The sequence below is a fragment of the Dendrobates tinctorius genome, unplaced genomic scaffold (genome assembly GCF_039654945.1).
Source record: "Dendrobates tinctorius isolate UK_male_01 unplaced genomic scaffold, ASM3965494v1 ptg000443l, whole genome shotgun sequence".
Lineage (NCBI taxonomy): Eukaryota > Metazoa > Chordata > Amphibia > Anura > Dendrobatidae > Dendrobates > Dendrobates tinctorius.
This window is the reverse complement of record NW_027362106.1, coordinates 1256790-1328878: the sequence shown is the minus strand read 5'-3', so window position 1 is coordinate 1328878 and position 72089 is coordinate 1256790. Positions and strand designations below refer to the sequence as shown.

Genomic DNA, 72089 nt, shown 5'->3' with positions numbered 1-72089 from the left:
GCCTCCGCCGTACACAGCTCAGCACTGAGCCTCACCGGACCCTCCGCCGTACACAGCTCAGCACTGAGCCTCACCGAACCCTCCACCGTACACAGCTCAGCACTGAGCCTCACCGGAGCCTCCGCCGTACACAGTTCAGCACTGAGCCTCACCGGAGCCTCCACCGTACACAGCTCAGTACTGAGCAGACACGGCCTCACCAGAGCCTCCACAATACACAGCTAAGCACTGAGGAGACGCGGCCTCACCGGAGCCTCCACCGTACACAGCTCAACACTGAGGAGACGCGGCCTCACCGGAGCCTCCGCCGTATACAGCTCAGCACTGAGGAGACGCGGCCTCACCGGAGCCTCCACCGTACACAGCTCAGTACTGAGCCTCACCGGAGCCTCCACCGTACACAGCTCAGTACTGAGCCTCACCGAAGCCTCCACCGTACACAGCTCAGCACTGAGGAGACGCGGCCTCACCGGAGCCTCCGCCGTACACAGCTCAGCACTGAGCCTCACCGGACCCTCCGCCGTACACAGCTCAGCACTGAGCCTCACCGAACCCTCCACCGTACACAGCTCAGCACTGAGCCTCACCGGAGCCTCCGCCGTACACAGTTCAGCACTGAGCCTCACCGGAGCCTCCACCGTACACAGCTCAGTACTGAGCAGACACGGCCTCACCAGAGCCTCCACAATACACAGCTCAGTACTGAGCAGACTCGGCCTCACCGGAGCCTCCGCCGTACACAGCTCAGTACTGAGGAGACGCGGCCTCACCGGAGCCTCCGCCGTACACAGCTCAGTACTGAGCAGACGCGGCCTCACCGGAGCCTCCGCCGTACACAGCTCAGTACTGAGCAGACGCGGCCTCACCGGAGCCTCCGCCGTACACAGCTCAGTACTGAGCCGACGCGGCCTCACCGAAGCCTCCGCAGTACACAGCTCAGCACTGAGGAGACGCGGCCTCACCGGAGCCTCCGCCGTACACAGCTCAGTACTGAGCAGATGGGGCCTCACCGGAGCCTCCACCGTACACAGCTCAGCACTGAGTAGACGCGGCCTCACCGGAGCCTCCGCCATACACAGCTCAGCACTGAGGAGACGCGGCCTCACCGGAGCCTCCCTCGTACACAGCTCAGCACTGAGGAGACGCGGCCTCACCGGAGCCTCCACCGTAGACAGCTCAGCACTGAGCCTCACCGGAGCCTCCGCCGTACACAGCTCAGCACTGAGCCTCACCGGAGCCTCCGCCGTACACAGCTCAGCACTGAGCCTCACCGGAGCCTCCACCGGACACAGCTCAGCACTGAGGAGACGCAGCCTCACCGGAGCCTCCACTGTACACAGCTCAGCACTGAGCCACACCGGAGCCTCCACCGTACACAGCTCAGCACTGAGGAGACGCGGCCTCACCGGAGCCTCCGCCGTACACAGCTCAGCACTGAGGAGACGCGGCCTCACCGGAGCCTCCACCGTACACAGCTCAACACTGAGGAGACGCGGCCTCACCGGAGCCTCCGCCGTATACAGCTCAGCACTGAGGAGACGCGGCCTCACCAGAGCCTCCGCCGTACACAGCTCAGCACTGAGGAGACGCGGCCTCACCGGTGCCTCCACCGTACACAGCTCAGTACTGAGCAGACGCGGCCTCACCGGAGCCTCCGCCGTACACAGCTCAGTACTGTGGAGACGCAGCCTCACCGGAGCCTCCGCCGTACACAGCTCAGTACTGAGCAGACGCGGCCTCACCGGAGCCTCCGCCGTACACAGCTCAGTACTGAGCAGACGCGGCCTCACCGGAGCCTCCGCCGTACACAGCTCAGTACTGAGCCGACGCGGCCTCACCGGAGCCTCCGCCGTACACAGCTCAGCACTGAGGAGACACGGCCTCACCGGAGCCTCCGCCGTACACAGCTCAGTACTGAGCAGATGTGGCCTCACCGGAGCCTCCACCGTACACAGCTCAGCACTGAGGAGACGCGGCCTCACCGGAGCCTCCGCCATACACAGCTCAGCACTGAGGAGACGCGGCCTCACCAGAGCCTCCCTCGTACACAGCTCAGCACTGAGGAGACGCGGCCTCACCGGAGCCTCCACCGTACACAGCTCAGCACTGAGCCTCACCGGAGCCTCCGCCGTACACAGCTCAGCACTGAGCCTCACCGGAGCCTCCGCCGTACACAGCTCAGCACTGAGCCTCACCGGAGCCTCCACCGTACACAGCTCAGCACTGAGCCTCCACCGTACACAGGTCAGCACTGAGGAGACGCGGCCTCACCGGAGCCTCCGCCGTACACAGCTCAGCACTGAGTCTCACCGGAGCCTCCACCGTACACAGCTCAGCACTGAGGAGACGCAGCCTCACCGGAGCCTCCACTGTACACAGCTCAGCACTGAGCCTCACCGGAGCCTCCACCGTACACAGCTCAGCACTGAGCAGACGCGGCCTCACTGGAGCCTCCGCCGTACACAGCTCAGCACTGAGGAGACGCGGCCTCACCGGAGCCTCCACCGTACACAGCTCAGCACTGAGCCTCACCGGAGCCTCCGCCGTACACAGCTCAGCACTGAGCCTCACCGGAGCCTCCGCCGTACACAGCTCAGCACTGAGCCTCACCGGAGCCTCCACCGTACACAGCTCAGCACTGAGCCTCCACCGTACACAGCTCAGCACTGAGGAGACGCGGCATCACCGGAGCCTCCGCCGTACACAGCTCAGCACTGAGCCTCACCAGAGCCTCCACCGAACACAGCTCAGCACTGAGGAGACGCAGCCTCACCGGAGCCTCCACTGTACACAGCTCAGCACTGAGCCTCACCGGAGCCTCCACCGTACACAGCTCAGCACTGAGCAGACGCGGCCTCACCGGAGCCTCCGCCGTACACAGCTCAGCACTGAGGAGACGCGGCCTCACCGGAGCCTCCGCCGTACACAGCTCAGCACTGAGGAGACGCGGCCTCACCGGAGCCTCCGCCGTACACAGCTCAGCACTGAGGAGTTGCGGCTTCACCGGAGCCTCCACCGTACACAGCTCAGCACTGAGCCTCACCGGAGCCTCCGCCTTACACAGCTCAGCACTAAGCCTCACCGGAGCCTCCACCGTACACAGCTCATCACTGAGGAGACGCGGCCTCACTGGAGCCTCCACCGTACACAGCTCAGCACTGAGCCTCAACGGAGCCTCCACCGTACACAGCTCAGCACTGAGCCTCACCGGAGCCTCCGCCGTACACAGCTCAGCACTGAGCCTCACCGGAGCCTCCACCGTACACAGCTCAGCACTGAGCCTCACCGGAGCCTCCACCGTACACAGCTCAGCACTGAGCCTCACCGGAGCCTCCACCGTACACAGCTCAGCACTGAGGAGACGCGGCCTCACCGGACCCTCCGCCGTACACAGCTCAGCACTGAGCCTCACCGGAGCCTCCACCGTACGCAGCTCAGCACTGAGGAGACGCGGCCTCACCAGAGCCTCCACTGTACACAGCTCAGCACTGAGCCTCACCGGAGCCTCCACCGTACACAGCTCAGCACTGAGGAGACGCGGCCTCACCGGAGCCTCCGCCGTACACAGCTCAGCACTGAGCCTCACCGGAGCCTCCGCCGTACACAGCTCAGCACTGAGCCTCACCAGCGCCTCCACCGTACACAGCTCAGCACTGAGCCTCACCGGAGCCTCCACTGTACACAGCTCAGCACTGAGGAGATGCGGCCTCACCGGAGCCTCCACTGTACACAGCTCAGCACTGCGCCTCACCGGAGCCTCCACCGTACACAGCTCAGCACTGAGGAGACGCGGCCTCACCGGAGCCTCCGCCGTACACAGCTCAGCACTGAGCCTCACCGGAGCCTCCACTGTACACAGCTCAGCACTGAGGAGACGCGGCCTCACCGGAGCCTCCACTGTACACAGCTCAGCACTGAGCCTCACCGGAGCCTCCACCGTACACAGCTCAGCACTGAGGAGACGTGGCCTCACCGGAGCCTCCGCCGTACACAGCTCAGCACTGAGCCTCACCGGAGCCTCCGCCGTACACAGCTCAGCACTGAGCCTCACCAGCGCCTCCACCGTACACAGCTCAGCACTGAGCCTCACCGGAGCCTCCTCCGTACACAGCTCAGCACTGAGGAGACGCGGCCTCACCGGAGCCTCCACCGTACACAGCTCAACACTGAGGAGGCGCGGCCTCACCGGAGCCTCCGCCGTACACAGCTCAGCACTGAGCCTCACCGGAGCCTCCACCGTACACAGCTCAGCACTGAGGAGACGCGGCCTCACCGGAGCCTCCACTGTACACAGCTCAGCACTGAGCCTCACCGGAGCCTCCACCGTACACAGCTCAGCACTGAGGAGACGAGGCCTCACCGGAGCCTCCGCCGTACACAGCTCAGCACTGAGCCTCACCGGAGCCTCCACCGTAGACAGCTCAGCACTGAGGAGACGCGGCCTCACCGGAGCCTCCGCCGTACACAGCTCAGCACTGAGCCTCACCGGCGCCTCCGCCGTACACAGCTCAGCACTGAGCCTCACCGGAGCCTCCACCGTACACAGCTCAACACTGAGCCTCACCGGAGCCTCCGCCGTACACAGCTCAGCACTGAGCCTCACCGGAGCCTCCGCCGTACACAGCTCAGCACTGAGGAGACGCGGCCTCACCGGAGCCTCCATCGTACACAGCTCAGTACTGAGGAGACGCGGCCTCACCGGAGCCTCCACCGAACACAGCTCAGTACTGAGCCTCACCGGAGCCTCCGCCGTACACAGCTCAGCACTGAGCCTCACCGGAGCCTCACCGGAGCCTCCGCCGTACACAGCTCAGCACTGAGGAGACGCGGCCTCACCAGAGCCTCCACTGTACACAGCTCAGTACTGAGCCTCATCGGAGCCTCCGCCGTACACAGCTCAGCACTGAGCCTCACCGGAGCCTCCGCCGTACACAGCTCAGCACTTAGCCTCACCGGAGCCTCCGCCGTACACAGCTCAGCACTGAGCCTCACCGGAGCCTCCACTGTACACAGCTCAGCACTGAGGAGACGCGGCCTCACCGGAGCCTCCGCCGTACACAGCTCAGCTCTGAGCCTCACCGGAGCCTCCACCGTACACAGCTCAGCACTGAGGAGACGCGGCCTCACCGGAGCCTCCGCCGTACACAGCTCAGCACTGAGCCTCACCGGAGCCTCCGCCGTACACAGCTCAGCACTGAGCCTCACCGGAGCCTCCGCCGTACACAGCTCAGCACTGAGCCTCACCGGAGCCTCCACCGTACACAGCTCAATATTGAGCAGACGCGGCCTCACCAGAGCCTCCACAATACACAGCTAAGCACTGAGGAGACGCGGCCTCATCGGAGCCTCCGCCGTACACAGCTCAGCACTGAGGAGACGCGGCCTCACCGGAGCCTCCACCGTACACAGCTCAGTACTGAGGAGACGCGGCCTCACCGGTGCCTCCACCGTACACAGCTCAGTACTGAGCAGACGCGGCCTCACCGGAGCCTCCGCCGTACACAGCTCAGTACTGAGCAGACGCGGCCTCACCGGAGCCTCCCCCGTACACAGCTCAGTACTGAGCAGACGCGGCCTCACCGGAGCCTCCGCCGTACACAGCTCAGTACTGAGCAGACGCGGCCTCACCGGAGCCTCCGCCGTACACAGCTCAGCACTGAGGAGACGTGGCCTCACCGGAGCCTCCGCCGTACACAGCTCAGCACTGAGGAGACGCGGCCTCACCGGAGCCTCCACCGTACACAGCTCAGCACTGAGGAGACGCGGCCTCACCAGAGCCTCCGCCGTACACAGCTCAGCACTGAGCCTCACCGGAGCCTCCGCCGTACACAGCTCAGCACTGAGCCTCACCGGAGCCTCCGCCATACACAGCTCAGTACTGTGCAGACGCGGCCTCACCGGAGCCTCCACAATACACAGCTAAGCACTTACGAGACGCGGCCTCACCGGAGCCTCCGCCGTACACAGCTCAGCACTGAGGAGACGCGACCTCACCGGAGCCTCCACCGTACACAGCTCAGTACTGAGGAGACGCTGCCTCACCGGAGCCTCCACCGTACACAGCTCAGTACTGAGCCTCACCGGAGCCTCCGCCATACACAGCTCAGCACTGAGCCTCACCGGAGCCTCCGCCGTACACAGCTCAGCACTGAAGAGACGCGGCCTCACCGGACCCTCCAACGTACACAGCTCAGCACTGAGGAGACGCGGCCTCACCGGACCCTCCACCGTACACAGCTCAGCACTGAGGAGACGCGGCCTCACCGGACCCTCCACCGTACACAGCTCAGTACTGAGGAGACACGGCCTCACCGGAGCCTCCGCCGTACACAGCTCAACACTGAGGAGACGCGGCCTCACCGGAGCCTCCACCGTACACAGCTCAGCACTGAGAAGCGGCCTCACCGGAGCCTCCACCGTACACAGCTCAGCACTGAGGAGACGCGCCCTCACCGGAGCCTCCACCGTACACAGCTCAGCACTGAGGAGACGCGGCCTCACCGGAGCCTCCACCGTACACAGCTCAGCACTGAGGAGACGCGGCCTCACCGGACCCTCCACCGTACACAGCTCAGTACTGAGGAGACGCGGCCTCACCGGAGCCTCCACCGTACACAGCTCAGCACTGAGGAGACGCGGCCTCACCGGAGCCTCCACCGTACACAGCTCAGTAACGAGGAGACGCGGCCTCACCGGAGCCTCCACCGTACACAGCTCAGCACTGAGGAGACGCGGCCTCACTGGACCCTCCACCGTACACAGCTCAATACTAAGTGTGGCCTTAATAATAATAATAAATTTTATTTTTATAGCGCCGATATATTCCGCAGCACTTTACATTTCGGAGGGGATTTGTACAGACTATAGACATTACAGCATAACAATAATCACATAGATCATAACAAATACCAAGAGGAGTGAGGGCCCTGCTCGCAAGCTTACAGTCTATGAGGAAAGAGGGAGACACGAAAGGTAGGTGGTAACAGTTGCCCTGATTGTATGGACCAGCCATAATGTTAAGTGTGTATCAGTACGGACACAGAGGACTAATGGAGGCATAAAGCATGTGGGAACATGATGCGGGGAACCTGGTTATGTTAAAACTTTTGGCTGTGCCACACAGGGATAGATTAGGGTAATTTGTTGAGGCGACTGGCCAGTCTGAATAAATGTGTTTTCAGGGCACGCTTAAAATTGTGGGGGGGGATTGGGGACTAATCGTAGTGACCTGGGAAGTGCATTTCAAAGAATTGGCGCAGCACATGTAAAGTCTTGGAGACGGGAGTGGGAGGTTCTGATTATTGAGGATACTAACCTCAGGTCATCAGCAGAATGGAGGGCACGGGTAGGGTGGTATACTGAAACAAGGGAGGAGATGTAGGGTGGTGCTGAGCCATGGAGGGCTTTGTGGGTGAGGGTAATAAGTTTATACTGAATTCTGGAGTGGATGGGTAGCCAGTGTAATGACTGGCACAAGGTAGAGGCATCGGTGTAATGATTGGTGAGGAATATGATCCTGGCTGCAGCATTCAAGACAGATTGGAGAGGGGAGAGTTTGGTAAGAGGGAGACCGACTAGAAGAGAGTTACAATAGTCCAGACGAGAATGAATAAGAGAAACAGTAAGAGTTTTTGCGGTGTCAAAAGTAAGAAAAGGTCGAATTGTAGAAAAGTTTTTGAGGTGCAGATAACAAGAGCGAGCCAGTGATCGGATGTGGGGGGCAAAGGAAAGCTCGGGGTCAAGTATGACCCCAAGACAGCGGGCATGTTGCTGGGGAGTAATAGTGGAGCCATACACAGAAATGGCAATGTCGGGTATAGGTACATTAGTAGAGGGAAGAGACACGAGGAGTTCAGTCTTTGACAGGTTCAGTTTCAGATATAGTGAGGACATGATGTTAGACACAGCGTTTAGACAATCGCCGGTGTTTTCTAGAAAGGCTGGCGTGATGTCAGGAGAAGAAGCGTATAATTGGGTGTCATCAGCATAGAGATGGTACTGGAAACCAAATCTACTGATTGTTTGACCAATAGGGGCAGTGTACAAAGAGAAGATGTGGGAACCTAGGACTGATCCTTGAGGAACCCCAACAGTAAGGGGAAGGTGAGAAGAGGAGGAGGAACCAGCTAAAGATACAGTAAAGGAGCGGAAGGAGAGATAGGAGGAGAACCAGGAGAGAACAGTGTCCTTGAGGCCAATGGAGCGGAGCATAGTGAGGAGGAGCTGATGATCCACAGTGTCGAATGCTGCAGAGAGATCCAAGAGAATTAGCATGGAGTAGTGACCGTTAGATTTAGCTGTTAGTAGATCATTAGAGACTTTAGTGAGGGCAGTTTCAGTAGAGTGTAAAGAGTGGAAACTGGATTGGAGAGGGTCGAGAAGACAGTTATCAAAGAGATAGCGGATAAGACGGGAGTGGACCAGGCGTTCCAGGAGTTTAGCGATGAAGGGAAGATTAGAGACAGGTCTCTAGTTAGCGGCACAGTTTTGGTCGAGGGATGGTTTTTTAAGTAGTGGATGTTTGATGGCATGCTTAAATGAGGAGGGAAAAATACAAGAAGAGAAAGGTTAAATATTTTAGTTAGGTGAGGGGTGACAGCAGGGGAAAGGGACTAGAGGAGATGTGACGGAAATGGGTCACTGGTGCAAGTGGTTGGGCGAGAAGATGCAAGGAGCCTGCTTACTTCTTCTGTGACTGGTTCTTCTCAGAGAGTGAGCTAGATGCAGTGGGGGAGGGAGGACAGTGCATGGTATGAGGTGATTGGGAGATAATTTCCTGTCGAATCTGATCAATTTTTTCTTTGAAGTAATTGGCCAGATCGTCAGCTCGGAGCTCCGTGCTTGGGGCCTGCACTCTTGGGTTGAGTAGAGAATGAAAAGTGTCAAAGAGACGGTTCAAGTTATTGGACAGGAGGTGATGAGGGTGTTGAAATACGTGTTACAGAACCACTTAGCACCCAGAATATGTTGTGCAGTTATATGTATGTATAATAAGTTCTATGTGAGATGCATGTCCCTAATGCATCAGCCCACAGGCTGCGCCCCTGGGCAGAGGGGACACGATATTCTCCTTTTGTCCGCCCTCCCCCCACCTTTGTAATTCCCACAGTAAACATCGGCAGGCTCTGGCCACCTGCGCCTTTTGTAATGCATGTCTGGCCTGACGCTTGTCTATTGGCCGGCCCTCTGTATCTGTGTGATACATTCTGTGTCCTGTGAGTAAAGTGTTGTCAGACTGGAAATACGTGGAGAAGCAGTGATCTTTTATATGCACCCATGTAACCAAGGAATTCCAGCCAGCGTCATTCATTCAGACTCCAGCCAACGCAGAGCGGACCTCCGAAAACACAGGGTGGTACTGAAAGAGGTACCCCAGCCTGGGTAGACCCCGTTACACTGGTGGCAGCAGCGGGATATGATACCCCTTCTACAGGAGGAAAGGAATGAATGGAAAATAACAACCAGAAGTTAAAGAGGACTACATTAAAAGATCTGGTGGAAGCCCGAGGGTTGATCGCCAGCAACAAAACAAAAGCGGATTTGATAGCAGCCATCATGGAACACGACAGTGCAGCGCCCCCCAATGTGAATGTGGAGGAGACCGAATTCCAGAGGGAGGTAAAGAACAGACTGGCGTTCTATGGCCTAAACCCTGCAGTAGAGGTCATACGAGAGGTGATGGCTGATGTGCGTACTGATCTGAAGGAAAAGATGGCCGAGCGGACCAGGATAGAGCTAGCCATCAGTAAGCCACAAAAAAATCCAGTATAATGCCTTCCGACAGTTGGGGGAGGCAGAGGAAGACTTTGATGGCTTTCTGAAGGACTTTGAGCGGCAGTGTGCCCTTCATCAAGTGAAGCCGGAGGAACGGGTTCAGATTCTGGCCAGCAAGCTGACAGGCCGGGCAGCGGACGCCTATCGCACGGTACCTGATGAGGACTGTATGGACTATGACCGGATCAAAGAAGTGATCTTGGCCCGGTATGCGCTGACACCAGAGGCATACCGCCAAAAGTTCCGCGGACTTATAAAACACATAACCGATACCCACGCTGAATGGGCCTGTAAATTACGGCGGTCACTGCTACAGTGGGTACAAGGGAGCCAAGCAACCACTAAGGAGGACGTCCTCCAGCTCTTCCTGTTAGAACGATTCTTTAATGGACTAAACCCCGAGACACAGGAATTGCTTCGGGACAGGCGGCCAACGACTCTTGAGGAAGCCGCTCATCTGGCCGATGAACATCATGATGCCAGGAGGCCGCAGTTGTCCGGATCAAAGATGGTCACTACGGGCCCGCCCATGGACCTGGAGGGCCCCAAACCACCGAAGATTGTAGGGGGACCAGCTAGACACCCGGCCTATTACAGTCCCCCTGGGGCGCGATGCCACACCTGTCGTCAGCTGGGCCACCTGCAAAGACAATGTCCCAACCGGACTCTGCATACCCAGTGGCCAAAGGCGGGAACAGCTACCTTCAGGCGGGCTGCTGGACACTGCTACCAAGGCGAAGCGGACCCGGCATTGGGGGATACGATTAACCAAGGGGTGGAAGAGATTGAGGAAGTGCTGCATGAAGTAGACCCCGTGCAGGCAGCCCGGGCAGATAATCGACAACAGCATCGACAGGTCATGTGGGTTAATGGGAAACGTATGCAGGGACTAAGAGATTCCGGGGCAACTTTGACTCTTGTGAAGCCTCATCTCGTCCGGGACCAAGAGAAGACGGACCGGACAGTGGCAGTCCGTGTAGCAGGGTGAGCTATACATCGACTACCCACTGCCAGGATTCACCTGAACTGGGGAGTCGGGGATGGCCTTGATGAGGTCGGCTTGATGGAGGATTTGCCTGCAGACGTCTTGCTGGGAAATGACTTGGGGCCCATGTTGTCTGCATTCTCGGTGGCCCCTCTGGCTGAGACCTATCTTGTGACCACCCGGAGACAAGCTCAAGCTGCGGAGGCGGAATCACACTCAAAGGAGGCCCAGGTAAGACATCCCAGCCCTGCACGTATTCCCATAGCCAGACACATTTCTTGGGCCACCCCAGATGAATTTAAGAGGGAGTTACTTGAGGATCCTTCATTAGAGGGATATCGTGGGAAGGCACAGGAGGGGAGAGGAGTACTGGAAGGGGAACAGTTTGTATGGAAGCAGGGACTCCTCTACCGGATCACAGAGCAGCACCACACAGGGACGAGCCCCACTATAAAACAACAGCTGGTAGTTCCCAAGAAGTATAGGCAGTAGTGTTGAGCATTCCGATACTGCAAATATCTAGTATTGGCCGATATTCGCTGTATCGGAATTCCGATACCGAGTACCGATATTTTTTCAATATCGGATATCGGAATCGGAAGTTCCCATAATGCAAAGAGCCACTGCTGTGGCTCTGATTGGCTGCCGAAATGACGTCATCATGATGTGCAGTCTGTGCGCATCATGATGCGCCGTCAGTTCGGGCCTTCCGGGGGGTCTGTGCGGACTGCCGGGGGTCTGTACCGGCCTGCCGGGGGGCTGTACCGACTGTCCGGGGGTCTGAGCGGACTGCCGGGGGTTTGTACCGGCCTGCAGGGGAGTTGTGCCGGCCTGCGGGTGGTCTGTGCCGACTGTCCGGGGGTCTGTGCAGGCTGCGGGGGGCTGTGCCGGCCTGCCGGTGGCCTGTACCGACTGTCCAGGGGTCTGTGCAAGCTGCGGGGGTCTGTACCGGCCTGCCGGGGGGCTGTGCCGGCCTGCCGGTGGTCTGTACCGTCTGTCCGGGGGTCTGAGTGGACTGCCGGGGGTCTGTACCGGCCTGCCGGGGGACTGTGCCGGCCGGCCCAGTGGTCTGTGCCGACGGTCCGGGGGTCTGTGCAGGCTGCGGGGGTCTGTGCAGGCATCGTCCAATGGGACTACAAGTCCCATCGGACGATGCCTGCTACCATGACGGTGATTGACACATTAGCCAATGATGGGACAGTAGTAGTCCCATCATCCGGCCTATGTGTTGACTGTAAAAAAAAAAATACATACTACATACATACTACATGCTACATACATACTACATGCATGCAACATACATACATACTGCATATATACCACATATATACTGCATGCATGCAACATACATACTACATATATACTACATGCATGCAACATACATACTACATATATATTACATGCATGTAACATACATACATACTACATATATACCACATATATACTGCATGCATGCAACATATATACACCATGCATGCAACATACATACATACTACATATATACCACATATATACTACATGAATGCAACATACATACTACATATATACTACATGCATGCAACATACATACATACTACATATATACCACATATATACTACATGAATGCAACTTACATACTACATATATACCACATGCATGCAACATGCAGACTACATATATACCACATGCATGCAACATACATACTACATATATACACCATGCATGCAACATACATACATACTACATATATACCACATATATACTACATACATACTACATACAGTATATACTACATGCATGCAACATACATACTACATATATACCACATGCATGCAACATGCAGACTACATATATACCACATGCATGCAACATACATATATACAACATATATACTACATGCAACATACATACTACATATATACTACATGCATGCAACATACATACATGCAACATACATATCTACTACATGCAACATGCATACTACATATATACTACATGCATGCGACATACATGCTACATATATACCACATGCATGCAACATGCATACTACATATATACCACATATATACTACATGCATGCAACATACATATATACTACATATATACTACATGCAACATACATACTACATATATACTACATGCATGCAACATACATACATACTACATATATACCACATGCATGCAACATACATACAACATATATACTACATGCATGCAAAATACATACAACATATATACTACATGCATGCAACATATATACTACATGCAACATGCATACTACATGCATGCAACATACTACATATATACCACATGCATGCAACATGCAAACTACATATATACCACATATATACTACATGCATACTACATATATACCACATGCATGCAACATACATAAATACAACATATATACTACATGCAACATACATACTACATATATACCACATGCATGCAACATGCATACTACATATATACCACATATATACTACATGCAACATGCATACTACATATATACCACATGCATGCAACATACATATATACAACATATATACTACATGCATCATACATACTACATATATACCACATGCATGCAACATACATATATACAACATATATACTACATGCATGCAACATGCATACTACATATATACCGCATATATACTACATGCATGCAACATACATACAACATATATACTACATGCATGCAACATGCATACTACATATATACCGCATATATACTACATGCATGCAACATACATACAACATATATACTACATGCATGCAACATGCATACTACATATATACTACATGCATGCAACATACATACTACATATATACCACATATATACTACATGCATACTACATATATACTACATGCATGCAACATACATACTACATATATACCACATGCATGCAACATGCATACTACATATATACCACATATATACTACATGCATGCAACATATATACTACATGCATGCAACATGCATACTACATATACACAACATATATACTACATGCATGCAACATACATATATACCACATGCATGCAACATACATATATACAACATATATACTACATGCATGCAACATGCATACTATATATACCGCATATATACCACATGCATGCAACATACATACAACATATATACTACATGCATGCAACATGCATACTACATATATACTACATGCATGCAACATACATATATACTACATGCAACATGCATACTACATATATACTACATGCATGCAACATACATACTACATATATACCACATGCATGCAACATGCATACTACATATATACCACATATATACTACATGCATGCAACATACATACAACATATATACTACATGCATGCAACATGCATACTACATGTACACAACATATATACTACATGCATGCAACATACATATATACTACATGCAACATACTTACTACATATATACTACATGCATGCAACATATATATACTACATGCAACATGCATACTACATATATACTACATGCATGCAACATACATACTATATATATATACCACATGCATGCAACATGCATACTACATATATGCCACATATATACTACATGCATGCAACATATATATACTACATACAATACATTCATACAATACATACATATAGACATACAGTACATATAACATAGAGCACATACTCACCATCTCTTGTCACTTTGATCCCCGAAGCCTTTGTCATATGTGGAATAAATATTAAAATAACAAACCACCAATATACTTACCCCTGATCCGCAGAAGTCCACGAGTGTCCCACGACGATCTTGCGTGGAGAACAGCAGCATCAGCAGATGCTACCGTTCTCTACGGGCTCCAGGAAACCAGTGTCGTGAGGTAGGTATCCTTCCGCCCTGTATTCCTCCGCCACTGTAAAAAAAAAGTCCCTAGTCTCACTTTATGGCAAAAGCTGCGTGGAAAATTTCTCACACAGCAATGCCATAAAATGAGACTAGGGACTTTTTTTTTTTTTTTTACAGTGGCGGAGGAATACAGGGCGGAAGGATACCTACCTCCCGACACTGGTTTCCTGGAGCCCGTAGAGAACGGTAGCATCAGCTGATGCTGCTGTTCTCCACCACACAAGATCGTCGTGGGACACTCGTGGACTTCTGCGGATCAGGGGTAAGTATATTGGTGGTTTGTTATTTTAATATTTATTCCATAGATGACAATGGCTTCAGGGATCAAAGTGACAAGTGATGGTGAGTATGTACTCTATGTTATATGTACTGTATATCTATATGTATGTATTGTATGAATGTATTGTATGTAGTATATATGTATGTTGCATGCATGTAGTATATATGCAGTATATATGTAGTATGCATGTTGCATGCATGTGGTATATATGTTGTATATATGTAGTATGCATGTTGCATGCATGTAGTATATATGTTGTATGTATGTATGTTGCATGCATGTAGTATATATGTGGTATATATGTAGTATGCATGTTGCATGCATGTGGTATATATGTAGTATGTATGTTGCATGCATGTAGTATATATGTAGTATGCATGTTGCATGTAGTATATATGTATGTTGCATGCATGTAGTATATATGTAGTATGCATGTTGCATGCATGTAGTATATATGTGGTATATATGTAGTATGCATGTTGCATGCATGTAGTATATATGTTGTACATAGAATCATAGAATCATAGAATCGTAGAGTTGGAAGGGACCTCCTGGGCCATCTGGTCCAACCCCCTGCTCAAAGCAGGATTCGCTAAATCATCCCAGTCAGATGTCTGTCCAGCCTCTGTTTGAAGACTTCCATTGAAGGAGAACTCACCACTTCTCGTGGCAGCCTGTTCCACTCATTGATCACTCTAACTGTCAAAAAGTTTTTTCTAATATCTAATGTGGTATATATGTAGTATGCATGTAGTATATATGTGGTATATATGTAGTATGTATGTTGCATGCATGTAGTATATATGTTGTATATATGTAGAATGCATGTTGCATGCATGTAGTATATATGTATGTTGCATGCATGTAGTATATATGTGGTATATATGTAGTATGCATGTTGCATGCATGTGGTATATATGTAGTATGTATGTTGCATGTAGTATATATGTATGTTGCATGCCTGTAGTATATATGTGGTATATATGTAGTATGCATGTTGCATGCATGTGGTATATATGTAGTATGCATGTAGTATATATGTGGTATATATGTAGTATGTATGTGGCATGCATGTAGTATATATGTTGTATATATGTAGTATGCATGTAGTATATATGTAGTATATATGTATGTTGCATGCATGTAGTATATATGTGGTATGCATGTAGTATATATGTGGTATATATGTAGTATGTATGTGGCATGCATGTAGTATATATCTTGTATATATGTAGTATGCATGTAGTATATATGTAGTATATATGTATGTTGCATGCATGTAGTATATATGTGGTATATATGTAGTATGCATGTTGCATGCATGTAGTATATATATGTTGTACATATGTATGTTGCATGCATGTGGTATATATGTAGTATGCATGTAGTATATATGTGGCATATATGTAGTATGTATGTTGCATGCATGTAGTATATATGTTGTATATATGTAGAATGCATGTTGCATGCATGTAGTATATATGTATGTTGCATGCATGTAGTATATATGTGGTATATATGTAGTATGCATGTTGCATGCATGTAGTATATATGTTGTACATATGTATGTTGCATGCATGTGGTATATATGTAGTATGCATGTAGTATATATGTGGTATATATGTAGTATGTATGTTGCATGCATGTAGTATATATGTTGTATATATGTAGAATGCATGTTGCATGCATGTAGTATATATGTGGTATATATGTAGTATGCATGTTGCATGCATGTGGTATATATGTAGTATGTATGTTGCATGTAGTATATATGTATGTTGCATGCCTGTAGTATATATGTGGTATATATGTAGTATGCATGTTGCATGCATGTGGTATATATGTAGTATGCATGTAGTATATATGTGGTATATATGTAGTATGTATGTGGCATGCATGTAGTATATATGTTGTATATATGTAGTATGCATGTAGTATATATGTAGTATATATGTATGTTGCATGCATGTAGTATATATGTGGTATGCATGTAGTATATATGTGGTATATATGTAGTATGTATGTGGCATGCATGTAGTATATATCTTGTATATATGTAGTATGCATGTAGTATATATGTAGTATATATGTATGTTGCATGCATGTAGTATATATGTGGTATATATGTAGTATGCATGTTGCATGCATGTAGTATATAAATGTTGTACATATGTATGTTGCATGCATGTGGTATATATGTAGTATGCATGTAGTATATATGTGGTATATATGTAGTATGTATGTTGCATGCATGTAGTATATATGTTGTATATATGTAGAATGCATGTTGCATGCATGTAGTATATATGTGGTATATATGTAGTATGCATGTTGCATGCATGTGGTATATATGTAGTATGTATGTATGTTGCATGTAGTATATATGTGGTATATATAGAATCATAGAATCATAGAATCGTAGAGTTGGAAGGGACCTCCTGGGCCATCTGGTCCAACCCCCTGCTCAAAGCAGGATTCGCTAAATCATCCCAGTCAGATGTCTGTCCAGCCTCTGTTTGAAGACTTCCATTGAAGGAGAACTCACCACTTCTCGTGGCAGCCTGTTCCACTCATTGATCACTCTAACTGTCAAAAAGTTTTTTCTAATATCTAATCTGTGTCTCTTCCCATTCAGTTTCATCCCATTGCTTCTAGTCTTTCCTTGTGCAAATGAGAATAAAGTTGATCCTTCTACAATGTGACAGCCCTTTAGATATTTGTAGACAGCTATTAAGTCTCCTCTCAGTCTTCTCTTTTGCAAACTAAACATTCCCAAATCCTGCAACCTTTCCTCATAAGACAGGGTTTGCAGACCGGTCACCATTCTGGTCGCTCTTTTCTGAACTTGCTCCAGTTTGTTGATGTCTTTTTTAAAATGTGGTGCCCAAAACTGGACACAATATTCCAGATGAGGTCTGACCAAAGAGGAGTAGAGGGAAATAATGACTTCACGTGATCTAGACTGTATGCTTCTGTTAATACATCCTAGAATTGCATTTGCCTTTTTTGCTGCTGCATCACACTGTTGACTCATATTCAGTCTGTGATCTATTAGTATACCCAAGTCTTTTTCACATGTGCTGTCACTTAGCCCTATTCCTCCCATTCTATATATGCTTTTTTCATTTTTATTGCCCAGATGTAGTACTTTGCATTTCTCCCTGTTAAAAACCATTCTGTTAGTTGCTGCCCACTTCTCCAGTTTATTTAAATCTTTTTGAATCCTCTCTCTCTCTTCTCTAGTATTAGCTATCCCTCCTAGCTTTGTGTCATCAGCAAATTTAATCAGTTTACCCTCAATTCCTTCATCTAAATCGTTGATAAAGATGTTGAACAATACAGGGCCCAGGACAGAGCCCTGTGGTACCCCACTTGAGACATTCTTCCAACTGGATGTGCAGCCATTTACGACCACTCTTTGGGTCCGATCACTAAGCCAGTTATGAATCCACCTAACAGTTGCCTTGTCCATTCCATACTTAGTCATTTTTTCAATAAGGATTGTATGAGAGACTTTGTCAAATGCTTTGCTGAAGTCAAGATATACTATATCTACAGCATTTCCTTGATCCACCCAATCAGTGATACCATCATAGAAGGAAATTAAGTTAGTCTGACATGACTTATTAGTTAGAAACCCATGCTGACTCTGTTTAATCACTTCATTCTTATCCAGGTATTGACATACATGTTGTTTAATAATTTGTTCAAAGATCTTTCCTGGTATAGAAGTCAGACTCACCGGCCTATAGTTGCCTGGGTCCACCTTCTTCCCCTTTTTGAAGATAGGAACAACATTTGCTCTTCTCCAGTCTTCTGGCACTTCTGTTCTCCAAGAATTTTCAAAGATTATGGAGAGGGGTTCAAAAATTTCTTCTGCTATCTCCTTCAGTACTCTGGGGTGTAATTCATCTGGACCTGGAGACTTGAATTCATTTAGGTTAGCTAAGTGTTTCCTCACTATCTTTCTGTTTATAGATATCCTGGATTCTTCTATTCCCTTAATAGGACAGTGAATAACAGTTGATGTTGCATTTCCTTTCTGAGAGAAAACAGATGCAAAATAGGAATTTAAAAGTTCAGCCTTCTCAACATCCTGTCTTACCATTTCATCATTTTCATCCTGTAAAAATCCTATAGCATCTTTGACTTTTCTTTTACTTTTGACATATCCCCAAAATCCTTTATTATTGCTTTTGACTTCTCTTGCAAGCCTCAGTTCATTTTCAGCTTTAGATAATCTGATTTGTGCCCTGCAGGTTCTGCAGACAGCATTATATTCTTCTTTAGATATGCCTCCCTCTTTCCATTTTATAAACATGTTTTTCTTCCTTTTTAGCATGTGCTTAAGTTCTGTGTTCATCCATCCTGGTTTCCTTAAATGCTTCCTATTCTTCCCTCTTTTCGGAATTGTTAACAACTGTGCTTTGAGAATTTCATTTTTCAAGATTTCCCATCCTTCCTGGACATTTTTGTCTTTAAGGATATCCAGCCATTGGATCCCTCCAATTCTCTTTCTGAATCCCTTAAAATCTGCCTTTCTGAAATCTAACCTTGACGTCTGAGTCTTCACAGGTCTTCCACCTCTAGTTATCCAAAATTCTAAAATAGCATGGTCGCTACCTCCTAGGGTCCCAGCCACTTTTACCTCCTCAACCATTTCCTCCCTGTTTATAAGGATTAGATCCAAGGTAGCAGTTCCCCTTGTTTTCTCCCTTACCTTTTGGAAGATAAAAAATGTAGTATGCATGTTGCATGCATGTGGTATATATGTAGTATGCATGTAGTATACAGTGGGGAAAAAAAGTATTTAGTCAGTCAGCAATAGTGCAAGTTCCACCACTTAAAAAGATGAGAGGCGTCTGTAATTTACATCATAGGTAGACCTCAACTATGGGAGACAAACTGAGAAAAAAAAATCCAGAAAATCACATTGTCTGTTTTTTTTTCATTTTATTTGCATATTATGGTGGAAAATAAGTATTTGGTCAGAAACAAGCAATCAAGATTTCTGGCTCTCACAGACCTGTAACTTCTTCTTTAAGAGTCTCCTCTTTCCTCCACTCATTACCTGTAGTAATGGCACCTGTTTAAACTTGTTATCAGTATAAAAAGACACCTGTGCACACCCTCAAACAGTCTGACTCCAAACTCCACTATGGTGAAGACCAAAGAGCTGTCAAAGGACACCAGAAACAAAATTGTAGCCCTGCACCAGGCTGGGAAGACTGAATCTGCAGTAGCCAACCAGCTTGGAGTGAAGAAATCAACTGTGGGAGCAATAATTAGAAAATGGAAGACATACAAGACCACTGATAATCTCCCTCGATCTGGTGCTCCACGCAAAATCCCACCCCGTGGGGTCAGAATGATCACAAGAACGGTGAGCAAAAATCCCAGAACCACGCGGGGGCACCTAGTGAATGAACTGCAGAGAGCTGGGACCAATGTAACAAGGCCTACCATAAGTAACACACTACGCCACCATGGACTCAGATCCTGCAGTGCCAGACGTGTCCCACTGCTTAAGCCTGTACATGTCCGGGCCCATCTGAAGTTTGCTAGAGAGCATTTGGATGATCCAGAGGAGTTTTGGGAGAATGTCCTATGGTCTGATGAAACCAAACTGGAACTGTTTGGTAGAAACACAACTTGTCGTGTTTGGAGGAAAAAGAATACTGAGTTGCATCCATCAAACACCATACCTACTGTAAAGCATGGTGGTGGAAACATCATGCTTTGGGGCTGTTTCTCTGCAAAGGGGCCAGGACGACTGATCCGGGTACATGAAAGAATGAATGGGGCCATGTATCGTGAGATTTTGAGTGCAAACCTCCTTCCATCAGCAAGGGCATTGAAGATGAAACGTGGCTGGGTCTTTCAACATGACAATGATCCAAAGCACACCGCCAGGGCAACGAAGGAGTGGCTTCGTAAGAAGCATTTCAAGGTCCTGGAGTGGCCTAGCCAGTCTCCAGATCTCAACCCTATAGAAAACCTTTGGAGGGAGTTGAAAGTCCGTGTTGCCAAGCGAAAAGCCAAAAACATCAATGCTCTAGAGGAGATCTGCATGGAGGAATGGGCCAACATACCAACAACAGTGTGTGGCAACCTTGTGAAGACTTACAGAAAACGTTTGACCTCTGTCATTGCCAACAAAGGATATATCACAAAGTATTGAGATGAAATTTTGTTTCTGACCAAATACTTATTTTCCACCATAATATGCAAATAAAATGAAAAAAAAACAGACAATGTGATTTTCTGGATTTTTTTTTCTCAGTTTGTCTCCCATAGTTGAGGTCTACCTATGATGTAAATTACAGACGACTCTCATCTTTTTAAGTGGTGGAACTTGCACTATTGCTGACTGACTAAATACTTTTTTTCCCCACTGTATATGTGGTATATATGTAGTATGTATGTGGCATGCATGTAGTATATATGTGGTATATATGTAGTATGCATGTTGCATGCATGTGGTATATATGTAGTATATACAGTGGGGCAAAAAAGTATTTAGTCAGTCAGCAATAGTGCAAGTTCCACCACTTAAAAAGATGAGAGGCGTCTGTAATTTACATCATAGGTAGACCTCAACTATGGGAGACAAACTGAGAAAAAAAAATCCAGAAAATCACATTGTCTGTTTTTTTTTTTCATTTTATTTGTATATTATGGTGGAAAATAAGTATTTGGTCAGAAACAAAATTTCATCTCAATACTTTGTGATCTATCCTTTGTTGGCAATGACAGAGGTCAAACGTTTTCTGTAAGTCTTCACAAGGTTGCCACACACTGTTGTTGGTATGTTGGCCCATTCCTCCATGCAGATCTCCTCTAGAGCAGTGATGTTTTTGGCTTTTCGCTTGGCAACACGGACTTTCAACTCCCTCCAAAGGTTTTCTATAGGGTTGAGATCTGGAGACTGGCTAGGCCACTCCAGGACCTTGAAATGCTTCTTACGAAGCCACTCCTTCGTTGCCCTGGCGGTGTGCTTTGGATCATTGTCATGTTGAAAGACCCAGCCACGTTTCATCTTCAATGCCCTTGCTGATGGAAGGAGGTTTGCACTCAAAATCTCACGATACATGGCCCCATTCATTCTTTTATGTACCCGGATCAGTCGTCCTGGCCCCTTTGCAGAGAAACAGCCCCAAAGCATGATGTTTCCACCACCATGCTTTACAGTAGGTATGGTGTTTGATGGATGCAACTCAGTATTCTTTTTCCTCCAAACACGACAAGTTGTGTTTCTACCAAACAGTTCCAGTTTGGTTTCATCAGACCATAGGACATTCTCCCAAAACTCCTCTGGATCATCCAAATGCTCTCTAGCAAACTTCAGACGGGCCCGGACATGTACAGGCTTAAGCAGTGGGACACGTCTGGCACTGCAGGATCTGAGTCCATGGTGGCGTAGTGTGTTACTTATGGTAGGCCTTGTTACATTGGTCCCAGCTCTCTGCAGTTCATTCACTAGGTCCCCCCGCGTGGTTCTGGGATTTTTGCTCACCGTTCTTGTGATCATTCTGACCCCACGGGGTGGGATTTTGAATGGAGCACCAGATCGAGGGAGATTATCAGTGGTCTTGTATGTCTTCCATTTTCTAATTATTGCTCCCACAGTTGATTTCTTCACTCCAAGCTGGTTGGCTATTGCAGATTCAGTCTTCCCAGCCTGGTGCAGGGCTACAATTTTGTTTCTGGTGTCCTTTGACAGCTCTTTGGTCTTCACCATAGTGGAGTTTGGAGTCAGACTGTTTGAGGGTGTGCACAGGTGTCTTTTTATACTGATAACAAGTTTAAACAGGTGCCATTACTACAGGTAATGAGTGGAGGAAAGAGGAGACTCTTAAAGAAGAATTTACAGGTCTGTGAGAGCCAGAAATCTTGATTGCTTGTTTCTGACCAAATACTTATTTTCCTCCTTAATATGCAAATAAAATGAAAAAAAAACAGACAATGTGATTTTCTGGATTTTTTTTTCTCAGTTTGTCTCCCATAGTTGAGGTCTACCTATGATGTAAATTACAGACGCCTCTCATCTTTTTAAGTGGTGGAACTTGCACTATTGCTGTCTGACTAAATACTTTTTTGCCCCACTGTATGTAGTATGTATGTAGTATATATGTAGTATGTATGTTGCATGCATGTAGTATATATGTAGTATGCATGTAGTATATACACTCACTGGCCACTTTATTAGGTACACCTGTCCAACTGTGTGTTAAGACTTAATTTCTAATCAGCCAATCACATGGCGGCAACTCAGTGCATTTAGGCATGTAGACATGGTCAAGACAATCTCCTGCAGTTCAAACCGAGCATCAGTATTGGGAAGAAAGGTGATTTGAGTGCCTTTGAACGTGGCATGATTGTTGGTGCCAGAAGGGCTGGTCTGAGAATTTCAGAAACTGCTGATCTACTGGGATTTTCACGCACAACCATCTCTAGGGTTTACAGAGAATGGTCCGAAAAAGAAAAAAAATCCAGTGAGCGGCAGTTCTGTGGCCAGAAATGCCATGTTGATGCCAGAGGTCAGAGGAGAATGGGCAGACTGGTTCGAGCTGATAGAAAGGCAACAGTGACTCAAATTGCCACCCGTTACAACCAAGGTAGGCAGAAGAGCATCTCTGAACGCACAGTGCGTCGAACTTTGAGGCAGATGGGCTACAGCAGCAGAAGACCACACTGGGTACCACTCCTCTCAGCTAAGAACAGGAAACTGAGGCTACAATTTGCACAAGCTCATCGAAATTGGACAGTAGAAGATTGGAAAAACGTTGCCTGGTCTGATGAGTCTCGATTTCTGCTGCGACATTCGGATGGTAGGGTCAGAATTTGGCGTAAACAACATGAAAGCATGGATCCATCCTGCCTTGTATCAACGGTTCAGGCTGGTGGTGGTGGTGTCATGGTGTGGGGAATTTTTTCTGGGCACTCTTTGGGCCCCTTGGTACCAATTGAGCATCGTTGCAACGCCACAGCCTACCTGAGTATTGTTGCTGACCATGTCCATCCCTTTATGACCACAATGTACCCAACATCTGATGGCTACTTTCAGCAGGATAATGCGCCATGTCATAAAGCTCGAATCATCTCAGATTGGTTTCTTGAACATGACAATGAGTTCACTGTACTCAAATGGCCTCCTCAGTCACCAGATCTCAATCCAATAGAGCATCTTTGGGATGTGGTGGAACGGGAGATTCGCATCAGGGATGTGCAGCCGACAAATCTGCGCCAACTGTGTGATGCCATCATGTCAATATGGTCCAAAATCTCTGAGGAATGCTTCCAGCACCTTGTTGAATCTCTGCCACGAAGAATTGAGGCAGTTCTGAAGGCAAAAGGGGGTCCAACCCCTTACTAGCATGGTGTACCTAATAAAGTGGCCAGTGAGTGTATGTAGTATGTATGTGGTATGCATGTAGTATATATGTTGTATATATGTAGTATATATGTAGTATGTATGTTGCATGCATGTAGTATATATGTAGTATGCATGTAGTATATATGTAGTATGTATGTGGTATGCATGTAGTATATATGTAGTATGTATGTGGTATGCATGTAGTATATATGTTGTATATATGTAGTATGTATGTTGCATGCATGTAGTATATATGTAGTATGCATGTTGTATATATGTAGTATGTATGTAGTATGTATGTAGTATGTATTTTTTTTTTTTGTACATTCAACACATTAGCCGGATGATGGGACTACTACTGTCCCATCATTGGCTAATGTGTCAATCACTGTCATGGTAGCAGGCATCGCCCGATGTGACTTGTAGTCCCATCGGACGATCCTGCACAGACCCCCGCAGCCTGCACAGACCCCCGGACAGTCAGTACAGACCACCGGCAGGCCGGCACAGCCCCCCGCAGCCTGCACAGACCCCCGGACAGTCGGTACAGACCACCGGCAGGCCGGCACAGCCCCCCGGCAGGCCGGTACAGACCCCCCGGCAGTCCGCACAGACCCCCCGGCAGTCCGCACAGACCCCCGGAAGGTCCGTACACCCCCCCGGCAGTCCGTACACACCCCCAAGAGGCTGTACAAGGACAGAAAAGGGTTTTTCTTATTCCGATACAGGAAGTCCCATAGACTTGAATGGGACTTCCAGTATCGGAATCAGCGATACCCGATACTTTTTTCGTATCGGGCCGATACCATCCGATCCGATATTTTAGGGTATCGGATGGTATCGCTCAACACTAATAGGCAGTAGTTACTGTGAATCTCTCATGATATACCCTTAGCCGGGCACTTCGGCGTCTATCGCACCAGGCATCGTCTGACACAAAACTTCTTTTGGCCGGGGGTAACCTATGATGTTTGTCAGTACTGCCAGACCTGTGACAGTTGTCAGCGCATTGGCTAGAGGGGGATCGATGCAAGGCCAAATTATGCCCCCTCCCCATTGTGGAGGAACCATTTAGCCGAGTATCGTTCGATCTGATAGGGCCGTTAGCCAAACCCAGTCCGTCAGGGAAAAAGTATATATTGACAGTGGTAGATTATGCCACACGGTATCCAGAGGCGGTTGCGTTACCTAACATACTGGCAGAGATGGTGGCGGCCGCCTTGCTCCAGGTATTCTCACGGGTTGGATTTCCCCGGGAGATTATCTCGGACCAGGGTACCCAGTTTACAGCAGAGGTGACCAACCAACTGTGGAAGCTGTGCGGCGTAAAGTCCATTAGAAGCTCCCCGTACCACCCGCAAACCAATGGGTTGTGTGAACGCTTTAACGGGACATTAAAACAGCTCATTGGGACTTTTACCAGGACCTACAGGGACTGGGAGAAATTCTTGCCACACCTCCTGTTTGCCTATCGGGAGGTGCCCCAAGAGTCCACGGGGTTCTCCCCGTTCGAGCTGGGAGACGGGTAAGGGGACCCCTAGACTTAGTGCTGGAACACTGGGAAGGGGAGGGCCTCATAGAAGGGGTACCTATTGTACCCTATGTGCTGGAATTCCGGGACCGCCTACAGGAGCTGACCCAGGTTGTACGTGAGAACCTGCAGGCGACACAGCGGTGCCAGCGCGTATGGTACGATCGGAGTGCCAGAGAGCGCACTTTGGAAATAGGACAGAAGGTCGTGGTGTTAGAGCCCACTAAGCAGAATAAGTTTCAAGCTGCATGGCAGGGGCCCTACCAGGTAGTGGGGAAAATAGCCGACACAACCTATAATGTCGCCGATTGTGACGACCCCAGGGTTATCCGCATGTTCCACGTGAATATGCTGAAGCCCTACCGGGAGCGCCCTGAAGAGGTAGTGGCCATCTGTGCACCTGAAGCAGATGATTTAGCCTGACTTCCCTTGCCAGATGTCTTAGGGGAAAGGACTCAGTCTAAAACATGGGACCAGGTACACTTGACCTAGGCCCCCGGGAGAGACAGCAGGCGGAGGTGTTGTTGAGGCTGCGACAGAGGATGTTTTCAGAGAGACCGGGGTACACTCGCCTGGCACAACACAAGGTTGAGACCCAGGATCAGACCCCCCTGCGACAAAACCCCTTCCGTGTCCCTGAGTCTGTACGAGAGGGGATGCGACAAGAGATACAAGAGATGTTGCGTTTAGGGGTCATTGAAGAGTCATATAGTCCCTGGGCATCCCCGTAGTGTTAGTGCCCAAGAAGGATGGGACTACACGGTTTTGTGTAGACTATCGTAAGCTCAATGAGAAAACAGTGACAGATGCATACCCCATGCCGCGTGTGGATGAGTTGTTAGACCGGCTGGCGGGGACAAAGTATTTGACCACCATCGATCTATGCAAAGGCTACTGGCAGATTCCCCTTAGTCCTGACGCTATTCCCAAGTCGGCATTTGTCACCCCGTTCGGCTTATTCTAGTTTCGAGTTATGCCATTCGGGATGAAGAATGCCCCGGCGACCTTCCAGAGGCTGGCTGACCGGCTTCTGGATGGTCTCCAGGACTATGCTTGTGACTACCTAGACGACATCGCCATCTACAGTGCGACATGGGAAGAGCATCTAAATCACCTAGAGACAGTATTGGACAGGATCCACCAGGCCGGAATCACCCTGAACCCAAACAAGTATCACGTGGGCAAAGCAGAGGTTCAGTATTTAGGGTATTGGGTGGGAAGTGGGAAACAGCGACCAGAACAGCCAAGATTGAGACCATAGCCAAATGGCCCATCCCACGCACTAAAACCCAGGTCATGGCGTTTCTAGGGACAGCGGGGTATTACAGGAAATTCGTTCCCAATTTCAGCAGTATAGCCCAGCCCCTCACTGATTTGACCCGTAAGAACCAACCCCGCCAGGTAACCTGGACCTCAGAGTGTGAGGAAGCCTTCCGCCAACTAAAGGACGCCCTCACCAATACCCCTGTACTGGCCGCACCCTATCCAACTAACGTTTCCTTGTTCACACAGACACTTCTATGTTTGGATTGGGGGCAGTACTGAGCCAAGTCGGGCCGGACGGCCAAGAACACCCGGTAGCTTACCTGAGTCGGAAACTACTGCCCTGTGAAGTAAGCTATGCGGCCATCGAGAATGAGTGCCTAGCGATAGTATGGGCACTCAAGAAGTTGCAACCATATTTGTATGGACGACAGTTTTCCCTCCTAACGGACCATAATCCCCTAGTCTGGCTTAATCGGGTCTCCGGAGACGCCAGATTGCTGCGGTGGAGTTTAGCCCTACAACCTCTGGACTTCACCATCCACTACAGACCCGGCAAACAAAATGGTAATGCCGATGGACAAACGGAACTTGTACCAACCCCATAAACTTCGGTCATCCCCAAACCGATCCGTTGAGGATCAGACTGTGTATGCCGATCGCGTCGCTGAAAAGGGGAGTCGTGTTACAGAACCACTCAGCACCCAGAATATGTTGTGCAGTTATATGTATATATAATAGGTTCCATGTGAGATGCATGTCCCTAATGCATCAGCCCACAGGCTGCGCCCCTGGGCAGAGGGGACACGATATTCTCCTTTTGTCCACCCTCCCCCCACCTTTGTAATTCCCACAGTAAACATCGGCAGGCTCCGGCCACCTGCGGCTTTTGTAATGCATGTCTGGCCTGCCGCTTTGCTATTGGCCTGCCCTCTGCATCTGTGTGATATATTCTGTGTCCTGTGAGTAAAGTGTTGTCAGACTGGAAATACGTGGAGAAGCAGTGATCTTTTATATGCACCCAAGTAACCAAGGAATTCCAGCCAGCGTCATTCATTCAGACCAACGCAGAGCGGACCTTCGAAATCATGGGGTGGTACTGAAAGAGGTACCCCAGCCTGGGTAGACCCCGTTACAATAGGTTTTTTTGGAGAGGTGAGGGGCAGGGTTGTATTTTCTAAGCATAAACTTATAATGGATGAAATCTTCGTGTAGGTTGGATTTTCTCCACAGACGTTCGGCGCACCTGGAGCACCGCTGCAGGAAATGTGTTTGCACCGTGTGCCAGGGTTGTCGCCGTCTGTGTTGTGGTGTTCTATTTATAGGGGGTGCAAATTCATCCAGGGCACTTTGAAGTGTTTCATTGTAATGCTTCAATGTAGAATCAGGACATGAGAGGGAGGAGATAGGGGCCAATGAAGACTGCAAGTTCATTGTAAGTTTCTGGGTGTTAATGGCCTGTATGTTTCTATAAGTATGGACAGTGGGGGTGACCTGAGCGGCCTGGCAGTTCTTGATAGATAGAGAATGAAAGAAGATTGTGGTCAGAGAGCGGGAGAGGGGAGTTTGCAAAATCATCCACTGCACAAAGCCGAGAGAAGACCAAGTCGAGGGAATTTCCTTCTTCATGCATTGGAGAATTAGTAAGCTGCGAAAGGCCAAACGAGGAGGTTAGAGATAAATGGTGAGTAGCAGATGGGGAGAGGGGAAGAGCAATGGGGATGTTGAAATCGCCCATGATGAGGGTAGGGATGTCACAGGAGAGACACAGGCGGCTCCCACTGCTTCACAGTTTAGCAGCAGCAGCTATCACCCTCACGCCTGCACCACTGATCACCTGCCAGCCAAGTAAGTGCCACATATTCCTGCACGTTAGCGGGCACAGGCCGTTACTGATAATCATCCACGTTGCAGGTGGTCTGCCTCCATGTGCATCTGCACAGCATTCAGGCTATTCCTGGTTCAACTGAGGACACTTAGAAAATAGCACCCAGCAAGGTTAGCATACAGCCTCTAACCAGTCAACTAATATTCGGTGGTATTTTCCTTTATTCATTATCTATTTTTTGGCTCCGCATTTTAAATCATAACAAGATTTTGAGGCACCTTTCTTTCTGATATCCATACTACAGCTGTTTCATGGTATGCCGTCCACATAGTCTGATGCACTATTGTGAACAAGTTCAAGTTAGTGTTTTTAACCCTTAAGGGATTCACTTTCAGGCAAACATTAGTGTTCATTTATTTATCACTGGTTGTATTTTTATTTTATTTTAACAGCTTTTTCATCTAATTAAAAGGCATCACATATATTCAAGCACAGGCAAACAGCTTCAAGACATTCCATTTTTTCATTTACAAGTGATTAATCTGATTCACCCTATTGAGTTTCCCAGTATTGCGCGGTGTTATATCATTTTCTACCAAGTTGAAATAACTATATACCAGATATAAGCTTGCATAGTTGAAAACACATATATAGCATTCAGGATTAACTGCTTGCTGACTTTGAATGGAGAAACACAGGAGTTGATTCAGAGCAGAGATTGAAAGAGCTGGTTACCAGATATAAGCTTGCATAGTTAAAAACACATATATAGCATTAAGGATTAACTGCTTGCTGACGTTGAATGGAGTGGAGAAACACAGGAGTTGATTCAGTGCAGAGATTGAAAGAGCTGGTTACCTGTATGAAGAGAATAGAGATGCGTGTCACATTCATCCATGTTATAACTGCCAGTACTTTGATGCATGTACTTCGATTACATATGCATAAAATGCCTTAAAAAACGTGCCAACATGTGCCAACAAAAAACGTGCCATAAAAAAGGCCTTACCGGAGCCTCCACCGTACACGGCTCAGTACTACTGAGGAGACGCTGCCTCACCGGAGCCTCCACTGTACACGGCTCAGCACTGAGCAGACAAGGCCTCACCGGAGCCTCCACCGCACGCGGCTCAGCACTGAGGAGACGTGGCCTCACCGGAGCCTCCACTGTACACAACTCAGCACTGAGGAGACGCGGCCTCACCGGACCCTCCACCGTACACAGCTCAATATTGAGCGTGGCCTTACCGGTGCCTCCACCGTACATGGCTCAGCACTGAGACGCAACCTCACCGGAACCTCCACCGTACATGGCTCAGCACTGAGACGGGGCCTCACCGGACCCTCCACCGTACACAGCTCAATGCTGAGCGTGGCCTTACCGGAGCCTCCACCGTACATGGCTCAGCGCTGAGACGCAGTCTCACCGGACCCTCCACCATACACAGCTCAATACTGAGCGCGGCTTTACCGGAGCCTCCACCGTACATGGCTCTGCACTGAGGAGACGCGGCCTCACCGGAACCTCCACCGTACGTGGCTCAGCACTGAGCAGACGCGGCCTCACCGGAGACTCCACCGTACACGGTTCAGCACTGAGGAGATAAATTGCAGGGGGGATATATCTGGTTATCCCACCGCTGCCACCAACTTGTCACGGACTACAGGGGTGTTTGGTTGCCCCCAGTTTTTCAGCAGGGATTTTCGTATATCCCACTTTCCAATTCCGATTTGGAACTTGTATCTCTTTGGCGCCCCCCTTACCCTCACATCAGTCAGGGAACTGCACCTAGGATAAGTAGTCACCAGACGGGCTGCCTCATCGTGTACGGGCTAATGGGAGGCTGCAGTGAGGGAGATGACTAATTCCGGTCTCAGTCGGGATATAAACTTATCAAACTCTGTCACTGCCAGAGTCTCCCCCAAAAGCCCAGAACAAATCACGCCACCACCAGCTCCTGGTTCTAGAATATAGGGCAGGAGCCACCCCAGTCAGTTGTGTTGGCTTAATTTAGCACGGAGGTCGTGGGGGTACGTTATAGAGCAAGGAGAAACGAAGCTAGTAATTTTATATTTTACTGCAAAATGTAGGCAGTGTTTACAAATATACAAAAAGATCTGTTGGGAAAATCTTGGACTTGGTTCTTACCAACAAGGAGGAAATGGTTGAATAAAGGTGGCTGAGAATTTAGGAGGCAGCTATCATCCCATCATTGAATTATGGATAACAAGGAGGAAGAGAGTCTTCAGGGAATACATGGCAAGCATTAGAAGAGCTAAAGCCAGTAATGAAGTGAGGCTTGCAAGGGAGACCAAAAGCAGTCACGGGAGGTGGTGAGTTCTACTTAAATGGAAGTCTCAGAGGCTGGACAGACATCTGTCTGGGATGATTTAGTGACTCCTGCATTGAGCAGGGGGTTGGACACGATGACCCAGGAGATCCCTTGCAACTCTACCATTCTAGGATCTGTAGTCCAAAGCTGCGATACTGTCACATTGAATTTAGCTTATAAAGAAAGAATACCTGTAGAGGTTAGTAGTTTTATTTATTGCTATGTGAGAGGGACACCACACTGTTTAAAACAAGGGCCGTTTTGCATAGACTTGTGATCAAGAGGAACTGGATCGTCACCCATGTAGAGACCAGTGATCAGATGTTCCTTCACTGATGGAGTATGTTCCGATATTAAGGTGCATCGTGTAGACGGGGCTTGTACTGCCAGCAAACATGGAGTCTGGACAATGAGGACTAACTCGGATCTCTCTTTTCTTCATACAGGTTACCAGCACTTTCAATCTCTGCTCTGAATCAACTCCTGTTTCTCCATTCAATGTCAGCAAGCAGTTAATTCTGAATACTATATATCTGTTTTCAACTCTGCAAGCTTATATCTGGTATATAGTTATTTCAACTTACTCTGCTTGTCCCCTTATGTTGTGAGGTCAAGAAAGTTTTCAAAGTGCTTTATGATCCATGTAGTGCTGGACATGTTTATCTGACCACAACATTTTATTGGGTCCTGGTGTCTCAATTTAGTTTGATTAACGAGAAGAGAGAGAGCAAAAAAATAAATAAAAAAAGATCTAAGCCTTAGCCTCCTATATATACAGACATAGCTTGGGGGAGCATTTATGCACATGTAATCAAAGTACATGTATCAAAGTATGAGGCAGTTATAACATGGCAGTTGGACAGGGCAGCAGACAGGTAAGACATTTATATACATCTACTCCCTGTACATTTGGATTACAACACATATATACCATATGCATTTGTGTAATTTATATCCTGGCTGCTGCATTCACACACATCCACCGCCCTGGCATTAACTCTCTACACTCCATCCATATCGGCCCCTCACTCCTTTCCTCTCCTATGTATAGCACTCACGTTCTTTTCACACTGCTAAATTGCACAGATCCAGTCAGTCCCACCATTCAACATAAGAGACGCTCTCACAAATCACTTAACCATCTGCTCACTCTTTCTATCCTCCTTCTCCTAGTCGCAGGAGACATTGCTCCCAACCCTGGTCCCCCATGTTATAGAAATTCAAACCCCCCCAACTGCTACACTCAGAAACCCCTCTAATCTTATTAATATTCCCTGCATGCCATCTGTCTCTCTTAATTGTGCCCTTTGGAATTCTCGCTCAGTGTGTAATAAACTCTCCTTCACTCATGACTTTTTCCTTTCTAATTCTCTTAACCTCCTGGCTCTTACTGAAACCTGGATCCAGCAGTCAGACACTACCGCTGCTGCTGCTCTTTCATACGGGGGACTACACTTCTCTCATACCCCAAGATCAGACAACAGAGCAGGTGGATGCGTTGGTCTGCTCCTATCACCAAAATACCTTTCAGGTTATCCCTCAACCACCCTCACTTGTCTTTCCTTCTTTTGAGGTCCATGCCGTCAGACTCTACACCCCTTCTCCATGCAAGTGGCGGTAGTGTATCGTCCTCCCGGCCCTTGTCAACAGTTCCTGGATCATTTTGCCACTTGGCTTCCACATTTTCTCTCCTGTGACATCCCTACCCTCATCATGGCAGATTTCAACATCCCCATTGCTCTTCCCCTCTACCCATCTGCTACTCACCTTTTATCTCTAACCTCCTCGTTTGGCCTTTCGCAGATTACTAATTCTCCAACGCATGAAGACGGAAACTCCCTCGACTTGGTCTTCTCTCGGCTTTGTGCAGTGGATGATTTTGCAAACTCCCCTCTCCCGCTCTCTGACCACAATCTTCTTTCATTCTCTATCAAGAACTGTTAGGCTGCTCAGGTCACCCCCACTGTCCATACTTATAGAAACATACAGGCCATTAACACCCAGAAACTTATGAAGAACTTGCAGTCTTCATTGGCCCCTATCTCCTCCCTCTCATGTCCTGATTCTGCACTGAAGCATTGCAATGAAACACTTCAAAGTGCCCTGGATGAATTTGCACCCCCTATAAATAGAACACCACAACACAGACGGCGACAACCCTGGCACACCCTGGAAACACATTTCCTGCAGCGGTGCTCCAGGTGCGCCGAACGTCTGTGGAGAAAATCCAATCTACATGAAAATTTCATCCATTATAAGTTTATGCTTAGAAAATAGAACACTGCCCTTCACCTCTCCAAACAAACCTATTTCAACACCCTCATCACCTCACTGTCCAATAACCCGAAACGTCTCTTTTACACTTTCCATTCTCTACCCAACCCAAGAGTACAGGCTCCAACCACAGAGCTCCGAGCTGACGATCTGGCCAATTACTTCAAAGAAAAAATTGACCAGATTCGACAGGAAATTATCTCCCAATCACCTCATACCATGCACTGTCCTCCCTCCCCCACTGCATCTAGCTCACTTTGATTTTGAACCAGTCACAGAAGTAAGCAGGCTCCTTGCATCTTCTCACCCAACCACTTGCACCAGTGACCCATTTCCGTCTCATCTCCTCCAGTCCCTTTCCCCTGCTGTCACCCCTCAGCTAACTAAAATATTTAACCTCTCTCTCTCTTCTGGTATCTTTCCCTCCTCATTTAAGCATGCCGTCATACATCCACTACTTAAAAAAACATCCCTCGACCAAAACTGTGCCGCTAACTGTAGACCTGACTCTAATCTTCCCTTCATCTCTAAACTCCTGGAACACCTGGTCCACTCCCGTCTTATCCACTATCTCTTTGATAACTCTCTTCTTGACCCTCTCCAATCCGGTTTTCGCTCTTTACACTCTACTGAAACTGCCCTCACTAAAGTCTCTAATGATCTACTAACAGCTAAATCTAATGGTCACTACTCCATGCTAATTCTCTTGGATCTCTCTGCAGCATTCGACACTGTGGATCATCAGCTCCTCCTCACTATGCTCCATTCCATTGGCCTCAAGGCCACCATTCTCGCTTGGTTCTCCTCCTATCTCTCTGACCGCTCCTTTACTGTATCTTTTGCCAGTTCCTTCTCCTCTCACCTTCCCCTTACTGTTGGGGTTCCTCAAGGATCGGTTCTAGGCACCCTCCTCTTTTCCTTGTACACTGCCCCTATAGGTCAAACAATCTGTAGATTTGGTTTCCAGTACCATCTCTATGCTGATGACACCCAATTATACGCTTCTTCTCCTGACATCACGCCAGCCTTTCTAGAAAACACCGGCGATTGTCTAAACGCTGTGTCTAACATCATGTCCTCACTATATCTGAAACTGAACCTGTCAAAGACTGAACTCCTTGTGTTTCCTCCCGCTAATATACCTATACCCGACATTGCCATTTCCGTGTGTGGTTCCACTAATACTCCCCAGCAACAGGCCCACTGTCTTGGGGTCATACTTGACTCCAAGCTTTCCTTTGTCCCCTCACATACGATCACTGGCTCGCTCTTGTCATCTGCACCTCAAAAACATTTCTAGAATTCGACCTTTTCTTACTTTTGACTCCACAAAAACTCTTACTGTTTCTCTTATTCATTCTCGTCTCGACTATTGTAACTCCCTTCTAATCGGTCTCCCTCTTACCAAACTCTCCCCCCCTCCAATGTCTTGAATGCTGCAGCCAGGATCATATTCCTCACCAATCGTTACACCTATGACTCTACCTTGTGTCAGTGATTACACTGGCTACCAGAATTCAGTATAAACATATTACCCTCACCCACAAAGCCCTCCATGGCTCAGCACCACCCTACATCTCCTCCCTTGTTTCAGTATACCACCATATCCGCACCCGCCGTTCTGCTGATGACCTGAGGTTAGCATCCTCAATCAGAACCTTCCACTCCAGTCTCCAAGACTTTACACGTGCTGCGCCAATTCTTTGGAATGCACTTCCCAGGTCAATACGATTAGTCTCCAATCCCCACGATTTTAAGCGTGCCCTGAAAACGCATTTATTCAGACTGGCCAACCGCCTCAACACATTAACCTAATCTTATCCCTGTGTGGCAGTCAAAAGTTTTACCATAACCAGGTTCCCCGCATCATGTTCCCACATGCTTTATGCTTCCATTAGTCCATACAATGAGGGCAACTGTTACCACCCTTCTTTCGGGTCTACCTTTTTCCTCACAGACTGTAAGCTTGCGAGCAGGGCCCTCATTCCTCTTGGTATTATACATTTATATAGCGCCATTTATTCGATGGCGCTTTACATGTGAAAAGGGGAAATATAGACAAGTACAATAAACATGTGCAAGACAAGGGACACACAAGTGCAGAAGGAGAGAGGACCCTGCCCACGAGGGCTCACAGTCTACACGGATGGGTGAGGATATACTAGGAGAGGGGAGAGCTGGTTGTGCGGTGGTTCAGTAGACCGAGGATCATTGCAGGCTGTAGGCTTGTTGGAACAGGTGGGTCTTCAGGTTCTTCTTGAAGGTTTCCGTTGTTGGTTAGAGTCTGATGTGTTGCGGCAGAGAGTTCCAGAGTATGGGGGAAGCACGGGAGAAGTCTTGTATGCGGTTGTGGGGAGAGATTTGTGGGGGGGGAAGGGAGAGGAGAGATCTTGAGAGGATCGGAGGTTGCGTGCAGGTAGGTACCTGGAGACCATGTCACAGATGTATGGAGACAGGTTGGGGATGGCTTTGCATGTCATGGTTAGGGTTTTAAACTGGAGCCTCTGGACAATAGGAAGCCAGTGAAGGGCCTCGCATAGGGGGGAGGCTGGGGAATAGCGGGGAGACAGGTGGATTTGTCGGGTAGCAGAGTGTAGTATAGACTGGAGTGGTGCCAGAGTGCTGGAGGGGAGGCCAGAGTAGGAGGTTGCAGTAGTCGAGGCGGGAGATAAGGGCATGCACTAGTGTTTTTGTGGTTTCATGGTTGAGGAATGTGCGGATCCGGGAAATATTTTTGAGTTTGAGGCGGCAGGAGGAGGCAAGGGCTTGGATATGTTTTGAAAGAGCGGGCAGAGTCGAGGATCACCCCCAAGGCACCGTGCGAGCGGGACTGGGGAAAGAGCAGCCACTGATGGATAGGTCTGGTGGAGGGTAGAGTGAGATGGAGGAAAGATGATGAAGTTTGTTTTGTCCATGTTCAGTTTCAGAAAGCAAGCAGAAAAGAAGGCTGAAATAGCAGACAGACATTGTGGGATTTTGGTCGGTAAGGTCAAGTCCAGATAGGTAGATCTGTGTGTCATCGGCGTAGAGGTGGTACTGTAAGCCGTGTGATTCCATGAGGTGTCCCAGGCCGAAGGTGTAGGGGTCCGAGGACTGAGCCTTCGGGGTGAGGAGGTGGCATATGAGAGGAAGACGCTGAATGTTCGGTCTGTTAGGTATGATGAGATCCAGGATAGGGCAAGGTCTGTGATGATGAGAGAGTCTGTAGCAGGAGGGAATGGTCTACGGTGTCGAAGGCAGAGGACAGTAATGTTGCTTGCTCTTGGCGGTTAGTAGATTGTTAGTGAGTTTATTTAGGGCAGTTTCAGTTGAGTGATGCGGTCGGAAGCCAGATTGTAACAGGTCAAAGAGGGAACAGGAGGAGAGGTGGGAGGACAGTTCAAGATATACATGCTGTTCCAGTAGTTTTGAGGGTATCTGTTATAATCTGTGATTATTGTTATGCTGTAATGTCTATCGTCTGTACATGTCCCTTCTCAAATGTGAAGTGCTGCGGAATATGTCGGCGCTATAGAAATATAATTTATTATCCTAAATCCATAGCCACTCATGTGGTCAGCTGATCTCACCCTGAAAGGGTCCATTCACACCACATAATCATGCATACGAATTAGGACTATACAGGTGGTGCAGGGGCATACATAGTCACTGGGGTCCAATGGCAAAAGTTCTAATTGGGCACACCCCCACACAAAAAGAAAAAAAAAAAAAAATTGGCGTGGTCATATCTCCCACTTTTGACATACAGGGAGAAGCATGTGGACTGCGGTATGTCCAGCTTGAAGCCTCTTTGTACAATACCCCTCCTGGAGCAAGAGGTTTCAAAAATGCCCCGACCTACTACGTATGGTCTCCTCACAATGAAATGCAGCACGCTGCAAGAATGACACTCAGCTGCAGAAAACCCCACGTTAACATGGCCTTAATCCTTACCTTTCCTTCTGTCTGTGGGAGACATCACAGTAACTGTTCAGGAACTGCATGAAGCCTGAGCCTCTCACCTCATCTTGAAGGTCAGAACTAAACACTAGAGCCATACCAGATAAACCAGCAGTATGGTGGATATAAAGGAAGCACATTGTCCGGAGATGTTCAGCTGTCATCAGTAAGTGACATATCAGAGACATGGAGCCATCGGGGCTTATACACCCAACAGCGCAAATCACCACCATACACAAGAACAGCAACTCCACTAGAGCTTGTATCAAAGTTTATTCTTAAAATATCAGAAAACTTTCTCCACACATATAAATATAGATTTATTTCCATCACTCTATACAGGATTAGATAAAGTGCACAGAACTGTGAGCAATGGCAGCTTCATGTGCCACATCAATTGGCACAGTCCATCAGAAAGTGGGGAAGCGTTTAAGCCGAGGGATGTACAGGGGGATCAGAGCATCGTTCCGGGGTGGAAGCGTCGTACCCAGGGTGGAGGTAGCAGGCATTGTGGTGTACAGTGGGGGTGGGGATCAGCACGTCATACCCAGGGTTGATGAGCCACCTGCTGGGGATGTAGAGGGGGTTCAGCGCGTCACACCTGGCGTGGAGGAGACACTTGGGGATGTAGAGGGGGATCTGAGTGTCATACCCAGGGTCAAGGTGCCACCTGTTGTAGATGCACAGGGAAATCGGAGTGGTGTACCTGGTGTGGAGGAGCCACCTGTTGGAGATGCACAGGGAAATCAGAGTGGTGTACCTGGTGTGGAGGAGCCTTCTGTTGGAGATGTACAGGGAAATCGGAGTAGTGTACGTGGTGTGGAGGAAGCCCCTGTTGGAGATGTACAGGGAAATCGGAGTGGTGTACGTGGTGTGGAGGAAGCACCTGTTGGAGATGTACAGGGGATCAGGGTGCAGTGGGCGATGTGTATGTATAGATGGAACAGTGTTGCTCCTGGGGTGGAGAGCCGAATATTTATGCCCAGGGTGTCGCCATATGTGGAGACGCAGTGCATTACACCCCGAATTACAGATTTTTAACTTGTACAAGCGAACTCTTATATAATCTGTACATCCAGACATCAGTCTTAGAAATTCAGCAAAAGCAGTGGCAGCGAGAAGTGACAACCTCACGAGCATATGACTCCGATATTATCAAGCTGAGCAAAAATTAATACAGGAGACAGGCACAAGTGACCGCGGCTGTGGGGTCTGTGCAGGAGTGCCAGGAGACACTCGTGGGGGCGAGATCTCCAGCGTGCATATATGCACCCAAGCACAGATTGTCCGGAGTCTTCTACTTCCATCTTCACCGACAGTAGTTTATCTTATATCAGAGAGCAAGATTACAATCAGTATAAAGAGATCACCCTAATCGCCTGTGAAGACCCCAATACACATCTTTTCCATGAAGACACCCAATACAGATCCTTATTCGTCAAGTGTCCATGGACTTCTATGGAGAAGGGGGGATACCTCCGTACAATGATACTGGGCCTAAAGTCACAGTATAAATACTCAAGTGTGAAGAGGACGCAGGGGTCACCGGGTCTCTTTGGCATAAGACTGGATCCCACAGGATCATACAAACGGTGTACAAAAAGTCATGGCCCAGTCAGACCACATGTGTGACTGGAGACCCTCAGACACCATCTTTCAGAGCACAGATCAGTATGGACCTTGGGACAGCACAGGATCAAAAGATGAAAATGTTACATAAAGAACCGACATTCAAAGAACATTTCCTCCCAGCTTTACACCCAGATTCTCCCAAATTCAATCCATGGAAAGTGCAGCTCCTTCTCCACCATCTACAGAGCAAAACTCTTCTCCATTAATGGATTCTGAAAGCTTTAGTTACATAGCAACATGCACAATGGTTTAAAAGGTAGAAGTAAAACCCAAAAGTCTGCAAGCGTTCAGCCTTTATTCCCAGCACTAATGAGCACCACCAGCAGGTGGGACACAGGCTTCCTGGACAGATGAGGCCTCCTGTTGGGAGCTTTCAGACTGTAATGGTGAAGAACAGCTTTCTTCCATTGGACCACCCAATTCCATTAGTTCCTGTGAGGTTACAGTTGGCGCATTTGCTAGATAGTCAGTAGCTTTTCGTTCTAGAGTCTCCAGAATGTTCTGGACTTTTCTTACCCCATCTTTTCTAGCCTGGCGCACATCAGCACGGCCTTCAGGATCTACTGAATCTAGGGCCAGAAGCTCTTTAGTCAGATACTCCTCAAGCATCAGATAATTCTTTGCATTCTTTCTGCCTTGGAAATGGTCAACTGCTTCTTGCAGTCCCTGCACCCTATGTAAAATCCTCTCTACTTGTAGAACCCCAGGATGCTTGTTTAGGGGCTCAGTTGACTCTGCTGGAGTGAAACCCACATCTGTGGTCACTTCCAATGGTGGTGGACATTGCCGTTCTTTTTCTACTTTAGTGGCCTTATCTAGATTTCTGTTCTCCTGATGGTCGGTGCTCGATGGGCTTGTCTCAGCTGGGGGGCGGCTTGTTGGGCTTGTCTCAGCTGGGCAGGTGCTTGGAGAGGCTATCTGGATGGGACTGATTCTTGGAGAACTATCCTGGTCGGGAACGGATGACATGAAACTCACATGGACTGGAACATTTGAAGGAGACATCGTCTGAATCGGCACAGTAGGTACAGAGCTGGGGTCGACCTCCAGATGATTTCTAGGTGGGGAAATCCTTTGTATAGGAATCTGTAAGAAAGTGTAATCCCCAATTGTAAGCATATTGTCACCAAATATTTAAGAAAAATATTAGGAACAGAATCAGGGAGAGGCTCGTGTGTACTGTCAGACACTACCTGCACCCTGACCGGATCTGTCAGGGGAGTGCTCATTGCTGATGAAGCCTCTGGACTAGACGGTGTATTCGGGGGATGTCGGGAGTCTCTGTCATCCTGAATCTTGTAGTACACCGGCTGGTGCAGGTGGCATTCTGACTGTGGATTCCGACCCTTCGGTGGCACATTGTGAGAAGATAGTCGCGGGATGTTCCCTTCATGGATCACTGGTATTGAGATATATCCACGCGGCAGCTGGTGGATTTCTCTGCTCGGGATCTGCCTGCCTGGAGATTGGGAAAGGCCGCTCAGCTCTAGAGGAGGCTGCAATAAAAATACAAGAATCTTAGGCTACGTGCATACGCTGCGGAATAGGGTGCGGATTTTGTAAAATCCGCAGGTAAATCTGCAGGTCAAAAGACCTGCGGATTGCTCTGCGGTTTTTCATCTCCACAATGGAGGAGATGGCAAACAGCAGCAGAATCCGCAGAAAGAATTGACATGTCAATTCTTTCTGCGGTTTCAAAACCGCACGGAAAAATCTGCACTGCATTTTTTTATTCCCATAGGGAATAATGGTACTGTACACCGCAGCAAAAACTGCTGCGGACCCGCAGCAGAATCCGCAGCGTGTGCACACACCCTAACGTTAGTGTGAAGTTTCCAGAAACATGGGTGATCACGGGTGTAAAAGCGTGGGGGGCGTACGAGCACTAGAATCTCCTATATAGCGGGGGGGGGGGGGGGGGGGGGGGGGGGGGCGAACGTGCACCATGATCTCATATACAGTTGTGCTCAAAAGTTTACATACCCTGGCAGAATTTTTGCTTTCTTGGCCTTTCAGAGAATAGCCATTACTTGTCAAACTACTGCGTTTTCGCTTTTAAAATCATGACAACCAAAAATATCCAAATAACCCTGATCAAAAGTTCACATACCCTGGTGATTTTGGCCTGATAACTTCTGTGCATGTTAACACAAATGGGGTTAAATGGCTACTAAAGGTAACATCGTCATCTGTGACCTGTTTGCTTGTAATCAGTGTGTGTGCATAAAAGCTGAGTGAGTTTCTGGGATCCAGACAGTCTCTTGCATCTTTCATCCAGCCACTGACAATTCTGGATTGTGAGTAATGGGGAAAGCAAAAGAATTGTCAAGAGATCTACGGGAAAAGGTAGTTGAACTGTATAAAACAGGAAAGGGATACAAAAAGATATCCAAGGAATTGATAAGAAAGTTCAGAAAAGAGCGACCAGAATGGTGACCGGTCTGCAAACCATGCCCTATGAGGAAAGGTTGCAGGATTTGGGAATGTTTAGCTTGCAGAAGAGAAGACTGAGAGGAGACTTAATAGCTGTCTACAAATATCTCAAGGGCTGTCACATTGTAGAAGGATCATTTTTATTCTCATTTGCACAAGGAAAGACTAGAAGCAATGGGATGAAATACAGATTAGATATTAGAAAAAACTTTGACAGTGATCAATGAGTGGAACAGGCTGCCACGAGAGTTGGCGAGTTCTCCTTCAATGGAAGTCTTCAAACAGAGGCTGGACAGACATCTGTCTGGGATGATTTAGCAAATCCTGCCTTGAGCAGGGGGTTGGACCAGATGGCCCAGGAGGTCCCTTCCAACTCTATGATTCTATGATAAAGCCAGTCAGCAGCGTTCAAACTGCGATTAACAAATGGAAAATCAGGGGCTCTGTAAACACAAAACTACAGTCAGGTAGACCAACAAAAATTTTGTCCGCAACTGCCAGGAAAATTGTTCGGGATGCAAAGAAAAACCCACAGACATCAGCTGAAATAATGGACTCTGAAAACTAGCAGTGTGGCTGTTCCAAGATGCATTATGAGGAGACACTTGGGGGGGGGGGGGGGGGGGGGGAAACAAAAAACAAAAAAACAAAAAACCACACACAACAGGCTGCATGGTCGAGTCGCCAGAAGAAAACCATTACTGCCACAAAGTATCTCGCCTACAAAACAGCACAGAGACCAGCCTCAACATCTGGAACAAGGTAATTTGGAGTGATGAGACCAAAATTTAACTTTTTGTCCACAACCATAAACATTATATTTGGAGAGAGGCCAACAAGGTCCATAATGATAGGAACATCATTCCTACTGTAAAGTACGGAGGTGGATCGCTGATGTTTGGGGATGTGTGAGCTATAAAAAGGCACAGCAAACTTTGTCAAAGTTGAAGGAAGGATGAATGCAGCATGTTATCAGCAAATACTGGAGGCAAATTTGCACTCATCAGCCTGGAAGCTGCACATGGGACGTACAAGACACAAGACCAAGTCGACCTGTCATTGGCTACAGCAGAACAAAGGGTTCTGCAGTGGCCATTTCAGTCTCCTGACCTCAATATCATTGTGCCACTCTGGGAAGATCTGAAGCGCACAGTTCATGCTAGACAGCCCAAGAATTTACAGGTACTGGAGGCCTTTTGCCAAGAAGAGTGGGCAGCTTTACCATCTGAGAAAATAAAGAACCTCATCCACAGCTACCACAAAAGACTTCAAGCTGTCATTGATGTTAAGAGGGGGTAATACACGGTATTAAGAAATGGGTTGTGTGAACTTTTGATCAGGGTCATTTAGATGTTTTGGGTTATTATTAGAGTTGAGCGACTTTGGTCGGATCGGGTTTCGTGAAACCCGAATGAAACAAAATAAGTTTCAGATGAAACTCGTCCGACTAGAGCAAAAAAAGTCGGAGTTTCGTCCGACTTTTATTTCCCATTGACTTGCATTGGGGTCGGGTTTCGGACGAAACTCCGACTTTGTTTTGCTCTAGTCGGACGAGTTTCATCTGAAACTTATTTTGTTTCATTCGGGTTTCACGAAACCCGATCCGACCAAAGTCGCTCAACTCTAGTTATTATGGTTTAAAAAGAGAAAACACAGTAGTTTGACAATAAATGGATTCACCCGACCACGAGTGGAGAAAGTTTTCATTCATTTTCTCTGGGGAAAAAAAAAAAAAAAAAAAAGGCCAAGAAAGCAAGAGTTCTGCCGGGGTATGCAAACTTTTGAACACAACTGTATATATGGGGCATACCAACTCTATGATCTCATATACAAGTGGGGGGGGGGGGGGACGGACGGACACACGAGCTCTATAATCTCATTTAGGGGCCCTGGATGGATGATTTCATATATAGGGGGCCCGGATGCATCATGTCATATATGGAGGGGCTACGAGCTCCATGGTCTTCTATACGGGGGGGGGGGGGCCTACGAGCTCCATGGTCTCCTATATTGGGGACCCGGATGAATGATGTGCCCATCTTCCTTCACTGCTTGTGCTGTAGATGTTTTAAGGAAGGAAGCCTGCAGAGGCGTACGGCGGGTGTGGGGGCAGGACACCATCTCTACAGTGTAGTCTAGAGTTAAAGGGGTTGTCCGGGCTTTTCACATAATCTCAGTACATATCTGGGCTGCAGAATTATGACAATAAGTAATTTACTTTAAGTCACTAGTTTGCACGGTCTTCTAGATATTCTGAACAGAACGTCCAAGGGGGGGGGGGGGGGGGGGGGGTGTTATGGCATTGAAATGAGAACTAGTCGTAACCTCCCACTCTACTCCAAACATGCCCTCTATAACAACCCCACCCTCCATAGCTACAGGCACTCCCCGACCACATGAAGAAGCTGTCATCACACAGTAACAAATCCTCCCCCTCTAGCAGCCTCAGTGCAGAGAGCAGACCACCCAGCCGCTCCTCCCCCAGACACACGCTGAACAGTGATCTATGGAAAGTGAAACTAGTGAGGAGGAGGGAAAATAGTCCTGTATTCTGGGCCACTCCATGATTACAATACATAGCTCATTATCAGTAATTCCTTCCCTCACTGTCCTAGGCTGCTGGCAGCAGTGAGAACAGACTGATGGCCAGTGATGGGGGTCTGCAGCTTCTAATCTGCACAGGGGATGGCAGTCACTGATGTAATCTGTTGTGTGACAAAGCCTCTGCTGTGTGAATGAGACAGCTCTGTGTCACTGATGTCTTCACACAGCAGCAGATTTGGTGCAGTGTATGTGTGAGCACTGTGTCTCTAATGACCCAAATACTGATGGGAGCAACCTGTCCAATCAGCAGCTGTAACAGTGTGAAGTGTTGGGGGTGCATGTATGGAGATATAGAGGATACTAAGGATTCTGATACTATACTATATATATGAGGCTTGTTTTTCTAGGACGAGTTGTTCTTTTGAATCATGTCATTTGTTTTACCATATAATGTACTGGAGATTAGGAAAAAAATTCAAAGTGCAACTACACATTTTTTGTTTTTTTTTATTCACCATGTTCACTACATGGTAACACTGATATGTCGGTATGATGCCTCGGGTCAGTACTATATGGTAACACTAAGGTGTTATGAATGAGTCACCGAGGAAAAACAAAAACAAGCTAAGCCACAGAAAGCCAGAGAGGTTGGTAACTAAGCGGATTGCAGACCCCTGATCCCATCCACACAACTAGCAGTAGCCGTAGAGCATACCTACGATGATCCTAGACGCCTCGTCACAGCCGGAGAACCAAATAAGCCTAAAGCAAGAAAAGGGGAAATCTGAACTGCCCCAGAGGAGACCCCAAAGCAATAAGACAGCCCCAAAGCATGTATTGTCGGTGAGACAAGATGAAAACACACACAGATAGAAAAATAGGCTGAGCAAACGATGGGGCCCACACTAACTAGATAGGAAAGGAAAGATGCTGTCTGCAATCATGCACAAAACCCTGCCAAAAAAATGTCCAACACTTTCTAATAACAAAAAACCCTGAAGTCGCTAGACTTCAATTCCCTATATCAGCACTCTGGTATATTCTGAAGACAGAGCAGAAAGAGACCAATCTGATCAAGGACAAAAAGCAAACTGGCATAAACAGACATAAGAATGGAAATTCAGCACAGCCCCAGCAGGGGCTGGCTGACCACAAAAACTGAGTAAACCAGACCAAATCTCATGTGAGAAAATAGCAGAGCAGACTTAGCTTCAGAAGGCAGGAACAGAACCTCAGGGCAGGAAAACATCACCAGCACAAAATTAGGGAGTCGGCTGACTTAAATCCAGTCAGAGACTCCTGATGTCGACGCAGTCCTCATCCTCAGGTGGCAGGTCTCTGCCATATAGATCAGCTTCATTACCTACTGTCACCACTAGAGGGAGCCTGGATGGAGAACTCACGACTCCTGTCAACACAGCCAGCTCCACCACCCTCACCAGAAGCCAGAGGTAAACCAGAAAATGAGTTCACAACAGTACCCCCCCCCTTGAGGAGGGGTCACCAAACCCTTATCCACGCCACCAGGCCGATCAGGATGGGCCCGGTGAAAAGCACAAACCAATCTATTGGCATGAACGTCAGAGGCAGAGACCCAAGAATTGTCCTCCTGGCCATAACCCTTCCACTTGACTAAAAACTGGAGTCTCCGTCTAGCCAGGCGAGACTCCAGTATTTTCTCTACCTCATATTCCACATTACTTTCAACCAACACAGGGTCAGGAGGTGCCGCCATAGGAACCACTGGCTCAATGAACCTCTTCAACAGAGACTTATGAAACACGTTATGGATCTTAAACGTAACTGGAAGAGCCAATCAAAGAGAAACCGGGTTAAGAATCTCCAAAATCCTACAAGGTCCAATAAATCTTGGCTTGAACTTTGGAGACTCAACCTTCATAGAGATATTTTTTGACGACAACCAAACCATATCACCCACTTTAAACCGGGGACCAATGGTCCTATGCCGGTTGAAAAACCGCTGGGCCTTTTCTTGAGAGAGGGATAACTTCACCACTTGGTCCCAAATCTGCTGCATTCTCTCTACCACAGTGTCAACACCTGGGCAAGCTGAAGATTCCACTTATCCTGAAGAAAATCGAGGATGAAACCCAAAGTTACAGAAAAAGGGCGACATCAATGAATGTGGCAGAACTAGCTCTATTTAGGGCGAATTCGGCCAAGGGCAAAAATGAGACCCAATCATCCTGATCAGCAGATACAAAACATTTCAAATAGGACTCCAAAGTCTGGTTTGTTCTCTCATTCTTCCCATTGGTCTGTGGGTGAAACGCAGTGGAGAAGGATAACTGAATTCCCAGCTTGGAACAAAAAGCTTTTCAAAATCTGGAGACAAACTGGACTCCTCTGTCCGATACAATGTTCTCAGGAATCCCATGCAACCGAACCACCTGTTGTAAAAACAAGGGCACCAACTCTGAGGAAGATGGCAGCGGTACAAGATGGACCATCTTAGAAAATCTTTCACAAATCACCCAGATAACAGTCAGTCATTCTCTGAGAGACAGGAAGATCAGAAATAAAATCCATTGAGATATGGGTCCATGGCCTCTTGGGCACCGGAAAGGGCATCAACAACCCACTAGAACGAGAACAGGGTATAGACCGGAAACAAGTCCCACAGGACTGTACAAAATTCCTTACATCACGAGATAAGGCGGGCCACCAAAAAGACCGACTCACCAAATCTCTGGTACCAAAAATACCTGGATGACCAGCCAACGCGGAGCAATGAACTTCAGACATCACTCTTCCTCCACTGGTCAGGAACATACAATTTTCCCATAGGACAACGCTCATGTTTGTCCACCTGAAATTCTTCCAGGGCACGTTTCAAATTGGGCGAGATGGCAGAAAGAACTACCCCCTCACCTAGGACGGTAGTAGGCTTGATCACAATAGGAGAATCAGCAAAAGAAACTCCTAGAAAGGGCGTCTGCCTTAACATTCTTAGTGCCCAGAAGAAAGGAGACCACAAAATCAAAACATGTGAAAAATAAGGCCCACCTAGCCTGTCTAGGATTCAAGCGTTTGGCCGACTCCAGGTAAATCAAATTCTTGTGGTCAGTGAGGACTACAACTTGATGTCGAGCTCCCTCCAACCAATGTCTCCACTCCTCAAATGCCCACTTCATGGCCAACAATTCCCGATTCCCCACATCATAGTTGCATTCAGATGGGGAGAACTTTCGGGAAAAGAAGGCACAGGGATTCATTTTAGAAGTCACCGGATCTTTTGAAGACAAAACAGCTCCTGCACCAATCTCGGAAGCATCTACCTCTACCTGAAATGGAAGCGAGACATCAGGTTGCCGTAAAACCGGGGCAGAAGTGAACCTCCGCTTAAGCTCCTGAAATGCTGAGACAGCCTCAGGAGATCAATTCTGACCAAGACGGGAGCTGATGTGCTGATCAGTCAGTGGTTTGGCAATACCAGAAAAATTAGCTATAAATTTACGATAAAAATTAGCAAAACCCAAAAACTTCTGGAGGGCCTTCAAAGAAGTGGGCTGAACCCAATCATAAATGGCCTGTACCTTGGCCGGGTCCATTTCAATAGTTGACGGGGACAAAATAAATCCCAAAAATGAAATCCTCTGTACACCAAAAAGGTATTTCGATCCCTTAACATACAGGGAATTCTCCCTCAAAATCCGGAACAGTCCGAACATGTTCCACATGAGAATCCCAATCACTGGAAAAGATCAGAATATCATCCAGATAGATGATCAAAAACTTATCCACAAAGTCCCAGAAAATATCATTCATGAAGGATTGGACGACAGAAGGGGCATTAGTGAGCCCAAAAGGCATCACCAGGTACTCAAAATGTCCCTCCGGAGTATTAAACGCCGTCTTCCATTCATCCCCGTGCTTGATGCGAATAAGATTATACGCCCCCCTGAGGTCAAGCTTGGTAACCCAGCAGGCACCTTTATCTGTGGAGAATAAATCAGAAATCAGGGGTAACGGATCCTGATAATTAACTGTAATCTTGTTAAGGGAACGATAGTCAATACAAGGCCTTAATGAACCATTTTTCTTAGCCACGAAAAAAAAAAAAAAAAAAAACGACAGCACCTAAGGGTGAAGAAGATTGTCTAATATGACCCTTCTCCAACGACTCCTTAATATAGGATCGCATAGCCTCATGCTCGGGTACAGATAAATTGAGAAGCCGACCCTTGGGGAATTTACACCCAGGCATCAACTCAATTGCACAGTCATAACTCCTGTGAGGAGGCAAAGACGCAGACTCACTCTCACTAAATACATCATAAAAGTCCGCCAAATAGTCAGGAACATCATGAGACTGGGGAGAGGTGGAGAAAACAGGAGCATCACTAAGGGCACACCGACAACCCCAACTCACCACAGACACAGATTTCCAATCCAAAACTGGATTATGGATTTGCAACCAGGGAAAACCCAGAACAATGGTATCATGCAAATTATGCAACACCAAAAATCTACAATTATCTTGGTGGTCTGGGGCGACCCGCATTACCACCTGGGTCCAAAACTGAGGTTTATTCTCAGACAAAGGAGTAGCATCAATACCCCTCAAAGGAATAGGTGTTCACAGAGGCGTCATGGATAAACCACAACGTTTAGCAAAGTCCAAATCCATCAGATTCACAGCTGCTCCTGAATCCACAAAAGCCTTACGCCTTCTGAACTCCTGACCTTGAAGCCTTGGCAGAAAATGTGGATTAGGAGCAGATCAGAGTAATTGCCAAAAGAAACTCAGGTTGTACGCCACCTACAGCAAATATGTGTGCGCAAAATGTTTCTCTCGTTTAGGGCAGATAATATGCAAGGCATCTCGTTGCGCCCTAGACAAAACCCCATCACATTGCATAGGTTCACACATTTCTTCAAAAGGTGGCAGCGCCTCCCATGTAGTTTTACGTTCACGTAAACGCCGATCAACTTGAATGGCTAATGACAGAATTGTCAAGACCAGAGGGAACAGGAAATCCCACCATAACATCTTTTACGGTCTCTGATAAACCCTTCCGAAAGAGCTGCCAATGCACTATCATTCCATGTAGTAAGGACCGCCCACTTTCCGAATTTGACAGTATAACTCTGCAGAATCCTGACCCTGGTTCAATGCCAATAGGGCTTTCTCAGCCTGATCAATAGCATTAGGTTCATCATACAACCCCAAGGCTTGAAAAAAAAATGCGTTCACATTAGACAGAATAGGATCATCTGGTTTCAAAGAAAACGCCCAATCCCGGGGATCGCCACGCAGCAAAGAGATGACAATTTTAACCTGCTGCACAGAGCTCCCCGATATGTTAGGTTTCAAGGCAAGAATTTACAGTTATTAAAATTCAAAAATTTAGACCGATCCCCAAAAAACACATCAGGAGTAGGGATTTTTAGTTTAACAGCATGTGAATGAGTGAGATAGGCGGAAATTCCCCGAACTTCAGCAGCGAGCTGCTCCACACAATTGCTTAATCTCCATTAAGGAAAAAAAATCCTCCTACAGCCCCAGAGAAAAAAAAAAAAAAAAAAAAAAAAAAACACCCCATAAAAAATTGACACTTTTTAACAATTTTTTTTCCCCTGCTTTTGAGTACCTTAGAATCTGCGGTATAGCTGGTGATTCTGTTATGAGTCACCGAGGAGGAAAAACAAAAATAAGCTAAGCCACAGAAAACCAGAGAGGTTGGTAACTAGGCGGATTGCAGACCCCTGATCTTATCCACACAACTAGCAGTAGCCGTTGAACATACCTACGATGATCCTAGACGCCTCGTCACAGCCAGAGAACTAAATAAGCCTAAAGCAAGAAAAGGGGAAATCTGAACTGCCCCAGAGCAGACCCCAAAACAATAGACAGCCCCCAAGCATGTATTGTCAGTGAGACAAGATGAAAACACACACAGATAGAAAAATAGGCTGAGCAAACGATGGGGCCCACACTAACTAGAAAGGACAGGAAAGATGCTGTCTGCAATCACACACAAAACCCTGCCAAAAAATGTCCAACACTTTCTGATAACAAAAAAACCCTGAAGTCGCTAGACTTCAATTCCCTATATCAGCACTCTGGTATATTCTGAAGACAGAGCAGAAAGAGACCAATCTGATCAGGGACAAAAAGCAAACTGGCATAAACAGACATAAGAATGGAAATTCAGCACAGCCCCAGCAGGGGCTGGCTGACCACAAAAACTGAGTAAACCAGACCAAATCTCATGTGAGAAAATAGCAGAGCAGACTTAGCTTCAGAAGGCAGGAACAGAACCTCAGGGCAGGAAAACATCACCAGCACAAAATTAGGGAGTCGGCTGACTTAAATCCAGTCAGTGACTCCTGATGTCCACTCACAGTCCTCCTCCTCAGGTGGCAGGTCTCTGCCACTTAGATCAGCTTCATTACCTACTGTCACAACTAGAGGGAGCCCAGATGGAGAACTCACGACTCCTGTCAACACAGCCTGCTCCACCACCCTCACCAGAAGCCAGAGGTAAACCAGAAAATGAGTTCACAACACTGAGGTGTCGGTATGATGTCAGTACATATGTCTGTATTGACGGAAAAATAGAAAAAAAGTTATGGAAGGAGAGGGAAAAACGAAAAACTGAAAATTGACCGGAGGTGATGGGAAAATCTAACATCTAAAGCTCAAAGTGTGTGTGTGTGTGTGTGTGTGTGTGTGTGTGTGTGTGTGTGTGTGTGTGTGTGTGTGTGTGTGTGTGTGTGTGTGTGTGTGTGTGTGTGTGTGTCCGGGATAGGCATCCGCACCATCGCAGCTACAGCCACAAAATTTGGCACAGTCACAGCTGGACCCCGAGAGCGTCCTAAGCTATGTTGTGAGGTGAAATTAACCCCACGCGTTCCAATTCACCAAACAATTTTGCCCCTATCTACATACTGGGGGAAAAAGTGTGCGTGTCAAGCCCCGCCCCTCATTGTGATGTCATAATGCCCCTATCTGCATACTGGGGAAGCAGTGTGTGCGTATCAAGCCCCGCCCCTCATTATGATGTCACAACGGTTACCATGGCGACGCTGATGTCATCATAGGTCGCAAGCCCCGCCGCCGATCATTATGAAGTCATAATGGTTGACTATGGGATGGAGGATGTGTGATGGGTATATGGGCACTGGACTATGGGATGGAGAATATGTATGATGGGTATATGGGCATGGGACTATGGGATGGAGGATATGACGGGTATATGGGCACGGGACTATGGGATGGCGGATATGTATATGGGCACGGGACTATGGGATGGAGGATATGTATGATGGGTATATGGGCACTGGACTATGGGACGGAGGATGTGTATGATGGGTATATGGGCACGGGACTATGGGATGGCGGATATGACGAGTATATGGGCACGGGACTATGGGATGGCGGATATGTATATGGGCACGGGACTATGGGATGGAGGATATGTATGATGGGTATATGGGCATGGGACGGAGAATATGTATGATGGGTATATGGACTATGGGATGTCGAATATGTATGATGGGTATAGGGACTATGGGATGGAGGATATCAGTGGCGTATCCAGGGGGGGGTAGCCGGGGCAGTTGCCCCAGGCGCAGGCAGCAGGGGGGCGCAGTCGGGCCGCCTAATGCAGCGGTCGGCAATGTCTCTCCCCCGGCGGCTGCGTTCTGCCGCCCCCCCGGCCTGAGAGTCGGCGGTTCTCTGTGTCGGCTGTCAAGCTGACAGCCGACGCAGAGAAGGACGCCGCGCCGACTCCCAGGCAGCAATTGTACTGGCGTCTATACAGACGCCAGTACAGCTCTGACCGCCGGGTCAGAGCGACGTCAGCAGCATGATCAGGTCATGTGATCACGCTGCTGACGTCACTCCCCGGCGCCCAGAGAGAATCCTGGTGGTAAGTGTGCTCCACTGTGGAGCTGAAGAACCACCGAAGATGGGAGATGGGGGGGATTTGTAGAGGGGATGGGTGTTAATGTGTGGGGGCGTTAATGAGTGGGAATAAGGGTTAATGTGTGGGGGGTTAATGAGTGGGAATAAGGGTTAATGTGTGGGGGGTTAATGAGTGGGAATAAGGGTTAATGTGTGGGGGGTTAATGTGTGGGGGCATCAATGAGTGGGGATGGGGGTTAATGTGTGGGGAGATTTGAGGACACAAAATGAAGAGTATGTATGAGGAAACAGTATGGGGGATTGGTGCTGACACAGTATGATGGGTGCAGACAGTATGGGGAGCGAACGGGTTAATGTAAGTGGACACAGTATGGGGAGTCGGGGATATGTGTGAGCAGACAGTATAGAGAGTGAGGGGGTAAATATATGAGGAGACAGTATGGTGAACAGGTGGGATGTTAGGAGACAGTATGAGGAGGGAGGGGAATAGTGTGAGGCGACAGTATATTGCAGACATTTTTATTTAGGGGCATTATAATGACACTTCTATCTTTAAGGCATCGTGTGGAGAGTTGCTGCAGAAGACCGGAGAAGATGGAAGTCTACAGAGACGGCTGTGGATGAGAAAACTCATCATGGGGTCTGGACAAGAAGAAGAAAAGGTGACTGACTGCAGAGACAACGTCATCTATAAGGTACCTGGGTGTAAATGTTATTTGTGACACTGACTTATTCTCATGGTTTTATTTATATTAGGAACATTACAGGGGTTGTCCAGGTCGGTGATCAGACTGCAGACATTCTATGTGACTGCAGACTTCTGAATTCTCACAGTGCTCACTGAACGCTGTCAGGATTCTCTCGTGCCGGTAATTTACATACATGCGGTCACATGCTGACTAGACATGTGTGGCCTCACTCAATGAAAATGAACGGAGCGGGGCCGGGCACGTTTAGTTGGAGTGTGGCCAGAAGTATACAAATCACATACTTGTGCTGACATGACTGTACATCGGCAAGGGAGAATCCTAAAAGTGTGCAGTGCATTCATTGTGAGAATTCAGAAGCTGCAATGTCATGATTCAGCTCTGCAGGTTCCAGTAGTCATCACATGGACACTTCACTCATATGCGATTTTCATACTTGGTCATGTGACAGCGAGCCTCTCTTCCTGCTTCTCTCAGTTTTTTACTGAACATTGAGAGCATTAGGGAGAGCAGCTCGTGGGTACATGGCTAAGTGTGCAAGTCGCATATGTACTTGGGCTGGGGGGGGGGGGGGGGCGCTGAACCGAATTCTTGCCCCGGGTGCCAGAAAGCCTAGATACGCCTCTGGAGGATATGTATGATGGGTATATGGGCACGGGACTATGGGATGGAAGATATGTATGACGGGTATATGGGCACGGGACGGAAGATATGTATGATGGGTATATGGGCACGGGACTATGGGATGGAGGATATGTATGACGGGTATATGGGCACGGGACTATGGGATGGAGGATATGACGGGTATATGGGCACGGGACTATGGGATGGAGGATATGTATGATGGGTATATGGGCACTGGACTATGGGATGGAGGATATGTATGATGGGTATATGGGCACAGGACTATGGGATGGAGGATATGTATGATGGGTATATGGGCACGGGACTATGGGATGGAGGATATGTATGATGGGTATATGGGCACGGGACTATGGGATGGAGGATATGTATGATGGGTATATGGGCACGGGACTATGGGATGGAGGATATGTATGATGGGTATATGGGCACGGGACTATGGGATGGAGGATATGTATGATGGGTATATGGGCACTGGACTATGGGATGGAGGATATGCATGATGGGTATATGGGCACGGGACTATGGGATGGAGGTTAATTATAATTTGCTACAACTAACCACAGTTAGTTACTATGCCCGGGCAGCGCCGGGCTCTTCAGCTAGTACGTAAATAAATTGCAGCTTGTCTTTCCCAGCACTGGCAGAGGTGAATGGTCGGCGTGCACCGGTTATGTATTTCTGCTAAAAACATTATAAAGTGATAGGATATAGGTACACACCTTACACAGGCTGGAGGTATGCCAGGGTCAGAAAGGAATAGTGAAAATCTAGGAAGGAATGACGGAAGGGCTCCTCAACACCACAAACAAGCCTTTTCTTTATAGTATCAGAATCCTTAGTATCCTCTATATCTCCATACATACACCCCCAACACTTCACACTGTTACAGCTGCTTGGACAGGCTGCTCCCATCAGTATTTGGGTCATTAGAGACACAGTGCTCACACATACACTGCACCAAATCTGCTGCTGTGCGAAGACATCCGTGACACAGCTGTCTCATTCACACAGCAGAGGCTTTGTCACACAACAGATTACATCACTGACTGCCATCCCCTGTGCAGATTAGAAGCTGCAGACCCCCATCACACAGTCTGTTCTCACTGCTGCCAGCAGCCTGGGACAGTGAGGGAATGAATTACTGATAATGAGTTATGTATTGTAATCATGGAGTGGCCCAGAATACAGGACTATTTTCCCTCCTCCTCACTAGTTTCACTTTCCATAGATCACTGTTCAGCGTGTGTCTGGGGGAGGAGCGGCTGGGTGGTCTGCTCTCTGCACTGAGGCTGCTAGAGGGGGAGGATTTATTACTGTGTGATGACAGCTTCTTCATGTGGTCGGGGAGGGCCTGTAGCTATGGAGGGTGGGGTTGTTGTTATAGAGGGCATGTTTGGAGTAGAGTGGGAGGTTACGACCAGTTCTCATTTCAATGCCATAACACCCTCCCCTTGGACGTTCTGCTCAGAATATCTAGAAAACTGTGCAAACTAGTGACTGAAAGTAAATTACTTATTGTCATAATTCTGCAGCCCAGATATGCACTGAGATTATGTGAAAAGTCCGGACAACCCCTTTAAGCTGCCATGACATTGAAAGTTACGCGCTCACAAACATTACCGATGGTCCTTGAGATGATCCGCGTGATGCCAAGGAGCCGGTGCCAGACCTATCTGCTGGAGGAGATGCTGGTGGTCCCCATGCAGGGGATTGCGGTCGGTTAGGGCCCAATGTTGGAGACTGGGGCCGCTTCTGTATGGAAGGGTCACGTTTAACCCTCTGCAGTCCTGGCGGGTGCACATAGAGGAGGGGAGGTAGCTGTCTGCTCTCGGCGTCTTCATGCTGGATGGGAATTGGTATATAGCCAGGACGCAGCTGTGGGTAGTACAGGTTCCCACAGGTCGCAGCCTCAGAGGAGGGACCATTAGACCACGTCTGAGCCACCTAGACAGACAGACAGCAAGGTTAGGAAATCCTCAGGAGCCACGGCCCACACTAACCAATAAGATCGCTCCTTTTATTTCATAAAGCACTTAAAAGTAAGAGCCAACAACGGATTGGCTACTTTGTGGAGTGAAAAAAAATTATCAAAAATTGATCCAAAAAGGGTATCAACTGTTAAATCATATCTTTATTGATTAAAAAAACCATATACAATGGTTCACAGCAAAAAAAACGTGCACAAACAAAAACAACCATGTTCCAAAGTTACCAATAAAATGGAGTCCCTCTTACGTCAACTAGGCTGTCACCTTCCTGGCTGAGGAGGTTGGCACCCTAGGGGGGGTCGAACGTTGTTGCGCTCCACGATGGCTGACCCTGGGAGCCCTGTAACACCCTACAGGTACTAAGGGAACCCTCCTACCCGAGGTCCTAAAGGAACCCCTACCCAAAGACAGACAATCCTATATCTAAGAGGACCCTAGACCCCAAATAAAAGCAAAGACGAACACAATAGGCAACTGGTGACGATTGACAATTTCACAACGTGGTCAAAGGATAACAATACTCCAGGGGTTCGGGCCCTTGGTTTGCCTTGGTCATGTCACATCAGAATCAGGACACAAGTCTTTGTGACATCAGGCCTCCTGATGAGCCCTAATGGGTGACCCGCATCGAGGCGCATAATTCTCTATGGCTGGCGGCAGTTAACCTGATGAGTACCATCATTCTCGTGGCAGCACTCTTTACCATATCGGCTCTATGTGGCTGCTTCTCTTTCCCGATTATCAGTCGTGGGGTTACACACCGTGTCCGGATATGTTGGTATCGGTGCCACTACAGAGTATAGTTTGGAGCATAGTCTGCCGTAAACCTGCTAATTATATCTATATGTGTGCAAACCATCTTTCTGTCTCTGCCATGAATGTGCTGTATCTCGGGTCCTCCATTGACCTGACTGTAGGTACAAGTTGGTTTAGCATTGTTACTCATCTGCGTCATCAACAAGCAGGATCTATCGCAGCAGCTTTGGCACACAGCCTGCTTGCTTAAAACCGCCTCCATTTCATACACGTGGTTTATGACAGGGCTATAACTTCTTTTGGGCAAAATCATGCAGCATTTTTGGTCTCATTTGAAATGTGGCCTTGTTGGTCTTTTTGTTGCTATTGGAAAGAGTGTGGACACTGCATGCTTAGAAAACACTGATTTAACCCACATCAGGTTTTCCTACAGTGACCACATTGGAGTTGGCGCTATTAGTTTTCTGAGCACCATTTTTTCATCTATGATTAGTTGGCGGTGTCAGCAGCATCTAATTTCTGTAGCAACTTTGAAATTTAGTCTGCATATTAAGAGACTACAGCCTATTGTGGCAAACCAAGGGCCCGAACCCCTGGAGTATTGTTATCCTGTGACCACGTTGTGAAATTATGTCAGTCGTCACCAATTGCCGATTGTGTCCGTTTTTGCTTTTATTTGGGGTCTAGAGTCCTCTTAGATATAGGATCGCCTGTCTTTGGGTAGGGGGTTCCTTTAGGACCTCGGGTAGGAGGGTTCCCCTAGTGGCTGTAGGGTGTTACAGGGTTCCCAGGGTCAGCCATTGTGGAGCGCCACAACTTCCCCCCTAGGGTGCCAACCTCCGCAGCCAGGAAGGCGACAGCCTAGCTGACGTCAGAAGGACTTCTAGCTTACACATTTTATTGGTAATTTTGGAACACGGTTGTTTTTGTTTGTGCTCGTTTTTTGGTGTGAACCATTGTATATGGTTTTTTAATCAATAAAGATACTTTGTGGAGTGACATCATTGCTCCAGTGATATCATGTGACTGCAGCAGCCAATCACAGGAGACAGACAACAGGATGTGATGGCAGGGGAGCGAATCACGGGATGGCGATCAGTTTTTCCCTTTTCCGTGACCAGTAATTGGGCACCGACATCGATCCCGATGGTTCCTCACCTCCGGGGCCAGCACTAGTCTCGTATCCGATACACGGCCGGCAACTGCGCAACATCCTGAGGGGCCACAACGGCGACAGAGGGTGACGTGGGCAACTGTCTAGGAGACCAGTGACAGCACAGACAGGTGGCCCAGCAGCAGCAGTGCAGCAGCTGCTGAGTCACCCACAGCCGTCACTTCCCATAAGGCTTCCACCCTCCCCCACCAGCAGGAATGTGGGCGGCCGCAGGTGGAGCGCACAGAAAAACACTGAAGACGACGACGAGGGACCTGCAGGACAAAGGCGTCCACAGCCCGGGCTATAAATGGCTGCTGACACCGGACAGCTGCAGCCCTGACAGCTCCACGACAGCTGCTAGGGCCTGGAATCCAGCCACACACATCACCTCCAGAAAGGTCACAGGGAAACACTGGGGGAGGCCCCCCCCGGGCAGGACACGGCGGCCCCGGAGAAATCCCCCCCCCCCCCCGGGCAGGACACGGCGGCCCCGGAGCGGTCTCCCCCTCCCCCGGGCAGGACACAGCGGCCTCCCCCCTCAGGACACGGCGGCCCCGGAGCGGTCTCCCCCTCCCCCGGGCAGGACACAGCGGCCTCCCCCCTCAGGACACGGCGGCCCCCGGAGCGGCCTCCCCCTCCCTCGGGCAGGACACGGCGGCCCCCGGAGCGGCCTCCCCCTCCCTCGGGCAGGACACGGCGGCCCCCGGAGCGGCCTCCCCCTCCCTCGGGCAGGACACGGCGGCCCCCGGAGCGGCCTCCCCCTCCCTCGGGCAGGACACGGCGGCCCCCGGAGCGGCCTCCCCCTCCCTCGGGCAGGACACGGCGGCCCCCGGAGCGGCCTCCCCCTCCCTCGGGCAGGACACGGCGGCCCCCGGAGCGGCCTCCCCCTCCCTCGGGCAGGACACGGCGGCCCCCGGAGCGGCCTCCCCCTCCCTCGGGCAGGACACGGCGGCCCCCGGAGCGGCCTCCCCCTCCCTCGGGCAGGACACGGCGGCCCCCGGAGCGGCCTCCCCCTCCCTCGGGCAGGACACGGCGGCCCCCGGAGCGGCCTCCCCCTCCCTCAGGACACGGCGGCCCCCGGAGCGGCCTCCCCCTCCCTCAGGACACGGCGGCCCCCGGAGCGGCCTCCCCCTCCCTCAGGACACGGCGGCCTCCCCCTCCCTCAGGACACGGCGGCCCCCGGAGCGGCCTCCCCCTCCCTCAGGACACGGCGGCCCCCGGAGCGGCCTCCCCCTCCCTCAGGACACGGCGGCCCCGGAGCGGCCTCCTCTCCCCTCACCCCCCTCAGGACACGGCGGCCCCGGAGCGGCCTCCTCTCCCCTCACCCCCCTCAGGACACGGCGGCCCCGGAGCGGCCTCCTCTCCCCTCACCCCCCTCAGGACACGGCGGCCCCGGAGCGGCCTCCTCTCCCCTCACCCCCCTCAGGACACGGCGGCCCCGGAGCGGCCTCCTCTCCCCTCACCCCCCTCAGGACACGGCGGCCCCGGAGCGGCCTCCTCTCCCCTCACCCCCCTCAGGACACGGCGGCCCCGGAGCGGCCTCCTCTCCCCTCACCCCCCTCAGGACACGGCGGCCCCGGAGCGGCCTCCTCTCCCCTCACCCCCCTCAGGACACGGCGGCCCCGGAGCGGTCTCCTCTCCCCCCTCAGGACACGGCGGCCCCGGAGCGGCCTCCTCTCCCCTCACCCCCCTCAGGACACGGCGGCCCCGGAGCGGCCTCCTCTCCCCTCTCCCCCCTCAGGACACGGCGGCCCCGGAGCGGCCTCCTCTCCCCTCACCCCCCTCAGGACACGGCGGCCCCGGAGCGGCCTCCTCTCCCCTCACCCCCCTCAGGACACGGCGGCCCCGGAGCGGCCTCCTCTCCCCTCACCCCCCTCAGGACACGGCGGCCCCGGAGCGGCCTCCTCTCCCCTCTCCCCCCTCAGGACACGGCGGCCCCGGAGCGGCCTCCTCTCCCCTCTCCCCCCTCAGGACACGGCGGCCCCGGAGCGGCCTCCTCTCCCCTCTTCTCCCCGGTCAGAGCTGCTGGATCATCAGACGATGGTGGAGCTAGCAGCAGCCTCGGGCGGGGCATAAGCTCAGGAGCCGCTCACCTCTCGGTCCCGGGGGTCGCACCACGTCGTGGTCCGGTTGTTATGATCCACAAAGAAAGGCCATCCGGTGTGCGGGTCCAGCTTCACCTCCCAGCCCGGGGGCAACGGCTCCGCGCCGATCACTGGTCTCTTCATATCGCAGCGAGATCCCGAGAACTGAGCCATCGCCGCTCCGTCGCCTCTTATGTACCGAGCGCCGGACTACGTGGAAGGGTCTGGAAGAACCGGGGAGAAGGGGCGGGGACACAGGCAGGCGAGGCTAAGAAGGGGCGGGGACAGAGCAGGGCCGGGCTAAGAAGGGGCGGGGACAGAACAGGGGCGGGGACAGAGCAGGGCCGGGCTAAGAAGGGGCGGGGACACAGGCAGGCGGGGCTAAGAAGGGGCGGGGACAGAACAGGGGCGGGGACAGAGCAGGGCCGGGCTAAGAAGGGGCGGGGACACAGGCAGGCGGGGCTAAGAAGGGGCGGGGACAGAGCAGGGCCGCGCTAAGAAGGGGCGGGGACACAGGCAGGCGGGGCTAAGAAGGGGCGGGGACAGAACAGGGCCGGGCTAAGAAGGAGCGGGGACACCGCAGGGCCGGGCTAAGAAGGGGTGGGGACACCGCAGGGCCGTGCTAAGAAGGGGCGGGGACACCGCAGGGCCGGGCTCAGAAGGGGCGGGGACACCGCAGGAACGGACTAAGAAGGGGCTGGTACGCATGCAGAGTGTTGGGCGGGTCTAGAGCGTGCCGGGGACATAGCGGGGCGGAGTCTGGAGCTAGTGGGCGGAGTTATGTGCGGAGGAGCTGCAGGCAGTGACAGGTCCCTAGAAGGCTTCCTTCTTGCGCCCCGTCCTATAATCGTCATCCAGCGGCGCCATCTAGTGGTCGCAGCTTCTGACAGAAGTGATGAGAGGCAGAGCGAGGCTCGTATTCATGTATTGAGTTGTGACCTCCAGCAAACACTAGAGCAGCCGACAGGTCACAACAGCCAGAGCCCAACACGAGCAGAGGTGATAACAGTATAAGCCCGGGGCAGAGACAGAGCTAAAAGCCCCGGGAAATAACACAAAGCAGGAGGGTGAAGTACGCCTACACATGCTGTACGTGTACCGTATCCACCCCTGTACATGTACCGTATCCCCGGTATCCACCCCTGTAGTGTACCGTATCCCCGGTATCCACCCCTGTAGTGTACCGTATCCCCGGTATCCACCCCTGTAGTGTACCGTATCCCCGGTATCCACCCCTGTAGTGTACCGTATCCCCGGTATCCACCCCTGTAGTGTACCGTATCCCCGGTACCCATCCCTGTAGTGTACCGTATCCCCGGTATCCACCCCTGTAGTGTACCGTATCCCCGGTATCCACCCCTGTACGTGTACCGTATACCCGGTATCCAACCCTGTAGTGTACCGTATCCCCGGTATCCACCCCTGTACGTGTACCGTATCCCCGGTATCCACCCTTGTAGTGTACCGTATCCCCGGTATCCACCCCTGTACATGTACCGTATCCCCGGTATCCACCCCTGTACGTGTACCGTATCCCCGGTATCCAACCCTGTAGTGTACCGTATCCCCGGTATCCACCCCTGTAGTGTACCGTATCCCCGGTATCCACCCCTGTAGTGTACCGTATCCCCGGTATCCACCCCTGTAGTGTACCGTATCCCCGGTATCCACCCCTGTACGTGTACCGTATCCCCGGTATCCACCCCTGTACGTGTACCGTATCCCCGGTATCCAACCCTGTAGTGTACCGTATCCCCGGTATCCACCCCTGTACATGTACCGTATCCCCGGTATCCACCCCTGTAGTGTACCGTATCCCCGGTATCCACCCCTGTACGTGTACCGTATCCCCGGTATCCACCCCTGTACGTGTACCGTATCCCCGGTATCCAACCCTGTAGTGTACCGTATCCCCGGTATCCACCCCTGTACATGTACCGTATCCCCGGTATCCACCCCTGTAGTGTACCGTATCCCCGGTATCCACACCTGTACGTGTACCGTATCCCCGGTATCCACCCCTGTACGTGTACCGTATCCCCGGTATCCACCCCTGTACGTGTACCGTATCCCCGGTATCCATCCCTGTAGTGTACCGTATCCCCGGTATCCACCCCTGGTATCCACCTCTGTACGTGTACCGTATCCCCAGTATCCATCCCTGTAGTGTACAGTAACCCCGGTATCCACCCCTGTACGTGTACCGTATCCCCGGTATCCACCCCTGTAGTGTACCGTATCCCCGGTATCCACCCCTGTAGTGTACCGTATCCCCGGTATCCATCCCTGTAGTGTACCGTATCCCCGGTATCCATCCCTGTAGTGTACCGTATCCCCGGTATCCAGCCCTGTAGTGTACCGTAACCCCGGTATCCACCCCTGTAGTGTACCGTATCCCCGGTATCCACCCCTGTAGTGTACCGTATCCCCGGTATCCACCCCTGTAGTGTACCGTATCCCCGGTATCCACCCCTGTAGTGTACCGTATCCCCGGTATCCACCCCTGTAGTGTACCGTATCCCCGGTATCCACCCCTGTAGTGTACCGTATCCCCGGTACCCATCCCTGTAGTGTACCGTATCCCCGGTACCCATCCCTGTAGTGTACCGTATCCCCGGTATCCACCCTTGTAGTGTACCGTATCCCCGGTATCCACCCCTGTACATGTACCGTATCCCCGGTATCCACCCCTGTACGTGTACCGTATCCCCGGTATCCAACCCTGTAGTGTACCGTATCCCCGGTATCCACCCCTGTACGTGTACCGTATACCCGGTATCCAACCCTGTAGTGTACCGTATCCCCGGTATCCACCCCTGTACGTGTACCGTATCCCCGGTATCCACCCTTGTAGTGTACCGTATCCCCGGTATCCACCCCTGTACATGTACCGTATCCCCGGTATCCACCCCTGTACGTGTACCGTATCCCCGGTATCCAACCCTGTAGTGTACCGTATCCCCGGTATCCACCCCTGTAGTGTACCGTATCCCCGGTATCCACCCCTGTAGTGTACCGTATCCCCGGTATCCACCCCTGTAGTGTACCGTATCCCCGGTATCCACCCCTGTACGTGTACCGTATCCCCGGTATCCACCCCTGTACGTGTACCGTATCCCCGGTATCCAACCCTGTAGTGTACCGTATCCCCGGTATCCACCCCTGTACATGTACCGTATCCCCGGTATCCACCCCTGTAGTGTACCGTATCCCCGGTATCCACCCCTGTACGTGTACCGTATCCCCGGTATCCACCCCTGTACGTGTACCGTATCCCCGGTATCCAACCCTGTAGTGTACCGTATCCCCGGTATCCACCCCTGTACATGTACCGTATCCCCGGTATCCACCCCTGTAGTGTACCGTATCCCCGGTATCCACACCTGTACGTGTACCGTATCCCCGGTATCCACCCCTGTACGTGTACCGTATCCCCGGTATCCACCCCTGTACGTGTACCGTATCCCCGGTATCCATCCCTGTAGTGTACCGTATCCCCGGTATCCACCCCTGGTATCCACCTCTGTACGTGTACCGTATCCCCAGTATCCATCCCTGTAGTGTACAGTAACCCCGGTATCCACCCCTGTACGTGTACCGTATCCCCGGTATCCACCCCTGTAGTGTACCGTATCCCCGGTATCCACCCCTGTAGTGTACCGTATCCCCGGTATCCATCCCTGTAGTGTACCGTATCCCCGGTATCCACCCCTGTAGTGTACCGTATCCCCGGTATCCACCCCTGTAGTGTACCGTATCCCCGGTATCCACCCCTGTAGTGTACCGTATCCCCGGTATCCACCCCTGTAGTGTACCGTATCCCCGGTACCCATCCCTGTAGTGTACCGTATCCCCGGTATCCACCCCTGTAGTGTACCGTATCCCCGGTATCCACCCCTGTACGTGTACCGTATACCCGGTATCCAACCCTGTAGTGTACCGTATCCCCGGTATCCACCCCTGTACGTGTACCGTATCCCCGGTATCCACCCTTGTAGTGTACCGTATCCCCGGTATCCACCCCTGTACATGTACCGTATCCCCGGTATCCACCCCTGTACGTGTACCGTATCCCCGGTATCCAACCCTGTAGTGTACCGTATCCCCGGTATCCACCCCTGTAGTGTACCGTATCCCCGGTATCCACCCCTGTAGTGTACCGTATCCCCGGTATCCACCCCTGTAGTGTACCATATCCCCGGTATCCACCCCTGTACGTGTACCGTATCCCCGGTATCCACCCCTGTACGTGTACCGTATCCCCGGTATCCAACCCTGTAGTGTACCGTATCCCCGGTATCCACCCCTGTACATGTACCGTATCCCCGGTATCCACCCCTGTAGTGTACCGTATCCCCGGTATCCACCCCTGTACGTGTACCGTATCCCCGGTATCCACCCCTGTACGTGTACCGTATCCCCGGTATCCAACCCTGTAGTGTACCGTATCCCCGGTATCCACCCCTGTACATGTACCGTATCCCCGGTATCCACCCCTGTAGTGTACCGTATCCCCGGTATCCACACCTGTACGTGTACCGTATCCCCGGTATCCACCCCTGTACGTGTACCGTATCCCCGGTATCCACCCCTGTACGTGTACCGTATCCCCGGTATCCATCCCTGTAGTGTACCGTATCCCCGGTATCCACCCCTGGTATCCACCTCTGTACGTGTACCGTATCCCCAGTATCCATCCCTGTAGTGTACAGTAACCCCGGTATCCACCCCTGTACGTGTACCGTATCCCCGGTATCCACCCCTGTAGTGTACCGTATCCCCGGTATCCACCCCTGTAGTGTACCGTATCCCCGGTATCCATCCCTGTAGTGTACCGTATCCCCGGTATCCATCCCTGTAGTGTACCGTATCCCCGGTATCCAGCCCTGTAGTGTACCGTAACCCCGGTATCCACCCCTGTACGTGTACCGTATCCCCAGTATCCATCCCTGTAGTGTACCGTATCCCCGGTATCCACCCCTGTACGTGTACCGTAACCCCGGTATCCACCCCTGTACGTGTACCGTATCCACCCCTGTACATGTACCGTATCCCCGGTATCCATCCCTGTAGTGTACCGTATCCCCGGTATCCACCCCTGTACGTGTACCGTGTCCCAGGTATCCACACCTGTAGTGTACCGTAACCCCGGTATCCACTCCTGTACGTGTACCGTATCCCCGGTATCCACCCCTGTACGTGTACCGTATCCCCGGTATCCATCCCTGTACGTGTACCGTATCCCCGGTATCCACCCCTGTACGTGTAGCGTATCCCCGGTATCCACCCCTGTAGTGTACCGTATCCCCGGTATCCACCCCTGTACGTGTACCGTATCCCCGGTATCCACCCCTGTACGTGTACCGTATCCCCGGTATCCACCCTTGTAGTGTACCGTATCCCCGGTTGTGATGTACAATGTCTGCAAGATATGTTTTCTGTTGCAATGTGCTAACAAATCCTCCATCCTAGGACATTGTAAACTGTCAGTAGTAGGAATTCCTTCCCCCCCAGGTTTTATCAACCCTGCCACTTCCTCTGGAAGAGCAGGAATGTTAATTAGCTAGACCATCTTCCTCACACCATTTGGCTTCTCTCAGCTGAAAGAGAAAAAAAAGTGCGGGAAAAGGTCTTTGTTTGAAATAAAAACTTTAAGAGCCTGCCCTGCGAAAACCGTACCAAGTAGAGATATGAAAATCATATTTCTGCGATCCGAGCAGACCCAGCTTCGCTGTGGTGCCTGTTGCAAAACTCTCGGATGTCCAGAACCTGAGATATGATTTGCGCCCAAATGGACGGTCATATCGCATAGATGTTTGATGTTTTCTTGATAGGCTCATTACGCTGGGAAACATGATACCACCGATGAGTCCATACCAGCTTCTCCCATAAAGTTATAGCTAATCTAAGTTTTGTAGCCAAAACATAACTCGGATGAGAGAGGAGGGATCAACCCAGAATGCACCTCTCCGTGATGTCACAAAGCAAAGCCTATAAGGCCTTCCCTGGGCAAACCAGCACGGAACAGCTGCAGAGTCCATGCTGACAAGAACTCAGATGAGCGGAGAAGTGCAGCTCCGCCTCCACCCACCTTAAAGCCACATGGTCTGCCTAAGGAACAATATGGAACTGTGAGTGTAATCTCTTTGTTTTCTCCACTTTTATTTTATACCTGTACTGTACATATTCTATGTCTCAATTTTATAGCAACTTTTATCTGTAATCACTGTCCTCTTTCGGAAAATAAATGAAATTATTTAGATCTGTCTCTATGCTCTAAGAATCGAACTATACGCCTTTGTTAGATAATCGCTACTAATTCAAAGGGTTTGCCACGGACCCTCTTAATTTAACACTGTGAATTAAGTAACCGTGACTGGTGGCAGCGCGTTGTGCACGGCTATTGCGGCTTGCTGGCAGTCTAGAAGGGTCTTATATTGCTGAATAAGGGTCTGCGGCCACAGCATTGATAATTCCCTTACTGCAGAAGCCTAATTGCCGGTTCACAACAGGCAGCCCGTCCAGCGACTAATTATCCTAGGTGCAGTTCCCTGACTGACCTGAGGGTAAGGGGGGCGCCGGAGAGCTGCGAGTTCCAAAGTGGAACTGAGAAAGTGGGATATACATAAATCCCCGCAGTACTTGGAAGATTGATAGCAGTGGTGGGGCATCCAAATTAAACTCCCCCTGCGGCAAATTGTAAAGCGAGATTAGCTTGCTGGATATTTTTGTCACATGGTGCCGGTGGTGGGATAACTAAGATAAGCCCCAACGGTGCCTGTGATAGCTGTGTGCCGGCATTGTGTCACGTCCCTCCGTCCGCTGATACACCCGTGTCAGTGGTGGGATTGTGACATAGTGGTGACACAGGGTCCGCTGTCCGTCGCGTTTTGGTGGCAGCGGGACCCCCATTAGTGTCGCCCGTAAGTAGACGAACGGCGGTGGGCTGTTCGTCACATATTGGTGGCAGCGCGGTGGGATAATCCTAGAGCATTAGTGATTTGGTTTGAGCAATCATTCCTCTCACTAAAAACCTGCACGGTTCCTGCGGGAATCCTGCATCATAGGTTTTGGAGAACAGACTCAGTGGTTACTAGTCCTGAGACATTAGTGTGTACTTGCAAGTATCCCCCTCCCGTTTCTTCCTTTTTCTTTTTCTATCTTTTATTTGGCAACCATGGCGGCAAAAGGAGAACCTTGGTACAACCGGCAGACAAAGGAAGTTCTTGCTGGGTTATGCATGTACCAAGGCCTTGACGCCACGAACAAAAACAGAGCTCAAATGATCGCGGCTCTAGTGCAGCTGGACAACGACCAGAATCCAGCGAGCGCAGAAGTTGGACCAAGTGGCAATGGGGCTGCAGCAGAGGCTCCACTCCTGAGCGCTGGCCCCACATTCAGCCAGAACGAGGTGGACCCCTATCTGCAAGTGGCCTTGGACGAACTCCCCGCCGAAGACAGTGATGGGCGGGTGAGGCTGATCCAGCAATATCGGCAGGAGGCCCAAGCCGAACGTGAGCGCCAAGCTGAGGCTGAGAGGGCCGAGCGTCAAGCCCAGGCTGAGAGAGCTGAGCGCCGAGCAGAGGCTGAGAGAGCCGAGCGCCAGGAGCAGAGGGCCCATGAACTGGAGGTACTCCAGCGGGGTGGGAATGCCCCCACAGCCCGAAGCGGTGAGCCCAGCAGCATCCAGACTCCTAAACCCCGGCCAGAGCATTTTCCCGTGATGGAAAAGGACGGGGACTTGGACACGTTTCTGCGAGCCTTTGAGAAAGCCTGCAGACAGTACCAGCTGCCCAGAGACCAATGGGCAAGGTACTTGACCCCAGGGCTAAAAGGCAAAGCCCTGGAGGCATTTGCTTCTCTTCCGCCAGAAGCCGATGATGACTATGACGCCATAAAGCAGGCGCTGATTGCCAAATACCGGCTGACACCTGAGGTATACCGAAAGAAGTTCCGGCACCTCCAACGTGGCCCACATGATAGCTACAGTGATGTGGTGCAAGGACTCAGGACCCACTTTGACCAGTGGATCCATGGACTGTCCGTTGAAACCTTTGAGCAGCTACGGGACCTGATGATCAAAGACCAGTTCCTGCATCTCTGCCCAGCTGAGGTCCGACAGTTCATCCTGGACCGCGAACCAACGAACGCGGACAAAGCGGCGCAGATCGCCGACAACCACGAGGCCAACCGGAAGCCCGAGACGCGGAGGCCAGTCGCCACCAGCTGGAAAGGGGGTAAGCCAGCAACCAACCCCAATGCCCCAGCTAGCCGTCCCTCCGGAGGCCCAGTCCCTGTTGCCAACAGCAGGCCGGCTACTGACAGTCGCCTGTGTCACCACTGCCAGCGGCCTGGTCACTTCTTTTACACCTGTCCGAATAGGCCGAAGAACCCCCCAGCCAAGGCCCCCGGGCCCAACGCCTCTGTTCTTTTGGTGGGAGGTGTGGTTGGGAGGGCTGACGACAACGTTCAACCTGTTCAGGTGGGGGCCCGTCTTGCTACAGGCCTCAAGGACACCGGGGCTGAACGAACCCTCATCCGTCCTGGACTGGCGGCCCCTGAAGAGTTTGTTGAGGGGAAAACCCTGACTGTCACCGGGATTGGAGGCACCCGTTGTCCCTTGCCAGTGGCACGAGTTTTTCTTGACTGGGGTGCCGGGAGCGGGTTGAGGGAGGTGGGAGTGTCTGAAAACCTGCCCACTGATGTTTTATTGGGGACTGACTTGGGGCGGATGGTTGCATACTACGTCCCTGACACCCTTCCCCAAACTGATAATAAGGGTAACGTTAACCCTGATGATGATGATGATGACGGGAAACTGAATGTGTTACCTACTAATGCCTTGATGAGTAATGATGCAACTAACAACCATTCTTTCCCCAGGTACGATGCTGATGCTGATGTGAATGTACCAAAGCAAACTGATAACCATTCTTCTCCTAGGAAGGATGATGATGTTGATGTATCTGTGCCGACTGAACCCGTTAACCCTTTCTTTGAAGCGGTAGATGTGTCCACAGGTACCGAAGTGCTCAGCCCCATCACTCTGCGGAGTGAGACGGCTGAGGAACCCCTGGCAGGAGTAAGCAACGGTGCTCAAGGAAATGGGGAGGTGCATGGGGACCATGAGGAAGGTAATGCCATGCAGCTGACCAGTGCCACCGAGGAAGGTAACTGGCCCATAAGTAGCACTGCTCCTGAAGTGTTGGGGGTGGATGGGGAGGTAGAGCCCAGGGCAGCACCAGCTGGTGGGTCTGAAGAAATCCCCAGGGAGACAGCATACATAGCAGCTGTCACACGCAGTCAGAGTGCCCAGATCGCAGGTAACGCACTGTCTTCTGGACCCTCTGCTGCTACAGGAGAGACTGAACCAGAGGTGAACCCAGAGCCGGTTCCAGAGGGTCCCAGTAAAGAGGGGACCCTGACGTCACTTCTGGCAGCCTCCAGCATGGAGTTCCAGGCTGCTCTGCACTCAGATGCCAGCCTGGAGAAATTGAGAGGTCTCGCCGAGACGCCGACCTCCAAGTCTGATAAGGAGAGGGTGTTCTGGGAACGAGGAAGGTTGTACCGGGAGACAGTACCCGGAGATCCTAAAAAGGAGTGGTTGAGGGAAAGACAGCTGGTCGTCCCCTATCAGTTCAGAACTGAGTTGTTGCGGATTGCCCATGAGATTCCACTCGCTGGACACTTGGGGATCAGCAAAACAAAGGCACGGCTGTCTCAACACTTTTATTGGCCCAAGATGGGGACAGATGTAACACACTACTGCCGCTCCTGTGCCACCTGTCAAAAAGTGGGTAAGGCGGGGCCTGCTCTTAAGGCTCCCCTTATTCCTTTGCCGGTGATAGAGGAGCCTTTCCAGAGAATCGCGGTGGACATTGTAGGGCCGCTGTCCGTCCCCAGCAGCTCCGGAAAGCGATACATTCTCACCGTGGTAGACTACGCTACCCGGTACCCGGAGGCAGTAGCTCTGTCTTCAACCAGGGCAGATAAGGTGGCTGACGCACTGGTGACCATCTTTTCAAGAGTAGGATTTCCCAGGGAGATGCTTACCGATCAAGGGCCCCAATTCATGTCTCGCCTAATGGAGGCTCTCTGTGAGAAAATGCAGGTGACGCAGCTGGTATCGAGTCCGTATCACCCACAGACTAATGGTTTGTGTGAACGCTTCAACGGTACCCTCAAACAGATGCTCCGCATACTGGTTGAGACCCAAGGGCGCGACTGGGAGCGGTACCTCCCACACCTGCTGTTCGCTTACAGAGAAGTTCCGCAGGCCTCGACCGGGTTCTCCCCCTTCGAGCTCCTGTATGGCAGGCGAGTCCGGGGACCCCTTGGGTTGATAAGAGAATCCTGGGAAGATGAGCCAAACCCCACAGAAGTGTCCATCGTGGATTATGTCATGCGCTTCCGTGACAAGATGCAGACCTTGACGCAGTTGGTGCATGACAACATGACGCAGGCTCAGGCTGACCAGAAGCACTGGTATGACCAGAACGCCCGGGAGCGGACATACCAGGTGGGTCAAAAGGTGTGGGCGCTGGTCCCTGTACCAACGGATAAGCTTCAGGCAGCCTGGGAAGGCCCGTACGTCGTCCACCAACAGCTCAACCCGGTCACCTACGTGGTCACGCTTGACCATGCTCGGGGTAGGCGCAAGGCCTTTCACGTCAACATGCTGAAGGCGCACTACGAACGTGAAGCTTGCGTCCTACCGGTCTGCAATCTGCCAGAGGATGGGGAGGAAGATTCCCTCCTGGACATGCTGGCCCAGGCCAAGGCCAATGGGTCCATTGAGGACATGGAGATAAGTGGTTCGCTCACCGTGTCCCAGCGGTTGCAGTTGATGGCCACCCTGGAACTCTTCCGGCCCGTGTTCACCAACCGTCCTGGGAGGACGGAGTTAGCGGTTCATGAGGTGGACACCGGGAATCATGCCCCATTACGGCGAACACCTTATCGGATCTCTGAAACGGTGCAACAAGTCATGCGCCAAGAGGTCGATGAGATGTTAAGGCTGGGAGTGATTCAACGGTCAAAAGGTGCGTGGGCTTTGTGATGTACAATGCCCGAAGATATGTTTTCTGTTGCAATGTGCTAACAAATTCTCCATCTTAGGACATTGTAAACTGTCAGTAGTAGGAATTCTTTCCCCCCAGGTTTTATCAACCCTGCCACTTCCTCTGGAAGAGCAGGAATGTTAATTAGCTAGACCATCTTCCTCACACCATTTGGCTTCTCTCAGCTGAAAGAGAAAAAAAAAGTGCGGGAACTAAACTCTTTGTTTGAAACCAGGAGTTTGAATAAAACAATAAGGGATTGTCCCGCGAAAACCATACCCAGCAGAAATATAAAAATCATATTTCTGCGATCCGAGCAGACCCAGCTTCGCTGTGGTGCCTGTTGCAAAACTCTCGGATGTCCAGAACCTGAGATATGATTTGCGCCCAAATGGACGGTCATATCGCATAGATGTTTGATGTTTTCTTGATGGGCTCATTACGCTGGGAAACATGATACCACTGATGAGTCCATACCAGCTTCTCCCATAAAGTTATAGCTAATCTAAGTTTTGTAGCCAAAACATAACTTGGATAAGAGAGGTGGGATCAACCCAGAATGCACCTCTCTGTGATGTCACATAGGAAAGTCTATAAGGCATTCCCTGGCAGAACCAGCTCAGAACAGCTCAAGTCGTCGTGCTAGAAAGATCCAGATGAGCGGAGAAGTGCAGCTCCGCCTCCACCCACCTTAGCCGCATGGTCTGCCTAAGGAACAATATGGAACTGTGAGTGTAATCTCTTTGTTTTCTCCACTTTTATTTTATACCTGTACTGTACATATTTTATGTCTCAATTTTATAGCAACTTTTATCTGTAATCACTGTCCTCTTTCGGAAAATAAATGAAATAATTATTTAGATCTGTCTCCATGCTCTAAGACTCGAACTATACGCCTTTGATAGATAATCGCTACTAATTCAAAGGGTTTGCCACGGACCCTCTTAATTTAACACTGTGAATTAAGTAACCGTGACTGGTGGCAGCGCGTTGTGTACGGCTATTACGGCTTGCTGGCAGTACAGAAGGGTCTTATATTGCTGAATAAGGGTCTGCAGCCACAGCATTGATAATTCCCTTACTGCAGAAGCCTAATTGCCGGTTCACAACAGGCAGCCCGTCCGGCGACCAATTATCCTAGGTGCAGTTCCCTGACTGACCTGAGGGTAAGGGGGGCGCCGGAGAGCTGTGAGTTCCAAAGTGGAACTGAGAAAGTGGGATATACATAAATCCCCGCAGTACTTGGAAGATTGATAGCAGTGGTGGGGCATCCAAATTAAACTCCCCCTGCGGCAAATTGTAGAGCGAGATTAGCTTGCTGGATATTTTTGTCACATGGTGCCGGTGGTGGGATAACTAAGATAAGCCCCAACGGTGCCTGTGATAGCTGTGTGCCGGCATTGTGTCACGTCCCTCCGTCCGCTGATACACCCGTGTCAGTGGTGGGATTGTGACATAGTGGTGACACAGGGTCCGCTGTCCGTCGCGTTTTGGTGGCAGCGGGACCCCCGTTAGTATCGCCCGTAAGTAGACGAACGGCGGTGGGCTGTTCGTCACATATTGGTGGCAGAGCGGTGGGATAATCCTAGAGCATTAGTGATTTGGTTTGAGCAATCATTCCTCTCACTAAAAACCTGCACGGTTCCTGCGGGAATCCTGCAACATAGGTTTTGGAGAACAGACTCAGTGGTTACTAGTTCTGAGACATTTGTGTGTACATACAAGTATTCCCTCCCATTT

General features: G+C 49.9%; 1 protein-coding gene across 1 annotated transcript; it reads right to left on the bottom strand.

Moving 5' to 3' along the window:
• Positions 1 to 37704: 37704 nt before the first annotated feature.
• BAG3 (BAG cochaperone 3) lies at positions 37705 to 59527 on the bottom strand. The gene is made up of 4 exons (XM_073564267.1): positions 59299 to 59527; positions 54926 to 55249; positions 40276 to 40578; positions 37705 to 40168 (listed from the first exon to the last, which is right to left on the bottom strand). The coding sequence occupies exons 1-4, from the start codon at positions 59461 to 59463 to the stop codon at positions 39389 to 39391; spliced, it is 1572 nt and encodes a 523-aa protein (XP_073420368.1). The 5' UTR covers positions 59464 to 59527; the 3' UTR covers positions 37705 to 39388.
• Positions 59528 to 72089: the final 12562 nt, after the last annotated feature.

Coding starts and splice junctions, on each gene's coding strand:
- BAG3 (XM_073564267.1), bottom strand. CDS start 59,463: ATGGCTCAGTTCTCGGGATCTCGCTGCGATATGAAGAGACCAGTGATC. Junction 55,250..59,298: donor GCGACCCCCGGGACCGAGAG/GTGAGCGGCTCC, acceptor CTGTCTGTCTAG/GTGGCTCAGACGTGGTCTAA. Junction 40,579..54,925: donor GATCATCTCAAGGACCATCG/GTAATGTTTGTG, acceptor TTTTTATTGCAG/CCTCCTCTAGAGCTGAGCGG.